At 46.0% G+C, this 68,422-nt stretch overlaps 1 protein-coding gene across 1 annotated transcript; it reads right to left on the bottom strand.

Moving 5' to 3' along the window:
* Positions 1-9,926: 9,926 nt before the first annotated feature.
* Positions 9,927-43,733, bottom strand: LOC140198304 (zinc-binding protein A33-like). The gene is made up of 6 exons (XM_072259376.1): positions 43,310-43,733; positions 43,128-43,223; positions 42,077-42,310; positions 33,779-33,801; positions 33,564-33,682; positions 9,927-10,824 (listed from the first exon to the last, which is right to left on the bottom strand). The coding sequence occupies exons 1-6, from the start codon at positions 43,718-43,720 to the stop codon at positions 10,292-10,294; spliced, it is 1,416 nt and encodes a 471-aa protein (XP_072115477.1). The 5' UTR covers positions 43,721-43,733; the 3' UTR covers positions 9,927-10,291.
* Between the last annotated feature and the right edge of the window lie 24,689 nt (positions 43,734-68,422).

Below are 68,422 nucleotides of genomic sequence, written 5' to 3'. Positions count from 1 at the left end.
TATCACCTGGGAACCTTGTTCTTGTCTATAGACGTCTTTCTGTTCCCCTAACTAATGATTCCCTATTACCACAGTCTGCCTCTTCTCTCCCATTCCCTTCTGAGTCAGAGCCAGACTCTGTGCCAGAGACATGACCGCTTTGACGTTTCTCTGCGACGTTTCAGTCGAAGCAAGCAGCTGAGAAGAAGAGTGGAAGAAATCGGGTAGAAAAAGTCATTTTTTTAAAAACTACTCGGGGAGAAGGGTCTGCACTGAGCAGGCGCGTGACGTAGCGCGCCAAGGTTTAAAAGCAGACCTCCATATGCAGCGGCCATCGTCGGAGTGGACTGAGTCAGAGTGGGACGGCTTTGGCTCAACAGGCTACGGCGAGAACAGGCAGAGGCCAGGGTAGGTTCCAGTAAGTTTTTTGTTCAGATTGTTTAGAGTAGAGAGAATGCCAGGCAGGATGTTGGAATGCTCCTCTTGCAGGATGTGGGAAGTCAGGGAGCCCTCTGATGTCCCTGACAACGACACCTGCAGGAAGTGCATCCAGCTGCAGCTCCTGACAAACCGCGTTAGGGAACTGGAGCAGGAGCTGGATGACCTGCGGATCATTCGGGAGAATGAGGAGATTATAGATCGTAGCTACAGGGAGGTAGTTACGCCAAAGGAGCAGAGGACAGGAAATTGGGTCACTGTCAGGCGAGGGAAGAGGAAAGGGCGGGCAGAGCAGGGTTCTCTTGTGGCCATTCCCCTCAACAACAAGTATACCACATTGGATACTGTTGGGGGGGATGACTCACCTGGGACAAGCTGCAGTAGCCAGATCTCTGGCACTGAGTCTGGCTCTGCAGTGCAGAAGGGAGGGGGGGAAAAGAGGAGAGCGGTAGTGATAGAGGACTCGATAGTTAGAGGTGCGGATAGGAGGTTCTGTGATCGTGACAGAATCCAGGATGGTTTGTTGCCTCCCGGGTGCCAGGGTCAAGGATGTCTCTGATCGCTTGCATGACATTCTGAAGTGGGAGGGTGACCAGCCAGATGTCGTGGTGCACATCAGTACCAATGACATAGCAAGGAAGAGTGAGGAGGTCCTGGAGAGTGAGTATAGAGAGCTTGGTAGGAAGTTGAAAAGCAGGACCCTGAGGGTGATAATCTCAGGATTGCTACCTGTGCTAGGTGCCAGTGAGGGTAGGAATAGGATGCTCTGGAGGATGAACAAGTGGCTGAGGAACTGGTGTAGGGGGCAGGGTTTCAGATTTCAGGATTATTGGGACCTCTTCTGGGGCAGGTGGGACCTGTACAAAAGAGACGGGTTACACTTGAACTACAGGGGGACCAATATCCTTTCAGGAAGGTTTGTTAGTGCTATTGGGGAGGATTTAAACTAGATTTGCAGTGGGATGGGAACCAGAGTGCCAGAGCTGACAGTGTGGCTGGGGTGAAAATAAATGATGTTGAAAGTTCAAGCAAATCCGCTGATAGAAAGGTTGTGAGTGGTGGTAAAAATCTTCTGAGGTGTATATATTTCAATGCTAGGAGTATTGCCGGGAAGGCGGATGAGTTGAGAGCGTGGATTGACACATGGAATTATGACGTTATAGCAATTAGTGAAACTTGGCTACAGGAGGGGCAGGACTGGCAGCTTAATATTCCAGGGTTCTGATGTTTCAGATGTGATCGAGGCAGAGGAATGAAAGGTGGGGGAGTAGCATTGCTTGTTAGGGAAAATATTACAGCAGTGCTCAGGCTGGACAGATTAGAGGGCTTGTCTACTGAGTCCTTGGAGGAACTGAGCGAAATACATGTTAGTAGGGAAGTGGTGTTAGGTAAATTGAAGGGATTGAAGGCAGATAAATCCCCAGGGCCAGATGGTCTGCATCCTAGAGTGCTTAAGGAAGTAGCCCAAGAAATAGTGGATGCATTTGTGATAATTTTTCAAAACTCGTTAGATTCTGGACTAGTTCCTGAGGATTGGAGGGTGGGTAATGTAACTCCACTTTTTAAAAAAGGAGGGAGAGAGAAACTGTGGAATTATAGACCGGTTAGCCTAACGTCGGTGGTGGGAAAACTGCTGGAGTCTGTTATCAAGGATGTGATAACAGCACATTTGGAAAGCGGTGAAATGATCAGACAAAGTCAGCATGGATTTGTGAAAGGAAAATCATGTCTGACGAATCTCATAGAATTTTTTGAGGGTGTAACTAGTAGAGTGGATAGGGGAGAACCAGTGGATGTGGTATATTTGGATTTTCAAAAGGCTTTTGACAAGGTCCCACACAGGAGATTAGTGTACAAACTTAAAGCACATGGTATTGGGGGTAAGGTATTGGTGTGGGTGGAGAATTGGTTAGCAGACAGGAAGCAAAGAGTGGGAATAAACGGGACCTTTTCAGAATGGCAGGCGGTGACTAGTGGGGTACCGCAAGGCTCGGTGCTGGGACCCCAGTTGTTTACAATATATATTAATGACTTGGATGAGGGAATTAAATGCAGCATCTCCAAGTTTGCGGATGACACGAAGCTGGGTGGCAGTGTTAGCTGTGAGGAGGATGCTAAGAGGATGCAGGGTGACTTGGATAGGTTGGGTGAGTGGGCAAATTCATGGCAGATGCAATTTAATGTGGATAAATGTGAAGTTATCCACTTTGGTGGCAAAAGTAGGAAAACAGATTATTATATGAATGGTGGCCAATTAGGAAAATGGGAGGTGCAACGAGACCTGGGTGTCATTATACACCAGTCATTGAAAGTGGGCATGCAGGTACAGCAGGCGGTGAAAAAGGTGAATGGTATGCTGGCACTTATAGCGAGAGGATTCGAGTACAGGAGCAGGGAGGTACTACTGCAGTTGTACAAGGCCTTGGTGAGACCACACCTGGAGTATTGTGTGCAGTTTTGGTCCCCTAATCTGAGGAAAGACATCCTTGCCATAGAGGGAGTACAAAGAAGGTTCACCAGATTGACTCCTGGGATGGCAGGACTTTCATATGAAGAAAGACTGGATGAACTGGGCTTGTACTCGTTGGAATTTATAAGATTGAGGGGGGATCTGATTGAAACGTATAAGATCCTAAAGGGATTGGACAGGCTAGATGCAGAAAGATTGTTCCCGATGTTGGGGAAGTCCAGAACGAGGGGCCACAGTTTGAGGATAGAGGGGAAGCCTTTTAGGACTGAGATTAGGAAAAACTTCTTCACACAGAGAGTGGTGAATCTGTGGAATTCTCTGCCACAGGAAACAGTTGAGGCCAGTTCATTGGCTATATTTAAGAGGGAGTTAGATATGGCCCTTGTGGCTACGGGGGTCAGGGGGTATGGAGGGAAGGCTGGGGCGGGGTTCTGAGTTGCATGATCAGCCATGATCATAATAAATGGTGGTGCAGGCTCAAAGGGCCGAATGGCCTACTCCTGCACCTATTTTCTTTGTTTCTATGTTATGGGTGGAGCTGAGAAACAGGAAAGGTATGGCCACATTAGTGGGATTGTATTGCAGACCACCCAATAGTCAACGAGACTTGGAAGAGCAAATCTGCAGAGAGATAGCAGGCAACTGCAGGAAACATAAAGTTGTGGTGGTAGGGGATTTTAATTTTCCATACATTGATTGAGACTCCCATACTGTTAGGGGTCTAGATGGTTTAGAGTTTGTAAAATGTGTTCAGGAAAGTTTTCTAAATCAGTATATAGAGGGACTAACTAGAGGGGATGCAATATTGGATCTCCTGTTAGGAAACGAGTTAGGACAAGTGACGGAAGTCTGTGTAGGGGAGCACTTTGGTTCCAGTGATCATAACACCATTAGTTTCAATTTGATCATGGACAAGGATAGATCTGGCCCTAGGGTTGAGGTTCTGAACTGGAAAAAGGCCAAATTTGAAGAAATGAGAAAGGACCTAAAAACCATGGATTGGGACAGATTGTTCTCTCGCAAAGATGTGATTGGTAGATGGGAAGCCTTCAAAGGGGAAATTTTGAGAGTGCAGAGTTTGTATGTTCCTGTCAGGATTAAAGGCAAATTGAATAGGAATAAGGAACCTTGGTTCTCAAGGGATATTGCAACTCTGATAAAGAAGAAGAGGAAGTTGTATGAAAGGTTTAGGAAACAGGGAGTAAATCAGGTGCTTGAGGAGTATAAGAAGTGCAAGAAAATACTTAAGAAAGTAATCAGGAGGGCTAAAAGAAGACATGAGGTTGCCTTGGCAGTCAAAGTGAAGGATAATCCAAAGAGCTTTTACAGGTATATTAAGAGCAAAAGGATTGTAAGGGATAAAATTGGTCCTCTTGAAGATCAGAGTGGTCGGCTATGTGCGGAACCAAAGGAAATGGGGGAGATCTTAAATAGGTTTTTTGCGTCTGTATTTACTAAGGAAACTGGTATGAAGTCTGTGGAATTGAGGGAATCAAGTAGTGAGATCACGGAAACTGTACAGATTGAAAAGGAGGAGGTGCTTGCTGTCTTGAGGAAAATTAAAGTGGGTAAATCCCCGGGACCTGACAATGTTCCCTCGGACTTTGAAGGAGACTAGTGTTGAATTTGCGGGGCCCTGGCAGAAATATTTAAAATGTCGCTGTCTACGGGTGAGGTGCCGGAGGATTGGAGAGTGGCTCATGTTGTTCCGAAGTTTAAAAAAGGATCGAAAAGTAATCCGGGAAATGATAGGCCGGTGAGTTTAACGTTAGTAGAAGGTAAGTTATTGGAGGGAGTACTAAGAGACAGAATCTACAAGCATTTGGATGGACAGGGACTTATTAGGGAGAGTCAACATGGCTTTGTGCGTGGTAGGTCATGTTTGACCAATCTATTGGAGTTTTTCGAGGAGGTTACCATGAAAGTGGATGACAGAAGGCAGTGGATATTGTCTACATGGACTTCAGTAAGGCCTTTGACAAGGTCCCGCATGGGAGGTTTGTTAGGAAAATTCAGTCGCTCGGTCTACATGGAGAGGTGGTAAATTGGATTAGACATTGGCTCAATGGAAGAAGCCAAAGAGTGGTGGTAGAGAATTGCTTCTCTGAGTGGAGGCCTGTGACTAGTGGTGTGCCACAGGGATCAGTGCTGGGTCCATTGTTATTTGTCATCTATATCAATGATCTGGATGATAATGTGGTAAATTGGATCAGCAAATTTGCCGATGATACAAAGATTGGAGGTGTAGTAGACAGTGAGGAAGGTTTTCAGAACCTGCAGAGGGACTTGGACCAGCTGGAAAAATGGGCTGAAAAATGGCAGATGGAGATTAATACAGACAAGTGTGAGGTATTGCATGTTGGAAGGACAAATGAAGGTAGAACATACAGGGTTAATGGTAAGGCACTGAGGAGTGCAGTAGAACAGAGGGATCTGAGAATACAGATACAAAATTCCCTAAAAGTGGCGTCACAAGTAGATAGGGTCACAAAGAGAGCTTTTGGTATATTGGCCTTTATTAATCAAAGTATTGAGTATAAGAGCTGGAATGTTATGATGAGGTTGTATAAGACATTGGTGAGGCTGAATCTGGAGTATTGTGTTCAGTTTTGGTCACCAAATTACAGGAAGGATATAAATAAGGTTGAAAGAGTGCAGAGAAGGTTTGCAGGGATGTTGCCTGGACTTGAGAAACTGAGTTACAGAGAAAGGTTGAATAGGTTAGGATTTATTCCCTGGAGTGTAGAAGAATGAGTGGAGGTTTGATAGAGGTATATAAAATTATGATGGGTATAGATAGAGTGAATGCAAGCAGGCGTTTTCCACTGAGGCAAGGGGAGAGAAAAAACAGATGACATGGGTTAAGAGTGAGGGGGGAAAAGTTTAAAGGGAACATTGGGGGGGCTTCTTCACACAGAGTGGTGGGAGTGTGGAATGAGCTGCCAGATGAGGTGGTTAATGCGGGTTCTTTTTTAATATTTAAGAATAAATTGGACAGATACATGGATGGGAGGTGTACGGAGGGATATGGTCCGTGTGCAGGTCAGTGGGACTAGGCAGAAAATGGTTCGGCACAGCCAAGAAGGGCCAAAAGTCCTGTTTCTGTGCTGTAGTTTCTATGGTAATCCCCCCACCTCCGAACGATATCCAAAGTTGATATTTTGGATGTCCACAGTGGTACTCTTGAGGGGGATTGCCACGGTGATACTCTTGAGGGAAGTCACCTAGTTTCCTGTATTCTGCAGCCTGGGTGTAACTACCTGTCTATATGTCCTAGCTGTCACCCCCTCAGCCTCCTGAATGATCCGGTGTTCATTCAGTTCCAGGTTCAACTCCTTACCGTGGATTGCTAGAAGCTGCAGCTGGATGCACTTCTCGCAGGTGAAGTTGTCAGGGACACTAAAGATCTCCCTGCCTTCCCACAAACTACCAAGAAGAGCATTGTACTATCCTGCCCAGCAATCCTAACTGAACAAATATAAAGGAAAAACAATCAATAAACTGTGAAGGGAATAAAATCTACCTACAGCTTTTTTCTTTCTCTGACTGAAGCCTCACGTCACTGAACGATTTTTCATGCTTCGGATCGCCGATTGGCCGTTGCTCAATCGTTCTTTATGTTTTGCGCTTTTTCTTAGCTGAATCGGATCCGGAGTGACAATTATTTCGCTCTCGTTTACACTTGTGTACTGGAAATGACATTACTGTACATAGTTTTCATTAATGATGGATGTTTGGAGTTCAGTTCATTGCAGTGCCACATTTAACCACAGGGTGGCGGTGACGGGCGGCCCAGAGACCTGCGCAGTTTCACGGAGCAGGATCCCCACCTGCTGGCGGGAACTGGTACAGCAGGAGGAGCGGAAAGAAAATGAGGCAACTCTCAGTGGCGGTGGGGGACAGGGGCAAGAATTTATTGTTTACGGAATGTGGGCTCCAACAGCAGGACCAACATTTACTGCCACTGAATGTCCTTGAAAAATGAGCGACTTAAGCTACTACATTCCGTGTGGTGTCATCCATATAAATTTGTTCTTAACAATATTGTTAAACATTGTTTATTAAGGTTAGTATTCTATTAACATAGTGGTCGCCAACCTTTTTAAGCCCAAGATCCCCTACCTCGGCCTTAGTGAAAAGCAAGATCGACCTCGACTCACGGAAGCGCACCGGGCAGAAAAGACTGTAAGTAAAATCCCACAACCCTTTCTTCCTTTTCTTCTCCGTCTTGTTTTACGGCGGTTGACACCCAGCTTAATGGTGCATTACCGCCACCTCCTGCTCCGGAATAAGCGAGAGACTTACATTCCAAATCCCTTCACCCAATCACACACACATATATACCCTCAACACACATCAAAGTTGCTGGTGAACGCAGCAGGCCAGGCAGCATCTCCAGGAAGAGGTACAGTCGCCGTTTCAGGCCGAGACCCTTCGTCACGACTAACTGAAGGAAGAGTTAGTAAGAGATTTGAAAGCAGGAGGGGGAGGGGGAGATCCAAAATGATAGGAGAAGACAGGAGGGGGAGGGATGGAGCCAAGAGCTGGACAGGTGATTGGCAAAGGGATATGAGAGGATCATAGGACAGGAGGTCCGGGGAGAAAGACAAGGGCGGGGGGAAACCCAGAGGATGGGCAAGGGGTATAGTCAGAGGGACAGAGGGATAAAAAGGAGAGAGAGAGAAAGAATGTGTGTATAAATAAATAACGGATGGGGTACGAGGGGGAGGTGGGGCATTAGCGGAAGTTAGAGAAGTCAATGTTCAACTTCCGCTAAGGATGGCATGAACATTGACTTCTCTAACTTCCGCTAATGCCCCACCTCCCCCTCGTACCCCATCCGTTATTTATTTATATACACACATTCTTTCTCTCTCTCTCATTTTTCTCCCTCTGTCCCTTGGACTAATCCCCTTACCCATCCTCTGGGTTTTTTACCCCCCCCTCCCCCTTGGAATAAAAATAAAGCAATAAAAATTGACTTGCACTCAGTGTGATTTCTGGGGCTGAATACTTTCTGCTAGTTCCCTGAAATTTGGCTCATAACTACAGACATCCAGTCTGTGAGGTGTCTGTCAGTAAGACAGCTCCGTACTTACAAATAGAAGATTTAATAATTGTCATCTGTTGCAGCACAGCGCCCTCGCAAACCTCCTGACAGACTGAATATTTCAATGGACAGTTTCCTTTGTTAGACTGAATTTTGAATCTGCCACATTTTTCAGGTGTTTTGTATTGGTAAACTGTTACTGAGATACTAGTATAAGTTTCAGGGGTACGCAAGCTAATGACACCACTGCTTTTTGTTTCCCAGTTCTTTTACATTTGGGGAATGTTGGAATTTAAAGGGGGAGAAATGTGGTAATGTGAGCATTATAAAGGTAAATTAACACCAATGAGGATATTGGTAATATAGCAATACTCCCGCTGTTTGTAAAGAGAGGTTGTTTCTGGGGTTGTGGGGTTTTATTTCTGGTCTTTTCTGCCCAGTGCACATTTTTCATTTTTTTTCTTCGGGATCTACTGGGAAAGTCTCAAAGATCGACTGGTCGATTGTGATCGACTGGTTGGCGACCATAGAATAATTAATATCTCTCTCTCTCTCAATTCAAATGGGTGGCCACTGGGAGATGACGTACTGGAATGGGAATGGGAAGTGGAATTAACATGGGTGACACTTCTGTTGGGGTCATTTACTGTGTTCTGTGCTCCCAGTGTAGCCTCCTGTATATCTGTGAGACCCGACGTAGATTGGGAGACCACTTCAGCGAGCACCTACACTCCGTCCACCAGAACAAGCGGTATCTCCCAGTGGCCACTCATTTTAATTCCACTTCCCATTCCGACATGTGCACCAATGACCTCCTCCACTGTCCTGATGAGGCAACACTTAAGTTAAACATTTTGTATTACGTTTGCATAGCCTCCAACCTGATGGCATGAATATCGATTTCTCCAACTTCCAGTAATGCCCTCCACCCTTCCTCCTTCACCATTTTCTCTCCCTCAGCTGATCTCCTCGCCCACCCATCACCTCCCTCTGGTGCTCTTCCCCCTTTTTCTTTCTTCCGTGGCCTTCTGTTTCTTTCACCAATCTCTTCCCAGCTCTTTACTTCATCCCTCTCCCTGCAGATTTCACCTGTCACCTGGTGTTTCTCTCTTCCCTCCCCCCAAACTTCTATATCTACTCCTCAGCTTTGTTTTTTCTCCAGTCCTGCTGAAGGGTCTCGGTCCAAAACCTCGACTGTGCTTTTTCCCATCCATGCTGCCTGGACTGCTGAGTTCCTCCAGCATTTTGTGTGGGGAAGTCAGCAGGCCATGCGGCATCTATGGAAGGGAATACAGTCAGTGTTTCAGGCTGAAACCCTTCAGCAGGATTGGAAGGGGAGGGGAGAAGTCAGAGTGAGAAGGTGGGGGAATGTGAGGAAGATGTACAAGGTGGCAGGTGATAGGTGGAGATTCCAGGAGAGGGAATTGGCATGGAATACGAACTCCAGGGATTCAGACTGATGTGATGCACGTTTCCTGCATTTCCTCAAACAAAAATAGGTTTGAACCAACTAACTGATCCCTTCTGGGATCCTGGTTCTATTTGTCTCATTCATCTGGGCAGCCTGCAACCTAGCGGCATGAACATCAAATTGTCAAACTTCCCGTATTTACTCCCTCACCCTCTCTGTCACTTTTCCTTTTTAATTCTCTCTGCCCTCCTGATCCACCAACCCCCATCACCCTGTCTCTTCCCCCTCCTCCCCACACTCCCTGTCTGCCCATCCCCCAAACACTCCCCCCACCTCCTTCCCTTTATTCTGGGCTCTACTTTCCTCTCCTAACAGATTCCATCATCTTTGTCACTGCCACCTCTCACCTCCCAGCTTCTGACACATGTCCACCCTCTACCCCTCCCTCCTCTGTCTATCAGCTCCCCACATGGATCCACCCATCACCCGCCAGCTCTTAACCCACCCTTCTCTTCATCATTCCACACCGGTCACCTCTCCTTTTCTTTTCAGCCCAACTGAAGGGCGCAGAACCAACGTATCAATTATCCATTTCCCTCTATAGATGCTGCCCGACACGCTGAGATTCTCCAGCCTGTTACCATCACATGTCCCGGCTCCGCAAGAGTCGCCCTGACCTCCCTCTCCCAGTCAGCACCACCGCCACTTGTCCCACTTCACCTGTCCCGGTGCGGGTGGACTTTAGCACCCGGGGGAGCCGGGGAGCTCAGGACCCGCCGCCCGCGGCTGCTGCTGAATCCGCGGTGTTTCTGTCCCGTTGACGGATGCGGTGAACGAGTTAAAATTAATGGATCGATAATTCTCACATCGTGTTTATTTCACTCTCCGCACATTTATATTTACACTGACTTCCTCCTGACGCCGGTCCCGGGACCCAACTCGTTTACAGACCCGGAGCGGAACCAGAGCAGATTCTCAGACACTCGTTTCTATATCCGATCCAGAAGAAAGGATAAAGTTTCCCCGTGAATTTATTCCCAGTGAAGGTGTGGAGATGGGACTTGGTCTCCGGGTTGTAAAATGAAACTGTCCCGGACTGGTAACTGAGATAAACTCCCACCCTCCCGGGGATGGGACCGGCAGGGAGACGGGACTGAGGGGAGGTGAGAACCCTCATCTCGTCATCAGACCGCCCGATGATCCAGAATCCGGTCTCCGGACTCAGTCTGACCCATCTCTCCCTCTCCACAGACTCTGCGGCGACTCCCAGATCCCAGCGCCGATTCCCCGTCACCTCCACCTCCCAGTAATGTCTCCCCGATGTGAATCCCTCCGATCCCAGCACACAAGCCCAGTATGTGAACCTCTTCCCGGTGTCAGGGAGATCCCTCCAGGTCCCGGTGTATCTCACACTCTTCCGATCCTCAGACACCTGGAGCCGCGGATTCGCCGTTTCCACATCCAGGGTGACAGAGACTGGGGGGAGAAGCAGAGAATTAGAGAGTCCCCGGGGATCGGGGGGAGACTCGGGCAGCGCGGCCCCGGGACAGGACCGGGGGAGAGGCCGCTCGGCCTCAGGCTCAGTCGGGGGGCCGACAGGACCCTTTCCCGGGGTTTTACCCAAACACAGCGGATGGACAACCAGCATCTTCCCGAGGTTTTACCTCTACATGGAGAGCGGATTTTTCCTGATCAACACACACAAAATTCTGGAGGATCTCAGCGGGTCAAGCAGCATGTCTTAAGGGAGATGTGCAGTCGATGTTTCAGCCGAGACCTTACCTCAAGATTGGAAAGAAAGACGGGAGAGAGCAGTGGAAACGGGTATGAGGAAGGGGTGGAGCAACAACTGGATCCAGATGAGGATGGGGTGAGTGAACACTGGAGGCATTTAAAGAGGAGGTCAGGCAGAATTCATTCGTGCCGACCAACTCACTTTAATAAACTAGATCCATTTGCCTGTTTTTATCCATCATTCCTTTAACCCTTTCCCACCCCCCATACCTGTCCAGACATCTTTTAAATCATTGTAACTGTATCCACCTCTACAGTTTCCTTTGGCAGCCTCCTGAGCTCCAGGAGAAAAGACCCAGAATGTCCAGCCTCTCGTTATAACCCAAACCCTCCAGTCCCAGTAACATCCTTATAAATCCGTTTTATATCCTCTCAGGTTAATGAGATCCTTCCTGTAGAAAGATAACTAGACCTGTACAGAGTGATCCAAATCATAAAGACAAGAAAGTCTGACAATGCTGGCAATCCAAAGCAACACACACGAAACCTTGGCCCAAATCACTGAGTGTTTATTCATTGCCACAGATGCTGCCTGCCCTGCTGAGTTCCTCCAGCAGTTTGTGTGTGTTACTCTGCTCCAAATGTGGCCTTCCCAATGTCTTGTACACTCATAACGTGACGTCGCAGCTCCTGTACTCAGTATTCTGACTGATGAAGGCAATCACCTCCTGGTCTCTCTGTTCAACAACACTCTCCAGGGCCCCAATGATTCCTGTGTAATCCTGTCCTGGTTTACCCTCCAAAATGCAACACCCACATCTCTCTGAATGAAAATCAATTTCCATCCAATGGCCCAGAAACCCAATTAATCAAGATCTCATCGTTGGATAAACCATGAGCAACAGGGTTATGTATTGGATAACACAATACTGTTGCAGCTCGCGGCCTTCTGGAGTTCAGAGATCAATTCTGACACCATCTGTTAGGAGTTTGTACGGTCTCCCTGTGACCTCATGCATTTCCTCTGGGTCCTCTTGATTCATCCCTCAGATTGGGGAGGAGTGGACAGTGAGGAAGACCATCATTACTTGCAGTGGGATCTGGAGCAGCTGGAAAAATGGGCTGAAAAGTGGCAGCTGGAATTTAATGCAGACAAGTGTGAGCTGTTGCACTTCTGTAAGACCCCAGCGTAGGTCTTACACAGTGAATGGTCGGGCACTGAGGACTCTGTTCTACGGCAGATCTGAGAACACAGGTCCATAATACATCGAAAGTGGTGTTACAGGTAAAATTTACAGGGATGTAGCTGGGACTGGAGGACCTGAGTCATAAGGAAAGATTGAATAGTTTAGGACTTTATTCCTGTAACATAGAAGACTGAGGGGAGATTTGATAGAGGTATACAAAATTATGAGGGGTATAGATAGGATAAATGCAAGCAGGCTTTTTCCACGGAGGTTGGGTGGGAATACAACCAGAGGTCATTGGTTATGGGTGAAAGATGAAAAGTTTAAGGGGAACATGAGGGGAAAATTCTTCATTTCGAGGGTTGTGAGAAGGTGGAACGAGCTGCCAGTGTAAGTGGTACATGCAAGCTCGATTTAAACATTTAAGAGAAGTTTGGACAGGTACATGGATGGCAGGAGTTGGAGGACGATGGTCCCGGTGCAGGTTGATGGGAGCAGGAAGTTTAAATGTTTCAGTACAGACCAGGTGGGCTGAAGGGCCTGTGCTGTTAGTTTCTATCACTCTGTGACGCTCGTACAGAGACATAGTGGTTTGTAGGTTAAATGGTCATTGTACATTGCCCCGTGATTAGGCTAGTTTTAAATAGTTGGGGTGCTGGGTGGAGCAGGTCATTGGTCTGTGACGGCCTGTTTCACACTGTATCTAAATAAATAAATAACCTCTTCACTGTCCGTGAAACCACCAATTTTAGAGTCCTTCACAAACCTACTAAACACCTCAGCTACATTCTCTCCAAATCATTCATATGAATGATGAAAAACAGTGGGCCCAGCACTGATCCCTGCAGCACAACCGCTGGTCACAGGACTCCACCCAGACTGTTCTGTATCCTATTCCAGATCGTACTGTATCCCATGTGATCTAACTCTCTGCTACCTTGTCAAATCCCTCGTTAAACTCCATGGAGACGATGTCTACTGCACTTTCATCAGCTGTAATTTATTTATTGAGATACAGCACAGAATAGGCCCTTCCGGCCCTTTGACCCCCACCACCCGCAACCCCTGATTTAATCCGAGCCTGACCATGGGACAAGTTACAATGACCCCCACCACCCAGCAACCCCTGATTTAATCTGAGCCTGACCATGGGACAAGTTACAATGACCCTCACCACCCGCAACCCCTGATTTAATCTGAGCCTGACCATGGGACAAGTTACAATGACCCACATCACCCAGCAACCCCTGATTTAATCCGAGCCTCACCATGGGACAACTTACAATGACCAATTAACCTGCCAACCGGGATGGGTTTGGACTGTGAAACTGGAGAACCTGGAGGAAATCCACACAGACACGGGGAGAATGTACAAACTCCTGACAGACAGTGATGAGACGTGAACGTGGGTCACTGGTACTGTAAATCATTGTACTTCCCAGGCTTTTCCCAACACCTACCTTCAATAAAGTTTCTACATTAGTCACCCTCCAGTCTTTCAGCCCCCCACCCACAGCTATCAATGACACACATATCTCCAAAAGGGCTCCACACTTTTGTCCTGAGCTTCCCACAATGTCCTGGGATACACTTGATCAGGACCTGGGGATTTATCGACCTTTCTGCATTTTAGGACCTGCAGCACATTCGCTTCTGTAATGTGGTAGAAAATGAGATCGATCAGCTTCTGTAACACGGGGGAATTGAGGGTCCTGTGGAACTGACACAGAAGAGGAGTTGAGGCCTGGGACAGAGAAATGATGACAGGGAAGGTTTAGAAGGGTACGAGCTAAATGCAGGTAGATGGGCTGAGGGGTGATCTGACAGAAATATATAATGTAATGAAGGGTGTAGATTGAGCAGATGGCAGATCACATGCTCTGAGGTGAGAGGAAGGAGTTTAAAGGTGAATTTATTTGAACAGTGAGTGTTTGATGTTGGAACTTGCTGCCAGAGGAGGTGATGGAATCAGATACAATCACTGTGTTTACGAGACACTCAGACAGATGCTTCAATAGACAAGGCACAGAAGGAGACTGATCTAAATAGGTCAGAACAGAGTTGATGGGCCGAAGGGCTGATTTCAATATTGTACAGTGATGACCCTGTGACTTTAAATGAACTGAATGACTGAGACCCCACAACCTCCGGTGCAGAGAATTCCAGACACACCATCCTCTGAGGGTCCACCCCATCCTGAGACAGTGACCCCTGACCCTTGACTCCTCAGATAGGGGAAACATCCTCCCTGCATCCTGCCTGCTGCATTTGGAAAGACAAGGGCTGATCAGGGACAGTCAGCACGGCGTTGTGCATGGAAAATCACGCCTCACGAATTCCAGTTTGTTGAAGAGGTGACAGAGAGGATTGGCCAGGACAGGGTGGTAGTATTGTCCACATGAACTTCACCAAGGCCTTTGATGTTGATCATAGACCACACTTGGAGTATTGTGTGCATTTCTGGTTGCCCGACTGTGGGAAGATGTCATTACGCTGGTCAGGAAGCTTCAGGAGGCTGGAACAATGGCTGGAGGACTGGGGTTAAAAGGAGAGACTGGATAAGCTGGGGACATTTCCCTGGAGCGATGGATGTTGAGGGGTGACCACTTACCGAGGAATATAAAATCAGGGTCATGGTCTTTTTCCCATGAAGGGGGAGTCCAAAACCAGAGGGCAGAGAGGGAAGGTGAGAGGGGAAGGTTTTTTTAGGGGGCTGCAGGACAACCAGTGACCGATCGGCATCTGGGATTGATTAGGAAGAGCAAATTAAAGCAAGACGGGCAAACACAGCAGCCATCGTGGACATCGTCAGAGTGGTGATCTGGAGGCTTCAGCTCTTCGAGGTTTCAGTGAAAAGAGGCTTCGCACAGAGAAAGTAAAGGAAAGAAAAGCTCAAATTTTTTACTTCTCTTCTTTTTATCTGCTCAGCCGGGACGGTAGAGATGCCAGGCAGGATAGACAAATGCTCCTCTTGCTGGATATGGGAAGGCAGGGAGACCTTCAGTGTCCCGGAGGACTACAACTGTGAGATGTACATCCAGCTGCAGCTTCTAACAAACCACGTTAAGGAGTTGTAGCTGGAACTGGATAAACTCTGGATAATTCAGGAGGCTGAAGGGATGAGAGAGAGAGGACATACAGAGAGGTAATTACACCCAGGGTGCAGGACACGGAAACTGGGTGACAGGAAGGGGAAAGGGTTTAGGGAGCCAGTGCAGAGTACCCCTGTGGCCATCCCCCTCAACAACAGGTATATCAATTTGGATACTGTCTGGGGTGGGGGATGACCTAACAGAGGAAGGTCACAGTGGTCGGGTCCCTGGTACTGAGTCGGCCTCTGTGACTCAGAAGGGAAGTGGGGAGAAGAGGCATGCTGTGGTGACAGGGGATTTGTTAGTTGGGGAAAAGGACTGGAGGCTCTGTGGGTGAGAACAAGATTCCCGGATGGGATGTTGCCTCCCGGGTGCCAGGGTCTGGGATATCTCGGATTGAGTTCTCAGCATTCTTAAGTGTGAGGGTGAACAGCCAGAAGTTGTGCTCCATATTGGTACCACTGACATGGGTAGGATGAGTGACGAGTTTCTGCAAAGGGAGTTTAAGGCGTTAGGTGCTGAGTTAAAGGGCAGGACCTCCAGGGTTGTGATCTCAGGATTGCTCTCTGTGCCACGTGCTGGTGAGGCCAGAACAAGCGAGATTATACAAGCAGAGATGACGCAATTGGAAATCGACACTGATCTGGGCCGACAATTACGTGTCGGGTGGCACCTAATTAATTAGCTTGTTTATTTCGGCTTTTTTCTTAAAGATGTGAACATAGAATAATACAGCACAATACAGGCCCTTTGGCCCACAATGTTGTGCCGACCCTCAAACCCTGCCTCCCATATAAGCCCCCACCTTAAATTCCTCCATATACCTGTCTAGTAGTCTCTTAAACTTCACTAGTGTATCTGCCTCCACCACTGGCTCAGGCAGTGCATTCCACACACCAACCACTCTCTGAGTAAAAAACCTTCCTCTAATATCCCCTTGAACTTCTGACCCTTTACATTAAAGCCATGTCCTCTTGTATTGAGCAGTGGTGCCCTGGGAAGAGGTGCTGGCTATCCACTCTATCTATTCCTCTTATCATCTTGTACACCTCTATCATGTCTTCTCTCATCCTCCTTCTGTCCAAAGAGTAAAGCCCTAGCTCCCTTAATCTCTGATCATAATGCATACTTTCTAAACCAGGCAGCATCCTGGTAAATCTCCTCTGTACCTTTTCCAATGCTTCCACATCCTTCCTATAGTGAGGTGACCAGAACGGGACACAGTACTCCAAGTGTGGCCGAACCAGAGTTTTATAGAGCTGCATCATTACATCGCGACTCTTAAACTCTATCCCTCGACTTATGAAAGCTAACACCCCATAAGCTTTCTTAACTACCCTATCCACCTCTGAGGCAACTTTCAGGGGTCTGTGGACATGTACCCCCAGATCCCTTTGCTCCTCCACACTACCAAGTATCCTGCCATTTACTTTGTACTCTGCCTTGGAGTTTGTCCTTCCAAAGTGTACCACCTCACACTTCTCCGGGTTGAACTCCATCTGCCACTTCTCAGCCCACTTCTGCATCCTATCAATGTCTCTCTGCAATCTTTGACAATCCTCCACAGTACCTACAACATCACCAACCTTTGTGTCGTCTGCAAACTTACCAACCCACCCTTCTACCCCCACATCCAGGTCGTTAATAAAAATCACGAAAAGTAGAGGTCCCAGAACAGATCCTTGTGGGACACCACTAGTCACAATCCTCCAATCTGAATGTACTCCCTCCACCACCACCCTCTGCCATCTACAGGCAAGCCAATTCTGAATCCATCTGGCCAAACTTCCCTGGATCCCATGCCTTCTAACTTTCTGAATAAGCCTACCATGTGGAACCTTGTCAAATGCCTTACTAAAATCCATATAGATCATATCCACTGCACTACCCTCATCTATATGCCTGGTCACCTCCTCAAAGAACTCTATCAGGCTTGTTAGAAACGATCTGCCCTTCACAAAGCCACGCTGACTGTCCCTGATCAGACCATGATTCTCTAAATGCCTATAGATCCTATCTATAAGAATCTTTTCCAACAGCTTTCCCACCACAGACGTAAGGCTCACTGGTCTATAATTACCCGGTCTATCCCTACTACCTTTTTTGAACAAGGGAACAACATTCGCCTCCCTCCAATCCTCCGGTACCATTCCCGTGGACAACGAGGACATAAAGATCCTAGCCAGAGGCTCAGCAGTCTCTTCTCTCGCCTCGTGGAGCAGCCTGGGGAATATTCCGTCAGGCCCCAGGGACTTATCTGTCCTAATGTATTTTAACAACTCCAACACCTCCTCTCCCTTAATATCAACATGCTCCAGAACATCAACCTCACTCATAGTGTCCTCACCATCATCAAGTTCCCTCTCATTGGTGAATACCGAAGAGAAGTATTCATTGAGGACCTCACTCACTTCCACAGCCTCCAGGCACATCTTCCCACCTTTATCTCTAATCGGTCCTACCTTCACTCCTGTCATCCTTTTTTTCTTCACATAATTGAAGAATGCCTTGGGGTTTTCCTTTACCCTACTCGCCAAGGCCTTCTCATGCCCCCTTCTTGCTCTTCTCAGCCCCTTCTTAAGCTCCTTTCTTGCTTCCCTATATTCCTCAATAGACCCATCTGATCCTTGCTTCCTAAACCTCATGTATGCTGCCTTCTTCCACCTGACTAGATTTTCCACCTCACTTGTCACCCATGGTTCCTTCACCCTACCATTCTTTATCTTCCTCACCGGGACAAATTTATTCCTATCATCCTGCAAGAGATCTCTAAATATTGACCACATGTCCACAGTACATTTCCCTGCAAAAACATCATCCCAATTCACACCCGCAAGTTCTAGCCTTATAGCCTCATAATTTGCCTTTCCCCAATTAAAAATTTTTCTGTCCACTCTGATTCTATCCTTTTCCATGATAATGCTAAAGGCCAGGGAACGGTGGTCACTGTCCCCCAGGTGCTCACCCACTGTGAGTTCTGTGACCTGACCCGGTTCATTACCTAGTACTAGATCTAGTATGGCATTCCCCCGGTCGGCCTGTCCACATACTGTGACAGGAATCCGTCCTGGACACACTTAACAAACTCTGCCCCATGTGAACCCTTGGAACTAATCAGGTGCCAATCAGTATTAGGGAAGTTAAAGACACCCATGATAACAACCCTGTTATTTTTGCACCTTTCCAAAATCTGCCTCCCAATCTGCTCCTCTGTATCTCTGCTGCTACCAGGGGGCCTATAGAATACCCCCATTAGATTAACTGCTCCCTTCGTGTTCCTGACTTCCACCCATATTGACATATGTGCTGTGTACCTCTCGGCTACCGCTGGACCCCTGCGTGCCTCTCGGCAATGTATCGCTCGGCGGCCTGGAGGGTGGGGACCACTGCACCACCCAACCTGCGACAACTCAGTCTAACACACCATCATCCGTGTGCTCGGCAAGTTATCTCCTGATACTAAACTGTACATACATTATTTCTACTTTATATAGGCTGAGTATTTTTACATGTTATTTGGTATGATTTGGCAGCTTCATAGCTTAAAGGTTACTGGAGAGAGTGTTTTTGCCAACAGCGCTTGCATGAGATTTTCTGTCGACGGCGCTTGCGTGAGATTTTCACTACGGAGAACAGTTCAGTAATGATTGTGGAAAAGTATTTCTACTTTATATAGGCTGTGTATTTATCATATCATTCCCACTTTTACTATATGTTACTGTTATTTTAGGTTTTATGTGTTATTTGGCATGATTTGGTAGGTTATTTTTGGATCTGCGAACACTCACAAAAGTTTTCTCATATAAATAAATGGTAATTGCTTCTTCGCTTTACGACATTTCGGCTTACGAACCATTTCTTGGGAACGCTTTACCTTCGGATGGCGGGGGAAACCTGTATTAATGGTAAGTCTATTGGCAGTGTGGAGGATCAGAGAGATCTTGGAGTTCGAGTCCATAGGATGCTCAAAGCTGATGTGCAGGTTGACTCTGTGGTTAAGAAGGCATACGGTGCATTAGCCTTCATCAACAAAGGGATTGAGTTTAGGAGCTAGAGAAGTAATATTGTAGCTATATAGGACCCTGGTCAGATCCCACTTGGAGTACTGTGTTCAGTTCTGGTTGCCTCACTACAGGAAGGATATGGAAACCATTGTAATGTTACAGAGGAGATTTACAAAGATGTTGCCTGGATTGGGGAGCATGCCTTATGAGAACAGATTGAGTGAAGTCAGCCTTTTCTCCTTGGAGTGACGGACGATGAGAGGTGACCTGATAGAGGTGTATAAGATGATGAGAGGCATTGATCGTGTGGATAGTCAGAGGCTTTTTCCCAGGGCTGAAATGGCTAACACGAGAGGGCAGAGTTCTAAAGTGCTTGGAAGTAGGTACAGAGGAGATGTCAGGGCTAAGTTTTTTTTAAGCAGAGAGTGGTGAGTACATGGAATGGGCTGCCAGTGACGGTGGTGGAGGTGGATAAGATAGGGTTGTTTAAGGGAATCCTGGACAGGTACATGGAAAAATAGAGGGCTATGGGCAACCCTCGGTAAATTCTCAGATAAGGACATGTTTGGCACAGCTTTGTGGGCTGAAGGGCCTGTATTGTACTGTAGGCTTTCTATGTTTCTACATCCCAAAGAAGAAGTATTCTAAAGGAAAGATGATATAACTGTGGCTAACAAGAGAAGTCAAAGCCAACATAAAAGCCAAAGAAAGGGCACATAAAAGAGCAAAAAAATTTTGTGGGAAGTTGGAGGATTGGGAAACTTTTAAAACCAACAGAAGGCAACTAAAAAGTAATAAGGAAGGTAAAGATGGAATACAAAATTAAGTTAGCCAATAATATTAAAAAGATTAACAAATGTTTCTTCAGATACATAAAGAGTGAAAGACCATAAGACACAGGAGCAGAATTAGGCCATCTGCCCGTCAATCCTGCTGCGACATTCACTCATGGCTGATCATTTTTTTTTTATCTACTCCTCAACCCCAGTTCCCAGCCTTCTCCCTGTAACCTTTGAAACCATGTCCATTCAAGAACCTAGCAATCTCTGCCTTAAATACACCCAACGACCTGGCCTCCACAGCTGCATGTGGCAACAAAGTCTACAAACTCACCACCCTTTGGCTAAAGAAATTTCTCCGCATCTCTGTTCTGAAAGGGTGCCCCTCTATCATGAGGCTGTGCCTTCTTGTCCTGGACTCTCCCAGAGTGGGAAACATCCTTTCCACACCTACTCTGTCAGGCCTTTCAACATTCGAAAGGTTTCAATGAGATCCCGCCCTCATCCTTCTGAAATTCAGACCCAGAGCCATCAAGCGTTCCTTGTATGATAACCCTTTCATTCCTGGAATCATCCTTGTGAACCTCCTCTGGACCCTCTCCAATGCCATACATCTTGAGGAGTCCAAAACTGTTCACAATACTCAATCTGAGGCCTCACCAGTGCCTTATAAAGCCTCAGCGTCACATCTTTGCTCTTGTATTCTAGACCTCTTGAAATTAATGCTAACATGGCATTTGCCTTCCTCACCACTGACTCAACCTGCAAGTTAACTTTTAGGGTGCTCTGCACAAGAACTCCCAAGTCCTTGTGCATCTCAGATTTTTGGATTTTCTCTCCGTTTAGAAAATAGTCTGCACATTTATTTCTACTACCAATGTGCATGACCATGCATTTTCCAACACTGTATTTCATTTGCCACTTTCTTGCCTATTCTCCTAATCTGCCCTTCTGCATCCTACCTGTTTCCTCAACACTATCTGCCCATCCACCAATTTTCGTATCATCTGCAAACTTGGCAACAAAGCCATCTATTCCATCATCTAAATCATCGATACACAGTATAAAAAGAAGTGGGCTGAACACCGACCCCTGCAGAACACCCCTAGTCACTGGCAGCCAACCAGAAAAGGATCCTTTTAGTCCCACTCACTGCCTACTACCAATCAGCCAATGCTCTAACCATGTTAGTAACTTTCCTGCAATACCACAGGCTCTTAACGTGGGAAACAGCCTCACGTGTGGCACCTTGACAAGGGCCTTCTGAAAGTCCAAATATACAACATCCACTGCATCCCCTTTATCTATCCTTCTTGTAATCTCCTCAAAGAATTCCAACAGGTACGTCAGGCAGGATTTTCCCAAAAGGAAACTGTGCTGACTTTATACTATCTTGTCCTGTGTCATCACGTACCCCATCACCTTATTCTTAACAATTGACTTGAACATCTTCCCAACCACTGAGGTCAGGCTAACTGGTCTATAATTTCCTTTCTGCTGCCTTCCTCCTTTCTTAAAGAGTGGAGTGACATTGGCAATTTTCCAGTTCTCTGGCACCATGCCAGAGTCCAATCATTTTTGAAAGGTCATTTCTAATGCCACTGCAATCTCTAACACTACCTCACTCAGAACCCTAGGGTGCAGTTCATCTGGGCTGGGTGACTTATGTACCTTTAGGTCTTTCAGCTTTTTGAGCACCTTCTCTCTTGTAATAGTAACTGCACCCATTTCTCTTCCTTCACACACAACAACATCAGGCATACTGCTAGTGTCTTCCACAGAGAAGAGTGTTGCAAAATAGTCGTTCAGTTCACCAGCCATCTCCTTGTCCCCTGTTGTAATTTCTCCTGCCTCATTTTCTAGCGGTCCTATATCTACTCTAGGACCTATTTCACTTTTATTTTTAACATACTTGAAAAAAATCTTTACCATCCACTTTGATATTATTTACGAGCCTGCTTTTATATTTCATCTTTTCCCTTCCAATGATTTTTTTAGTTGCTCTCTGTAGGTTTTTAAAAACTTCCCAATCCACTATCATCCCACTAATTTTTGCTTTGTTGTATGCCCTCTCTTTTGCTTTTTCAATAGCTTTGACTTCCCTTGTCAGCCATGGTTGGACTATTTTACCATTTGAGTATTTCTTCACTGTTGAAAGAAATGAAGAAATACTCATGTCCTGCACATTCCTCATTTTTCCCAGAAACACACACCATTGCTGCTCTGCTGACATCCCTGCCAGCAGCTCTTTCCAATTTACTTTGGCCAACTCCTCTCTCATACCACTGTGATTTCCCTTACTCCACTGAATACTGCTACATCAGACTTTACCTTCTCCCTGTCCAGTTTCAAGTTGAACTCAATCATACTGTGATCACTGGTTCCTGATGGTTATTTTACCTCAAGCTCCCTGATCGCCTCTGGTTCATTACATAACAGCCAATCCAGTACAGCTGATCCCCTTGTAGGCTCAATGACATACTGCTCTGAAAAGCCATCTCTTAGGCTTTCAACAAACTCACTATCTTGAGATCCATTACCAACCTGATTTTCCCAATTGACCTGCATGTTAAAGTCTCCCATGACTACCACAACATTGCCCTTTTGACACGCCTTTTCTATTTCCTGTTGTAATCTGTGGTCCACCTCCCAGCTCTGTTGGGAAGCCTGTTTGTAACTTCCATCAATGTCCTTTTACCCTTGCAGTTTCTTAACTCAACCCACAAGTATACAACATCTTCCGATCCTGTGTCACATCCTTCTACTGATTTGATGCCATTCTTTACCAGTAGAGCCACACCACCCCCTCTGCCTACCTTCCTATCACTCCGATATAACGTGTAACCTTGGACAATCAGCTCCCAACTACAACCATCCTTCAGCCACAATTCAGTGATGGTTCAGCCACAATTCAGTGATGGCTACAACATCATACCGGCAATCGTGCAACAAGATCATCCACTTTATTTCTTATACTATGTGCATTTAGATACAACACCTTGAGGACGTATTTGCTGTCCTTTCTGATTCTGCATCCCTAATGTTTTGATACTCAGCCTGTTGGCTGCAACTGAGTCTCATCACCTGCCTGCTCTTCCTGACAGTCTGACTGCACGCTGTCTTTACATTTTTACCATCCGTCCTATCCTGAGTCCCTTCACTCCAGTTCCCACCCCTCTGCCAAATTAGTTTAAACCCTCCCCAACAGCTCTGGTCCCCCTCGGGTTCAGGTGCAACCCGTCACTTTTGAACAGGTCAGACCTCCCCCAGAAGAGATCCCAATGATCCAAGAACCTGAAGCCCTGTGCCTGCACCAGCTTCTCAGCCACACATCTATCCGTCAAATCATCCTGTTTCTACCCTCACTGGCAGCAATCCACAGACGGCAATCCAGAAATTAGTACCCGGGAGGTCCTAATTTCTGGATTAGAGAGAGGCAAGAGTGGATATCAGACTGCTGGGAAACAAGGCTGGAGAGGTAGTAATGGGGGACAATGAAAGGGTGGCCAAACTAAAGAAATATTTTGCATCAGTCTTCACTGTGGAAGAGACGAGCAGTATGGTGGAAGTTCCAGATGTTAGGGGGCATGATGTGTGTGAAGTTGCCATTACTAGACAGAAAGTTATTGAGAACCTTAAAGAGCTTAAGGTAGCTGTCACCTGGACCAGATGGTGTACATGCCAGAGTTCTGAAAGAGGTGGCTGAAGAGATCGTGGAGGCATTCGTAATGACCCTTCAAGAATCACTAGATTCTGGAATGGTTCTGGAAGACTGGAAAATTGCAAATGTCTCTCCACTGTTCAAGAAGAGAGAGGCAGAATAAAGGAAGCTCTGGGCCAGTTAGTCTGACAGTGGCTGGGGAGATGTTGAAGTTGATTATTAAAGCGGACTTGTCAGGGTACTTGGAGGCACATGATAAAATAGGCCGTATACAACATGGTTTCCTCAAGGGAAAATCTTGCCTGACAAATCTGTTGGAATTCTTTGAAGAAATAACAAGCCAGATAAACAAAGGAAAATCAGTTGATGTTGTGTACTTGGATTTTCAGAAGGCCTTCGACAAGATGCCACACATGAGGCTACTTAACAAGCTACAAGCTCACGGTATTACAGGAAAGATCCTAGCATGGACAAAGCAGTGGCTGATTGGCAGAAGGCAAAGCGTGCAAATAAAGGGAGCCCTTTCTGGCTGGCTGCCAGTGGCTAGTGGTGTTCCACAGGGGTCTGTGTTGGGACGGATTCGTTTTACATTGTATGTCAATTATTTGGATGATAGAATTTATGGCTTCGTTGAAAAGTTTGCAGACGATCTGAAGATTGGTGGAAAGGCAGGCATTTTTGAGGAAGTAGCAAAGCTACAGAAGGAATTTGACAGTTTTGAAGAATGGGAAAAGAAATGGCAGATTTAATACAGTGTTGGAAAGTGAATGGTCATGCACTTTGGTAGAAGAAATGTAAGGCTTGACTATTTTCTAAATGGAGAGAAAATATAAAGAAAACTGAGGTGCAAAGGGACTTGGGAGTCCTTGAGCAGGATTCCCTAAATGTTAATTTGCAGATTGAGTCTGTGATGAGGAAGGTAAATGTGATGTTAGGATTCATTTCAAGAAGATTAGAACATAAAAGCAAGGATGTATTGTTGAAACTTTATAAAACACTGGTCAGGCCTTATTTGGAGTATTGTGAGCAGGTTTGCGCCCTTTATCTCAGGAAGGGTGAGCTGAAACTGGAGAGAGTTCAAATGAGGTTCATGAAAATGATTCCAGGTTGAATGGCTTGTCATATGAAGAGTGTTTGATGGCTCTGGGCCTGTATTCACTGGAATTTGGAGGAATGAGGGGTGATCTCATTGAAACCTATCATTGAAAGGCTTTGATAGAGAGGATATGGAGAGGATGTTTCCTATGGTGGGAGAGTCTAAGACCAGAGGACACAGTCTCACAATGGGGAAGCATCCTTTCAGGACAGAGATGTGGAGGAATTTCTTTAGCCAGGGAGTGGTGAATCTGTGGAATTCTTTGCCACAAGCTGATGTGGAGGCCCCTTATCTACAAACGTTTATATATTTAAGTCAGAGGTTGATAGATTCTTGACTGGTCAGGGCATGAAGGGATATGGGGAGATGGCAGGAGATTCGAGCTGAGAGGAAAATTGGATCAGCTATGATGAGATGGAGCAGACTCGATCGGCCAAATGGCCTAATTCTGCTCCTATATCTTAGTCTTATGGTCTATAGTATAATTAAAATATTTTCAAATAAATTTAGACAGGAACACTGATAGGAAATGGTTAGAGGGATATGGGACAAACACACGGAAATGGGACTTACACAGGAAGACATCTTAGCCCGGATGGATGAGTTGGGCCATGGGTTCAACATCTACCAAACCCCTTCCCAGATCATCCTCCTGAGGAATCTCACCCTGGAGTCTGTCTGTGAACTGTTGGTGTGACATCAGTCCAGAGGGCAGTTCAGTGCCACAAAAACAGGCAGATTGGATAAAGGTGGCAGATTTCATTCTTAAATGTAAGTTTGTGTCTGTGTCTCTGACGGTGTCCCAGTCTGCTGGTGTGTTTGGGTATTTATCACGTTGTTGGTGTGTGTGTGTGTGTGTGTGTGTGTGAGAGAGAGAGAGAGTGTGTGTGTGTGTGAGAGAGAGAGTGTGTGTATGTGAGTGTGTGTGTGTGTGTGTGAGAGAGAGAGAGAGAGTGTGTGTGTGTGTGTGTAATGCTGTGCAATGCTGAGGCTCTGACTACAATCTATCAATCGTGCTTGTGCATGTGTGTGAGGGAGATTTGCCAGGCTGGTTACATGATCTTTTCCCATCATTCAGCGAGGTCAATGCTGATCGGTGTGTCCGGGCTCAGTCTGACGATGCTTCAATGTGGTGGTTTGATAACAACAGTGAGACTCGCGAGTCCAGCAGGGGGCAGAGCTGAGTCAGTCAGACCGCGGTCACGGACAGGTCAGACACGGTGAGTGGCTCGAAGGACTTGTGAATTTTTCTGACAATCCCTGTCACCACAGTGATACCAGATTTTATCCCCTTTAATGTCATCCATTGAATGTTAATTCCAGAGCGACTGTGTTGGGATTCAAACTCATGCATTGGCGTATTTGTCCAGTGTGAATGGGATCAGGATGCAGTGGTTCACATAACAGTGCCGTGTGTTGGTTATATGTTACCCCTGTGTCAGTCTGTTCAGGGATTTGACATTTCCAGCTGACCATGTGACAGTGATGCTTCCCGACAGGTGGGGTTGGTGCCGGAATGAACTTCAATTCCAATGACCCGATTAGAGGCAGGAACAGGCCACAGTGACGAGGTTCCAGCAGGTTGGCGACACTTGTTTACAGGTACAGAAGGGACAAGTGGAGCGGCCATTGTTGGGGTGACCAGTGTTGGAAATAGGTCAGTGGTGAGAGTAGGAATGTCTGGCTTTGGCTCAAAGGAAACTTCAGCTCCAAAGAGGCGTTGGCTCTGGGTAAGCTTCTGTTAAAGTTCCCTTTTCTTTCCTCTTAGTGTACCTCGCGTAGTAACTGGCTGTTGTGTGTTCTTCATGCTGGATGTTGGAGTCCTGGGAGACCCAGAGTCTCCCAGTGAACACCATCTGTGTGAAGTACATCTGGCTCCAGCTCCCTGAAGACCATATTAGAGCACAAGACCATAAGACAGAGGAGCACAATTAGGCCATCTGGCCCATCGAGTCTGCTCCACCATTCAATGATGACTGATCAGTTTTTTTTCTCCTCCTCAACCCCAGGTTCCGGCCTTCTCTCCGTAATCTTTGATGCCACGTCCAATCAAGAACCTATCAATCTCCGCCTTAAATACACCCAACGACCTGGTGTCCACAGCTGCATGTGGCAACAAATTCCACAAATTCACCACCCTTTGGTGAAAGAAATTTCTCCTCATTTGTGTTTTGAAAGGGTGCCCCTCTATCCTGAGGCTGTGCCCTCAAGTCTCAGATTCTCCCACTATGAGAAACATCCGTTCCGCATCTTCTCTGTCTAGGCCTTTCAACATTCAAAAGGTTTCAATGAGATCCACCCGCATCGTTCTGAATTCCAGCGAGTACAGACCCAGAGCCATCAAGTGTTACTCGTGTGATAACCTTTTCATTCCCTGAATCATTCATGTGAACCTCCTCTGGACCATCTCCAATGCCAGCACAACTTTTCTATGAGGGGCCCAAAACTGTTCACAATACTCAAAGTGAGGCCTCACCAGTGCCTTATAAATCCTCAGCATCACATCGTTTGCTCTTGTATTGAATGAAATGAATGCTAACATTGAATTTGGCTTCCTCATCACCGACTCAACCTGCAAGTTAACCTTGAGGTGTTCTGCACAAGGACTCTCAAGTCCTTGGGGATGTTAGGGATCTGTAGCAGCAGCTGGATGACCTTTGGGTTGTAGAGGAGAGTGAAGAGATAATTGATCAGAGTTACAAGGAAGTAGTCACCCCGAAGCTGCAGGAGGCGAGTAGCTGGGAGACTGTCAGGAGAAATGGAAATGTGAATAGGCAGTTAGCGCAGAGCAAAGAGGTCCTGAAGAGAGAATGTAGAGATCTAGGTAGAAAGCTGAGAAGCAGGACCTCCCAGGAAGCAATTTCTCGATTGCTGCCTCTGTCACGCACCAGTGAGGGTAGAAACAGGATGATTCAGCACGTTCTGGAGGAATTCAGCAGGCCAGGCAGCATCTATGCAAAAAAATACAGTCAACATTTCGGGCCGAACCCCTTCAGCAGGACTGGAGAAAAAATGCTGAGGAGTAGATTTGGAAGGTGCGGGAAGGAGAGAAAGAAATGCCAGGCGATAGGTGAAACTCGGCAGGGGAGGGATGAAGCAAAGAGTTAGGGAGTTGATTGGTGAAAGAGACAGAGGCCATGGAAGAAAGAAGGCTGGGGGTTGAGGGGGAGAGCCCAAGAGGGAGGCAGTGGGCAGGCAAGGAGATACCATGAGAGAGGGAAATGGGAAATGGTGAAGAGTGGGGGGTGCAGGTATTACTGGAAGTTTGAGAAATCGATGTTCATGCCATCATGTTGGAGTCTACCCAAATGGAATATGAGGTGTTGTTGCTCTGACATAAGTGTGGCCTTATCCTGACCGTGGAGGAGGCCAAGGACAGACATATCAGAATGGGAAGTGGAATTGGAGACATAGAAACATAGAAAACCTACAGCACAATACAGACAGACATATCGGAACGGGAAATGAAATTAAAGTGGGTGGCACTGGGAGTTCACACTTGTTCTGGCGGATGGAGCGTAGATGCTCGGCGAAGTGGTCTCCAGTCACCTGGAGTGTCACCTCACCTGGAAGGACTGTTTGTGGCCCTGAATGGTGGTGAGGGAGGAGGTGTAAGGGCAGGTGTAGCACTTGTTCTGCTTGCAAGGATAAGAGCCAGGAGGGAAACCAGTGGGGAGGGGCGAATGGACAAGGGAATCATGTAGGGAGCAATCCCTGTGGAAAGCAGAAAGTGAGAGGCGGGGGATGGAAAGATGTGTTTGGTGGCGGGATCCAGTTGGACATGGTGGAAGTTGTGGAAAATTATATGCTGGACGCAGAGGTTGGTGGGGTGGTAGGTGAGGACAAGAAGAACCCTATCACTGGTAGTGTGGTGGAGGATGAGGTAAGAGCAGACGTGTGTGAAATGGAAGAGATGTGGTTGAGGGTAGCGTTGATGGTGGAGGAAGGGAAGCCCCTTTCTTTGGAAAAGGAGGATATCTCCTTCAATCTGGAATGAAAAGCTTCATCCTGAGAGCAGATGCAGTGAAGACAGAGGAATTGAGAGAAGGAGAAGGCGTTTTTACAAGTAGCAGGGTGGAACGAGGTATAGTCCAGGTAGTTGTGAGAGTCTGTTGATTTATAATAGACATCGGTGGATATGAGTTCAGTGGGGCAGGAACAAGCTGAAACAATGGGTCTACCTGGACAAGCAGGTTTGTGGATTTTGGGTAGGGGGTTGAAACGGGAAGTGCGTGATGTGGGCTGTGAGAGTCTGTTGGTTTATAATAGACATCGGTTCCCTTCCTCCATCATCAACGCTACCCTCAACCACGTCTCTTCCATTTCACTCACGTCTACTCTTACCCCATCCTCCCGCCACGCTACCAGGGATAGTGTTCCTCTTGTCCTCACCTACCACCCCATCAGCATCTGTGTCCAGCACATAATTCTCTGCAACTTCTGCCACCTCCAACGGGATCCCACCTCCAAACACATCTTCCCCCTCCAACCCCCACCATTTCTGCTTTCTGCAAGGATCACTCCCTACACGAGTCCTTGTCCATCTGCCTCTCCCCACTGATTTCCCTCCTGACACTTATCCCTGTCCATCCGTCCCTCCCCACTGATCTCCCTCCTGTCACTTATCCTTGTCCATCCGTCCCTCCCCACTGATCTCCCTCCTGACACTGATCCCTGTCCATCCGTCCCTCCCCACTGATCTCCCTCCTGTCACTTATCCCTGTCCATCCGTCCCTCCCCACTGATTTCCCTCCTGACACTTATCCTTGTCCATCCGTCCCTGCCCACTGATCTCCCTCCTGACACTTATCCTTGTCCACCCGTCCATCCCCACTGATCTCCCTCCTGTCACTTATCCCTGTCCATCCGTCCCTCCCCACTGATCTCCCTCCTGACACTTATCCCTGTCCATCCGTCCCTCCCCACTGATCTCCCTGCTGTCACTTATCCTTGTCCATCCGTCCCTCCCCACTGATCTCCCTCCTGACACTTATCCTCATCCATCCGTCCCTCCCCACTGATCTCCCTCCTGTCACATCCTTGCAAGCAGAAAGGTGTTTCACCCGCCCTTATACCTCCTCCCTCACTTACATACAGAGCCCCAAACAGTCCTTCCAGGTGAGGTGACAATACACCTGTGAGTCTGTTAGGGTCATATGCTGTGTTCGGTGCTCCCGGTGTGGCCTCTTGTATGTCGGTGAGACCTGACGTAGATTGGGAGACTGCTTCACCAGGCATCTATGCTCCGTCTGCCGGAAAAAGCAGGATCTCCCAGTGGCCACCCATTTTACTTCCACTTCCCATTCCCAAATGTCCCCCCATGGCCTCCTCCACTGTCATGATGAGGCCACACTTAGGTTGGAGGAACAACACCTTATATTCTGTTTGGGTAGCCTCCAACCTGATGGCATGAACGTCAATTTCTCAAGCTTCCAGTCATGCCTCTACCTCCCCCACTTCACCATTTCCCATCCCCTTTCCCTCTCTTATGTTATCTCCTTGCCCGCCCATCGCCTCCCTCTGGTGCTCCTCCCCATCCCCTTCATCTTCTTTCTTCCATGGCCTTCTGTCTCTTTCACCAATCAACTTCCCAGCACTTTGCTGCATCCCTCCATCATGTATCTCCTGGCGTTTCTCTCTCTCCTCAGCCCACCTTTCAAATCTACTCCTCAGCTTTTCTCCTCCAGTCCTGCCGAAGGATTTCAGACCGGAACGTCGACTGTACTTTTTTCGATAGATTTTGCTTGGCCTGCTGAGTTCCTCCAGTATTTTGTTTCTGTTGTTCGGATTTCCAGCGTCTGCAGATTTTCTCTTGTTTGTGATTTGGCAAATTAATGTGTGGCTGAGAAGCTGGTGCAGGGACAGGGCTTCAGGTTCTTGGATCATTGAGATCTCTTCTGGGGGAGGTATGACCTGTTCAAACGGGGCAGGTTGCACCTGGAACCGAGGGGGACCAATATTCTCACGGGCAGCTTTGTTAGAGCTGTTGGGGAGGGTTTAAACTAATTTGGCAGGAATTGGGAACCAGAGTGAAGGGACAGGATAGGAAGTATGGTAAAAACCCAAAGAGAGCCTACAGTCAGACTGTCAGGAAGGGCAGGCAAGTGATGGGACATAGTCTCAGCCAACAGGGTGAGTATCAGTACTTTAGGAATGCAGAATCAAAAAGGGTAGCAAATACAGTACCCAAAGTGTTATATCTCAATGCACAGTGGATAAGAAATAAGGTGGATGATCTTATTGCACTATTACAAATTGTTGGGTATGATGTCGTGGCCATCACTGAATCGTGGCTGAAGGATGGTTGCAGTTGGGAGATGAACGTGCAAGGTTACACGTTGTATCGGAGGGATAGGAAGGCAGGCAGAGGGGGTGGCGTGGCTCTGGTGGTAAAGAATGATATAATTTCTAAGGTAAGGACATGTTCGGCACAGCTTTGTGGGCAGAAGGGCCTGTATTGTGCTATAGGTTTTCTATGTTTCTAAATCAGAAGAAAGATGTAACATAGGATTGGAAGATGTTGAAGACTTCTGGGTTGAGTCAAGAAACTGCAAGGGTATTTCCAGGCCTCCCAATACTAGCTGGGATGTGGACCATAGATTACAACAGGATATAGAAAAGGAGTGTCAAAAGGTCAATGTTACGATAGTGGTGGGAGATTTCAACATGCAGGTCAATTGGGAAAATCAGGTTGGAAATGGATCTCAAGTGAGTGAGTTTGCTGAATGCCTGTGAGATGGCTTTTTAGAGCAGTTTGTCGTTGAGCCTACTGGGAGATCAGCAATACTGGATTGGTGTTATGGAATGAACTGGGAGCAATTGGGGTGTTTAAGGTAAAAGAACCGTTAGGAGGCAGTGATCACAAAATGATTGACTTCAACTTGAAAGTTGACAGGGAGAAAGTAAGTCTGACATCGCAGTAATACAGTGGAATAAGGGTATTTACAGTGATAGGTGAAAAGAGTTGGACAAAATAATTTGGAAGGAGATGCTGGCAGGGATGACAGCAGAGCAGCAATGGAGAGAGTTTCTGGGAACAAATGAGAAGGTGCAGGATGGATGTATTCCAGAAACAAAGAAATACTCAAATGGAAAAATAATATAAGGGAAGTCAAAGCTAATGTAAAAGCAAAGGAAAGGGCATAAAACAAAGCAAAAATTAGTGGGAAGAAAGGACTGAGAAGCTTTTAAAAACTACAGAGCGCAACTAAAAGAATCATTAGGAGGAAGAAGATGAAATATGAAAGCAAGCTAGCAAGCAATATCAAAGTGGATAGTGAAAGCTTTTTCAAGTACTGTATGTAAAAATAAAAGAGAGATTAGTGTGGATGTAGGATCGCTAGAAAATGAGGCCAGAGAGATAATAACGGAGGTGAAGGAGGTGGCAGATGAACTCAGTGAGTGCAGTTAATTTTACAAGGGAGAAGGTGCTCAAAAAGCTGAAAGACCCAAGGGTACATCAGTCACCCAGAGCAGATGAACTGCACACTCGGGGCTTGAAAAAGATAGCGGTACAGGTTGTGGAGGCATTAGAAATTATCTTTCAGACGACTGGAAAATTGCAAATGTCACTCCATTCTTTAAAAGAGAAAGGCAGCAGAAAGGAAATTATGACCAGTTAGCCTGACCTCAGTGGTTGGGAAGATGTTGGAGTCAATTGTTAAGGTTGAGGTTATGGAGTACTTGGTGACACAGGACAAGATAGGACAAAGTCATAATGGTTTCCTTCAGCGAAAATCTTGCATGACGAACCTGTAGGAATTCTTTGACGAGATTACACATAGGATAGATGAAGGGGATATTGTATAAATGGACTTTCAGAAGGCCTTTGACAAGGTGCCACACGAGGCTGTGACCAAGTTAAGAGCCCATGGTATTACAGGAAAGTTACTGACATGTTTAGAGAGTTGGCTGATTGGTAGGAGGCAGCGACTGGGAATAAAAGTATCCTTTTCTGATTGTTGCCAGTGACTAGTGGTGTTCTGCGGGGGTCGGTATTGGGACAACTTCTTTTTATGCTGTATATCAATGATTAAGGTGATGGAATAGATGGATTTGTTGCCAAGTTTGCCGATGTTATGAAGATTGGTGGAGAGGCAGGTGGTGTTGAGGAAGCAGGTAGGCTGTAGAAGGACTGAGACAGATTAGGAGAATGGACAAGAAAGGAGCAAATAAAATACAATGTTGGAAAATGCATGTTCATGCACTTTGTTTGTAGAAATAAATCTGCAGACTGTATTCTAAGTGGGGAGAAAATCCAAAAATCAGAGATGCAAATGAGACTTGGGAGTCCTTGTGCAGAACAACCTGAAGGTTAACTTGCTGGTTGAGTCAGTGGTGAGGAAGGCAAATGCAATGTTAGCATTCGATTCAAGAGATCTAGAATACAAGAGCAGGGATGTGTTGCTGAGGCTTTATAAGGTACTGGTGAGGCTTCACCTTGAGTATTGTGAACAGTTCAGGGCTCCTGATCTGAGAAAAGATGTGATGGCATTGGAGAGGGTTCAAAGGAGGTTCAAAGATGGGCCAAGTAGACTAATTCTGCTCCTATGTCTCATTGTCTCTCGTTCCCCTTCAGCCCTATTATTACAACCATATTTTGCGTCGAATTATAACTTAATTGTGTCTCATAAACAAGGACAAATGAATCAATATGTTTTACCTCGCTTAAATTTGTCAAGCACTTCTTCCGACGCTAAGTCGAGCAAATAGGGATGATCAAATTTTTCAACCAGTAGGGCACCATCTGTCACTGACAATCTCTTGGCGTCATCACTGATCCTGTAAATATTATACAACTGGTCATAAACTGAGCATCAGTGATATTTGAACTATTTTACAAGTCCATCCAGAGTTTCAGTCAAGACCATGTCCTACCTCCTCTTCCGACGAGCTTCCTCCTGAAATAAATAAAACACAGATCTCAATTGACTGAGACTGACCATCGGCATCCGAACAGCAGGAATCTGAAGCAAGTTATTAAAAACTGCTGAAAATTCCTGCTTACTCCCACTGACACACCTGGAGAAAGAAACATAGAAACATAGAAAACCTACAGCACAATACAGGCCCTTGGGCCCACAAGGTTGTACCGCACATGTTCCAACCTTAGAAATTACTAGGTTTACCCATAGCCGTCTATTTTTCTAAGCTCCATGTATCTATCCAAAAGTCTCTTAAAAGACCCTATCGTATCCGCCTCCACCAGCATTGCCAGCAGCCCATTCCACGCATTCACCACCCTCTGAGTGAAAAAACCTACCCCTGACATCTCCTCTGTACCTATTCCCGAGCACCTTAAGCCTGTGTCCTCTTGTGGCAGCCATTTCATCCCTGGGAAAAAGCCTCTGACTATCCACACGATTAATGCCTCTCAGCATCTTATACACATCTATCAGGTCACCTCTCATCCTCCGTTACTCCAAGGAGAAAAGAGTCTGAAAAGAGTGTCTGAAAAGAGGATGCTGTCCAAGTTGCATGCCATCTTGGTCAATGTCTCCCATCCACTACATAATGTACTGGTTGGGCACAGGAGTACATTCAGCCAGAGACTCATTCCACCGAGATGCAACACAGAGCATCATAGGAAGTCATTCCTGCCTGTGGCCATCAAACTTTACAACTCCCCCCTTGGAGGGTCAGACACCCTGAGCCAATAAGCTGGTCCTGGACTTATTTCCTGGCATAATTTACATATTATTATTTAATTTTTTATGGTTTTTATATTGCTATATTTATACTCCATTCTTGGTTGGTGCAACTGTAACAAAACCCAATTTTCCTCGGGATCAATAAAGTATGACTATGACTATGACTATGACTAAAAGGCCGAGTGCACTCAACCTGTTTTCATAAGGCATGAAAGAGGGACACGGAAGCACAGGAGAAAGTACAAGGAATGTTTATGAAAATTACACCATAACTGAGAGGATGGAACTTACAGGAGAGACTGGACAGGTTGTGCATTTTTATCTGGATACAATGTCAGGGAGGATCAGATGGAGGAATTGAAGATTGCGAATGGATTTGATGGGGTGGGAGCGGAGAAAATATTTCTGCTTGGGCCGAGACCAAAAGTCAAAGGTAAAACATCAATTGGTCTTTAATAAATGCCACAAGAATAGATTTGGTCTATATGACACAATTATTAAAACTATGCAGGCACTATACGACAATCCTACTGCTAGGATTAAAATCAATGGATATTTATCTAATCGTTTTACCCTAGAAAGTGGCATGAGATAGGGTTGTGCATGGTCTATTCCTGTCAGGAACAGGAAGGGAGCAGTTACTCTATTGGGGGTCTTCTATCGGCCCCCTGGTAGCAGCAGAGATATAGAGGAACAGATTGGGAGGCAGATTTTGGAAAGGTGCAAAAATAACAGGGTTGTTATCATGGGTGACTTTAACTTCCCTAATATTGATTGGCACCTGATTAGTTCCAAGGGTTTAGGTGGGGCAGTGTTTGTTAAGTGTGTCCAGGATGGATTCCTGTCACAGTATGTAGACAGGCCGACCAGGGGGAATGCCATACTAGATCTAGTACTAGGTAATGAACCGGATTAAGTCACAGATCTCTCAGTGTGTGAGCATCTGGGGGACAGTGATCACCGCTCCCTGGCCTTTAGCATTATCATGGAAAAGGATAGAATCAGAGAAGACAGGAAATTTTTTAATTGGGGAACGGCAAATTATGAGGCTATAAGGCTAGAACTTGCGGGTGTGAATTGGGATGATGTTTTTGCAGGGAAATGTACTATGGACATGTGGTCGATGTTTAGAGATCTCTTGCAGGATGTTAGGGATAAATTTGTCCTGGTGAGGAAGATAAAGAATGGTAGGGTGAAGGAACCATGGGTGACAAGTGAGGTGGAAAATCTAGTCAGGTGGAAGAAGGCAGCATAAGGTGACACAGAAGGTGTTGGAGTTGTTAAAATACATTGGTTCCCTCGGACCTTGAAGGAGACTAGTGTTGAAATTGCGGGGGCCCTGGCAGAAATATTTAAAATGTTGCTGTCTACGGGTGAAGTGCCGGAGGATTGGAGAGTGGCTCATGTTGTTCCGTTGTTTAAAAAAGGATCGAAAAGTAATCCAGGAAATTATAGGCCGGTGAGATTAATGTCAGTAGTAGGTAAGTTATTGGAGGGAGTACTAAGAGACAGAATCTACAAGCATTTGGATAGACAGGGGCTTATTAGGGAGAGTCAACATGGCTTTGTGCGTGGTAGGTCATGTTTGACCAATCTATTGGAGTTTTTCGAGGAGGTTACCAGGAAAGTGGATGAAGGGAAGGCAGTGGATATTGTCTACATGGACTTCAGTAAGGCCTTTGACAAGGTCCCGCATGGGAGGTTAGTTAGGAAAATTCAGTCGCTAGGTATGCATGGAGAGGTGGTAATTTGGATTAGACATTGGCTCGATGGAAGAAGCCAGAGAGTGGTGGTGGAGAATTGCTTCTCTGAGTGGAGGCCTGTGACTAGTGGTGTGCCACAGGGATCAGTGCTGGGTCCATTGTTATTTGTCATCTATATCAATGATCTGGATGATAATATGGTAAATTGGATCAGCAAGTTTGCTGATGATACAAAGATTGGAGGTGTAGTAGAGAGTGAGGAAGGTTTTTCAGAGCCTGCAGAGGGACTTGGACCAGCTGGAAAAATGGGCTGAAAAATGGCAGATGGAGTTTAATACTGACAAGTGTGAGGTATTGCACGTTGGAAGGACAAACCAACGTAGAACATACAGGGTTAATGGTAAGGCACTGAGGCGTGCAGTGGAACAGAGGGATCTGGGAATACAGATACAAAATTCCCTAAAAGTGTCGTCACAGGTAGATAGGGTCGTAAAGAGAGCTTTTGGTACATTGGCCTTTATTAATCAAAGTATTGAGTATAAGAGCTGGAATGTTATGATGAGGTTGTATTAGGCATTGGTGAGGCCGAATCTGGAGTATTGTGTTCAGTTTTGGTCACCAAATTACAGGAAGGATATAAATAAGGTTGAAAGAGTGCAGAGAAGGTTTACAAGGATGTTGCTGGGACTTGAGAAACTTAGTTACAGAGAAAGGCTGAATAGGTCAGGACTTTATTCCCTGGAGCGTAGAAGAATGAGGGGAGATTTGATAGAGGTATATAAAATTATGATGGGTATAGATAGAGTGAATGCAAGCAGGCTTTTTCCGCTGAGGCAAGGGGAGAAAAAAACCAGAGGACACGGGTTAAGGGTGAGGGGGGAAAAGTTTAAAGGGAACATTAGCGGGGGCTTCTTCACACAGAGAGTGGTGGGAGTATGGAATGAGCTGCCAGACGAGGTGGTAAATGTGGGTTCTTTTGTAACATTTAAGAATAAATTGGACAGATACATGGATGGGAGGTGTATGGAGGGATATGGTCCGTGTGCAGGTCAGTGGGACTAGGCAGAAAATGGTTCGGCACAGCCAAGAAGGGCCAAAAGGCCTGTTTCTGTGCTGTAGTTTCTATTAGGTTGGATAAGTCCCAAGGGCCTGACGGAATATTCCCCAGGCTGCTCCATGAGGCGAGGGAAGAGATTGCTGAGCCTCCGGCTAGGATCTTTATGCCCTCGTTGTCCACGGGAATGGTACCAGAGGATTGGAGGGAGGCGAAAGTTGTCCCTTTGTTCAAAAAAGGTAGTAGGGATAGTCCGGGTAATTATAGACCAGTGAGCCTTACGTCTGTGGTGGGAAAGCTGTTGGAAAAGATTCTTAGAGATAGGATCTCTGGGCATTTAGAGAATCATGGTCTGATCAGGGACAGTCAGCATGGCTTTGTGAAGGGCAGATTGTGTCTAACAAGCCTGATAGAGTTCTTTGAGGAGGTGACCAGGCATATAGATGAGGGTAGTGTAGTGGATGTGATTTATATGGATTTTAGTAAGGCATTTGACAAGGTTCCACACGGTAGGCTTATTCAGAAAGTCAGAAGGCATGGGATCCAGGGAAGTTTGGCCAGGTGGATTCAGAATTGGCTTGCCTGCAGAAGGCAGAGGGTCATGGTGGAGGGAGTACATTCGGATTGGAGGATTGTGACTAGTGGTGTCCCACAAGGATCTGTTCTGGGACCTCTACTTTTCGTAATTTTTATTAACGACCTGATTGTGGGGGTAGAAGGGTGGTTGGCAAGTTTGCAGACGACACAAAGGTTGGTGATGTTGTAGATAGTGTAGGGGATTGTCAAAGATTGCAGGGAGACATTGATAGAATGCAGAAGTGGGCTGAGAAGTGGCAGATGGAGTTCAACCCGGAGAAGTGTGAGGTGGTACACTTTGAAAGGACAAACTCCAAGGCAGAGTACAAAGTAAATGGCAGGATACTTGGTAGTGTGGAGGAGCAGAGTGATCTGGGGGTACATGTCCACAGATCCCTGAAAGTTTCCTCACAGGTGGATAGGGTAGTTAAGAAAGCTTATGGGGTGTTAGTTTTTATAAGTCGGGGGATAGAGTTTCAGAGTCGCAATGTAATGATGCAGCTCTATAAAACTCTGGTTTGGCCACACTTGGAGTACTGTGTCCAGTTCTGGTCGCCTCACTATAGGAAGGATGTGGAAGCATTGGAAAGGGTACAGAGGAGATTTACCAGGATGCTGCCTGGTTTAGAGAGTATGCATTATGATCAGAGATTAAGGGAGCTAGGGCTTTACTCTTTGGAGAGAAGGAGGATGAGAGGAGACATGATAGAGGTGTACAAGATAATAGGAGGAATAGATAGAGTGGATAGCCAACGCCTCTTCCCCAGGGCACCACTGCTCAATTCAAGAGGACATGGCTTTAAGGTAAGGGGTGGGAAGTTCACGGGGGATATTAGAAGAAGGTGTTTTACTCAGAGAGTGGTTGGTGTGTGGAATGCTCTGCCAGAGTCAGTGGTGGAGGCAGATACACTAGTGAAGTTTAAGAGACTACTAGACAGGTATATGGAGGAATTTAAGGTAGGGGGTTATATGGGAGGCAGGGTTTGAGGGTCGGCACAACATTGTGGGCCGAAGGCCTTTACTGTGCTGTACTATTCTATGTTCTATATTCTATGGTCACCGCTACTCTTCGGAATATATCTGGAACCATTACCTCAATACATCAGACAAAATGAATATATCAGGGGAATTACAATTAAAGGGACAGAGCATTAGTTGGCCTGGTATGCGGATGACATCTTGATCTATGTCCAGGGCAACCAACATACTCTTTACCTAATTTGATGCAATCATTTGAACAATATGGCCAATTATCAGGATACAAGATCAACATAGATAAAACCCAAGCAACACACATCAAAGTTGCTGGTGAACGCAGCAGGTGTTGAATTTCCAGCATCTGCAGAATTCCTCGTGTTTACATAGATAAAACCCAACTTCTTTCATATAACTATCGCCCACCAAGAGAAATTGAAAGATGATATCCTTGGGCATGGCCAACAGTCTGTCAAAAGATTTGGCAAAATTATCAGAATGTAATTATCAGCCTATATATAAAAAATTAAGGAAGATATAACAAGATGGAGCCTAATTCCTTTTCTTGGTCTCAGTTCAAGGATTGAATCTATTAAAATGAATATACTGCCCAGACTACTATATCAGTTTCAGACCCTACCAATAGAGATTAAACAAACTCAATTCAATGAACGGAACAAGGTGCTATGAAGATATATATGGCAAGGTCAAAGGCCTAGGGTTCGGCTCAAAACATTGCAATTGGCCAAGAAAAAGTGGGGGCGGGGGGGAATGGGGCCTACCTTCTCTTAGAGATTATTATTTTGCAGCCCAGTTGAGAGCTGTGATATGCTGGTGCAACCCATCATATGACGCTCAATGGAAAAACATTGAGAAGAGGATACTTTCCATCCCCATACAGGCAATTTTGCCTGATAACAACCTACAAAGTTACATAAATGCTACTGATAACCCGTGGGTGAAATGGGCTCTTAAAATATGGAAAACTATTATAAAAGAACATAAACTAGAGAGAGTCATTGTAATTCTTAAATGGTGTGCATGTGACTCGGATTTTACGCCGGCTAAACTGGGTGCTAGAATTAAAGACTGGACAGGAAAAGGAAAAACAGTTATTTGCAATATAATGAAAGAAGGAACACTGTTCAGTTTTGAAATGCTCAAAGAGAAACACTTATTAGAAAAACAAGACTTTTACCGGTATTTATAGATGTGACACTATGTTAATAGGACGGTTAAAAATGTAACCAAGGCAAGTACATGTCTGATAGAGCTATTTAGAAAAGCATATAATTCAGACAATGGTAATAGAATCATTTCAAGCGTGTTTAAGGGTTTGTCAATTCTTAAAACACATTCGACTTCATACATTAAAACAAATGGGAGAAGGAAGGAGGGATAATAATGAGTGAGGGAGACTGGACAATAATATGGAGGTATCAATGGAAGTGTACCAGTTCACAGAAATGGAGGGAGTTTGGGTGGAAAAACTTGATAAGATACTTTATTACACCCTCTCAGAAATCCCATTATGGTAGGTACTGCACCAACCCCACCCCCCCCCCCATTTGCTGGAAAAATTGTGGAAATCAAAATGCAAGCTATTATTATATGTTCTGGGAATGCCCCATTATCAAAGACTGTTGGAGTGGGTTTCGTAATGCCCTACAAGACATCTTTAAATGTGAAATACCCTTAGAAAGTAAGACCATATATTTTGGGTATGTACCTCAAGAATGCTTGAAAAAAGATAAATATCTAATGAATATACTGCTGGTGGTTGGTAAAAAGACCCTTACCAGGAAATGGTTAGCACAGGAGAGCCCAACTTTAAATGTATGGATGGAAATTACAATGGACGTTTACAAAACGGAGAAAATAACAGCATCTGCTGATCATAAGTTGGAACAATTTTATTCATACTGGGAAAATGGTTTAACTATACAAAACCTCATAGGCCTGATTTTATTCTCACAAGTCAATGAATATGTTGTAAAAAATGATCACTCTCTACTCTGTACATAGTTTTCTTCTTTCGATTGTTCTTTCTTTCCTCTCCTTTCTATAAGTGTATACCTCAGAGTCACAGTTTGAGGATAGAGGGGAAGCCTTTTAGGACTGAGTTGAGGGAAAACTTCTTCACACAGAGAGTGGTGAATCTGTGGAATTCTCTGCCACAGGAAACAATTGAGGCCAGTTCATTGGCTATATTTAAGAGGGAGTTAGATATGGCCCTTGTGGCTACGAGGGTCAGGGGGTATGGAGGGAAGGCTGGGGCGGTGTTCTGAGTTGGATGATCAGCCATGATCATAATAAATGGCGGTGCAGGCTCGAAGGGCCGAATGGCCTACTCCTGCACCTATTTTCTATGTTTCTATGTTTCTATAAATATTATGTGGAGATTTGTGACAAACATGATTATATCATATTTATGTACAGTATCTGAAATACATCTTATGGAAATATTTGTTTGATGATGAACTTCAATAAAAAATAAATGACAGAAAAAAAAACAAATGCCACAAGAAATGTGGTGAAGAGAACGTGGACTCACTGTCACAGGAGTGGCTGAAGTGGAACAGCAGAGATTGAATGTAATGGGGAAGCTGCATAAACACATGAGGGACCATGGAGTTCGGGGCACTGTTGCTCTGTGTGGGAGGTTGCTTGTGAAGCAGGGAAGTTGATAAGGGAAGAAGGGCTGAAAGACCTGTCTTTGATGGAAAATGGGATATAATCCAAAAAAGAATATATCTGAAAAACAAAACAGATGGTACAAATTCTCTAAAACAATGAACCTGATACAAACCAGATATTGCTGGTAAATCTGATGTGTGGGTCACATCCTGCGATTCAACCTCAGTTCCCACTGATCGACAGAGAGACCCTCCAAACCCACCACACCAGACACACTCACAGCCTCTGACTGTAACTGGTTGTTACTCTGAGTATCAGGGGAATATGTGGGAGTCACAGAAACGATCACCAGCTCAGTGCTCTGATCAGAGTAACTCATTCCCGAGAAGGTTGCAGACTGTCCTGTGATGTACAAATGTTGTGGGAGGCCGGTTTGGGGAATGACAACAGTTCGGAACAGTGAAAACATCTGCCAGGTTTAAATCAGTTTACAATGACAGTATTTGTAAATACCACACTGATTTAAAATTCATCATATTGTGATTGTGCACTTTTACAGAACCAAACTGAAATCTCTCACCATGAGGAATATCACATCATCTTTCTGATCCATCTGTGTTTGTAACCAAGAGATTTCCTCCTGAATAGAATTTAAATTCTCTTGAATGTCTCGAAGATTTTTCTCCATTGGATTTAGAATCCTCTCCTCTTCTTCCCTGAGATCTCGGAGCGCGCGCTGCTCTTTCTCGGTGATAATCCGGCGCAGTTCAGCAAACTGGGATGTGATGTGGGACTGAACACTTTGTGACTGTTCCTGTCAAATGAAAGGAGAGGCTAGTTTATTATTTGGCCCTGATGTATTTCCTTATGATATGGACGGTCTATCCAGCCCATCATCATCCAAGAGGACCACATCCTTGCCGTTGGGTTTGGAGGCTTGTGAGCCTCAGTGACCCAAAGAACTCTGCTGGCTGGAATGTGGGCTTTATGCTTTGACTCTTGGTCAGGTCACCCATGCCAAACAGGTCAAAGGGTAGAGGCCAGAGTGCCAGAGTAAGAGTGGTCTACTGGTCCTCCAGGTTCATGGGTTCAGCTCAGGGCTAACAATACTGACTGGTAAAACAAAATTGTTATGGAAACAATGAAGAGTCTTTCTACATCTGAGTGCCATGTTATTCCTGAGTCTCCACTCAGGACCTGCATGACTGACAGGAGTGAAAACTGAAAAGTAGCTGCTGACGTGTTCAATGAAGACATGAACACTGCCAGAGATGGAGGGCCTTCATTGCAGTCCTAAACGCCAGTGGCATAACAGGCAGTAAGTAAGTGGCTCTCAGATCTTCGATGACATTTCCCTGGAACTCAGTCTTCCTCACTGACCCATTAACTCCCACCTGATTCACACACAACCCCCCTTCACAGGGTTAATTACAGTAGCCAATTTACCGTTCAACCATGGAATGTTGGCTAAAAGAAGGTACTGGTTACCGGGAGAACGTGCAAACTCCACGCAGACAGCACCAGAGGTCAGGATCGAACCCCGGGCACTGGAGCTGCGATATTCTGCTATTCTGCATTAAAGGGAACAAAACTACACAACGATATTGGAAATTCTGCTCAGGGAGCCTCACCCGAACTCCAGAAATCTTCTCTTTCTGCTGCTGCTCCATTTCCCGAAAGTCCGATTTCTTTTTTGTGAGAGAGTCTAAGGAAGATTTAACCCGATCCTGGGAATCAAACAGCGAATGGGTTAGACAAAAAGATGACACTTTTGGATTAGACAAAAAGACGGTCGAGAGCGGGTTATTTTTACCTTGTAAGTTTTAACGGCTTCTTTAATCGGCATGAAGTTGTGAGACTTGTGTTCCAGTGCATCTCTACAGATCAGACAGATCAGTTTCCTGTCCGTCTCACAAAACAGCTTCAGTTCTTCCTCATGTTCCTCGCAGTGAAGTTTACTTTCCTTCTCTTTCGGATTCAGGTTTAGTTTTCGAGCTTTCTCAGACAGATTTGCCAAGGCCCGACTGGCCCTGAGGGTGCGGTCCGTAAACTCCTCTCTACATTGCGGGCAGGAGTTTCTCTCCTCCCTTTCCCAACACCGTGTGATACAGGAGCGGCAAAAGTTGTGTCCGCACGCCAGTGACACCGGATCGGTGAAGAAATCCAGGCAGATGGGACAAATTGCCTCCTCGGTTAAACTCTCGACCTGTCGTTTCGAAGCCATGTTAACTCCCGGCACTTCCTGGTTCAGGATCCTTTCACTTTCGGAAGCTGCTGAACCCCTGCAGTACCGCGATTGTTCACTAGGCGCGCTGCAGGCTCACGGAATGAACATAACGTTGTTTCAAGTGTTTTCCGGGAAGTAATCACGGCAATTTCCCCGGCAGGATGGGATCAGAAACACATTAAAGAGGTCTGAATATAAATGAACCCGGAGCGCGGAGTCTGGTTCAGTGTAAGGCAAAACTGACAGGGACAATTCCTGAAAAGCGAGACAGACTGTTGGCCTATTGTCCAAACCTGCTCCTGGATGTTCCTACAGTGGCGGCGCCAAAGGTTTTTTCTTGCTGGTGCTACAGTGGGGCAGAAGTATTCAGTGTTGGTGCTGAGGGATTTACCCTATGGTAATATGTATTCGCAAGGCCAGACGCGTGGCGTTCAAAAGTCAGTTTCAAGCATTATGTGCCTACTATAAATGCCTCTGTTGATTCACAAGCAGCGGCAATTGATAGATCTAATATAGAAGTGAACTGTGACAGTGTCAACATCATCGGAGACAACCCGGGCTACACAGAGCACAAACGAACAAACCAACGGAGCATCCGACCCACAGCACACAACGTGAATCATGCACCAATCCCGCAATCAGCGTCAAATGTGTACTTTTCAACTGAAAAACACAACACTAACCCACAATATCCACTGCTATTCGCATTACATAGACAGACAATGCCAAAAGATACACCGTTATTAAAGTCAAATAAGGCAAACAACTGATGCAAGGCTTTATCTGGAGTTGGACAAATCGTAGTCTGACCATGCAATACCTCAATTAATTCGGCTACTGAATTTAAAACAAAAATCAACAGAATCACTGCTTGGAAGTCTAAGCAAAACCAGTAGGCTTAATAGCAGTAAATGTAATAGTTTAGGATTTGCAGGAAACATAAGGACTATGGGATATCCAGTACAAAATAATAATAATAATAATAAGCATTAGCCTTGGCCCAAATTTTAACAAAATCAACTGCACTCACCACTGATGTTTTCAGAGAAGCAGAATCTGTCTGTTGTTGTGATTGGTGGCGAAAGCATCAATGATTTTCTGGATGTCAAGTGCTTTGGTCCTCCGGCTGTTTATGGCAACAGGGCCAAGTTGCTGTTCCGAGCATCGCCACTGCTATTTCTTAGGTAGGTTTTGAGGCGTCTGAAGCAAGAGAAACTCCGTTTGCATGAAGCAGATGTCACAGGTAGAGTCAGTGATATGCAGATTAGTTTGTATAAATCTATAAATGCATCGCGGTAGGGTCTCATTGGAGCTAGAAATTCCACCGTGTCATTCACTCTCTGTCCTTGCTAGAGACTCAACCACAGCTCTCATATACTCACGATTTTCTTGGACAATCTTTGCATGTCCTTTGTCAAGCATATTTCCCAATCTTGAACCGTTTTGTTTTCTCAATCTGAATTCGGGCCATGCCTCCAAAGCAAACTTCTGAGCTGCACTTACATGGTGGGTTTTGAAAGCTGTTGTAGCTTTCCGCCAGTTGCGGTAACCGGTGACAGTGAAGGTAGACGCAGAATGGAACCCATGTCCTCCACACAGGAAATGCCTGCATGCAAAGCAGAACATAATATCTTTCGTGATCGAGTATTCCAGCCAGTCAAACCAGCCTCCTTTGCTAATTGCCAAACTTGTTGCGAGCAGCGAAGGGTACTTTTTCAATGCTGGCCGACGGGGTCCTTCCTCAGGCTGCTGGCTAACATCGCTAACAGTATTCCCACTAGCACTAAGAGCAGCTTCATGAACGTTCTCTTCCGAATCCTGCTCCATTCCTTGTTCCTCTACTTCGCCCTCACACTCCTTCGATGAACTGCTGTCGTCCTCATCCCCACTTACTCCTTTCTGCATGTCGCTTTCAATTAAGATAGGCTCAGGCTGAGACACCACTGATTACATAGAAACATAGAAACATAGAAAATAGGTGCAGGAGTAGGCCATTCGGCCCGTCGAACCTGCACCGCCATTTATTATGATCATGGCTGATCATCCAACTCAGAACACCGCCCCAGCCTTCCCTCCATACCCCCTGACCCCCGTAGCCACAAGGGCCATATCTAACTCCCTCTTAAATATAGCCAATGAACTGGCCTCAACTGTTTCCTGTGGCAGAGAATTCCACAGATTCACCACTCTCTGTGTGAAGAAGTTTTTCCTAATCTCAGTCCTAAAAGGCTTCCCCTCTATCCTCAAACTGTGACCCCTCGTTCTGGACTTCCCCAACATCGGGAACAATCTTCCTGCATCTAGCCTGTCCAATCCCTTTAGGATCTTATACGTTTCAATCAGATCCCCCCTCAATCTTCTAAATTCCAACGAGTACAAGCCCAGTTCATCCATTCTTTCTTCATATGAAAGTCCTGCCATCCCAGGAATCAATCTGGTGAACCTTCTCTGTACTCCCTCTATGGCAAGGATGTCTTTCCTCAGATTAGGGGACCAAAACTGCACACAATACTCCAGGTGCGGTCTCACCAAGGCCTTGTACAACTGCAGTAGTACCTCCCTGCTCCTGTACTCAAATCCTCTCGCTATAAATGCCAGCATACCATTCGCCTTTTTCACCGCCTGCTGTACCTGCATGCCCACTTTCAATGACTGGTGTATAATGACACCCAGGTCACGTTGCACCTCCCCTTTTCCTAATCGGCCACCATTCAGATAATAATCTGTTTTCCTATTTTTGCCACCAAAGTGGATAACTTCACATTTATCCACATTAAATTGCATCTGCCATGAATTTGCCCACTCACCCAACCTATCCAAGTCACCCTGCATCCTCTTAGCATCCTCCTCACAGCTAACACTGCCACCCAGCTTCGTGTCATCCGCAAACTTGGAGATGCTGCATTTAATTCCCTCATCCAAGTCATTAATATATATTGTAAACAACTGGGGTCCCAGCACTGAGCCTTGCGGTACCCCACTAGTCACCGCCTGCCATTCTGAAAAGGTCCCGTTTATTCCCACTCTTTGCTTCCTGTCTGCTAACCAACTCTCCACCCACATCAATACCTTACCCCCAATACCGTGTGCTTTAAGTTTGGACACTAATCTCCTGTGTGGGACCTTGTCAAAAGCCTTCTGAAAATCCAAATGTACCACATCCACTGGTTCTCCCCTATCCACTCTACTAGCTACATCCTCAAAAAATTCAATGAGATTCGTCAGACATGATTTTCCTTTCACAAATCCATGCTGACTTTGTCCGATCATTTCACCACTTTCCAAATGTGCTGTTATCACATCCTTGATAACTGACTCCAGCAGTTTCCCCACCACCGACGTTAGGCTAACCGGTCTATAATTCCCCGGTTTCTCTCTCCCTCCTTTTTTAAATTCCTCTGGATGAGGTCGTTTTCTCACTAAAAATCGATCCATTTTTCACGCCGCCCAAATAATGCACGTGCCAGGCCGATGCCAGCGTGTAAAAGCACAACGTGTGTGTGTGTGTGGGGGCGGGGGGGGGGCATCGGTTAGCCTCGCGAGACCATGGATCTGCACCTGGATGTACACTATCAATCTCTTGCGTGAGTGAGAGTGAGTGAGATCACCAATTTAAGTGATCTGAGATCAGCTTAACTGATGTGAGGACAGCAACGGCGAGACATTAACAACGAACGAATAAGCAGAAGTGTAGAGTGGATCTGACAGAGTTTATAACTTTATTGCTGCGTGGGTGCTATGGTAATTGGCGGCGCTGTTTCACTAGATCAACTGGAGAAACAAGCTGTATTCAAAACTATACAGAGAAAGCAAAGCAGCTGCAAATTGTATGTGAAATTTCAGTTAATTTCTTGGTAGTGCTACGCTGGTGCTATTGCAATTTCTGCTGGGGCTATAGCCCCACCTAGCACTACCTTAGCGCCTCTCCTGGCCATGTTCTGAATGATGGGCAGAACAGGGGCAAGAGGCCGAATGGCCACTCCTGCTCCTGTTTCTTCCGTTCTTGAAACAAAAATCGATTTTTTTGTGTTGCTTTGTGTCTATTAATTTTTTTGTCTTCAGTCTGTTGGATTACACGGGGGAGCGGTAACCAATGCACTCTGTGTAGAGCATCCTCTGTACCCCGTGTTGACTGTATTCACTCCACTGTCTCCAACGCATGTAACAGTATGCAGAGTTTGTTGTATTCATTGTTTTTGTATCCAGTGAGAAACACGTCTGTGTAAGCGCCCGGGACACTTTACTGCATTTACACAGCAACTGTACCTAAATACCAGTTGTTGTTGACTGCTGCGTCCACAACTGCTGAACATAGAACATTGAACAATACAGCACAGGAACAGGCCATTCGGCCCACAAGTCTGTGCTGAACATTTTGCCAGTTCAATCTCATCCCATCTGCCTGAACATGGCCCATAACCCTCCATTCCCTGTCTGTTCATGTGTCTGTCTAAATGCCACTGAAATGTTGTTGTTGTATCTGTTTCCACCACCTCCCCTGACAGCACGTTCCAGGCACCGACCATTCTCTGTGTAAAACAAACTTACCTCAATCTCCTCTAAATCTTCTCCTCTCCTTATATTTACTCCCTGTAGAATTTGACATTCCCACGCTGAGGGTAAAGAGACTCCGACTGTCTATCATATCTCTGTCAATTGGTGACTGTTTCCTCGACAGCTGCTGAAGCACCGTGTTCCCAGACTTCTGTACCTTGTGATCCCTCAGTCTGTGAGCCCCCTCCCTGGTAAGGAGACGCGGGTGTGGACTAGAGTAATTCCCCACAACTCCTGCTGGACAGTGGGGAGCAGCGAGTGTGCACTTGACATCTGTTGGCAGAATCCGTCCCGACTGGGTGAAAGCAGAGTGTGAGAGCGAATAACTGGAGCAATTTCCCCACCTGCTGGCCGCACTGGGAAATGCACCTTCCCGTCCAGAAGTCTCCCAGAGCGGTTGTAAAGCTGAGTCACAGAGAGTTTTAGAATTATTGCGAGAACAGAAGTATATCTAGGGAAATAAAATTGTTCCCTTCACGATCAATATGTGTGTGTGGAGCCATGGGCGATTGGTAAGGTCTGATGACTTGGTTATGTTTAAAGTGAGGGTAGGTGTGGAAGCTGGGGAATTTGTTGAATTTTCCAACATCTACTTTACCGTCTCTTCTGATGTCCTGCTGCTTTGTAAAACAGTAGCATATCGTTTAAATGTTCTGAATTCAGGACTCTGCAAATCCAGCTAATAGATATTCGAAAGTTCAGTTCATGGTAGTGAATCTGAGGATGAGGATGACGAGCCGCAGATTTGTGGTTTCGCGGCGCAGTATCACCACCTGCTGTTGTAAACCGGTACTGCAGGAAAGGGAAGCACAAAATGCTGCAACTTTCAGCTTGATCAAAGTTCAAAGTAAATTTATTGTTAGCGTTTACAGCAAAATAAAGAAGTTCAATAGAATACAGAGCACTACAGCACGCAAACAGGCCCTTCGGCCCATCTAGCCCGTGCCAACCTGTCATTCTGCCTAGTCCTGTCAACCTTTCCCTATCATTCAGGATTTCAAGTCCCGCCAATATCCTTGTGAATTTTCACTGTACTCTTTCTATTTTACTGATATCTTTCCTGTAGGGAGGTGACCAGAACTGCACACAATAATCCAAATCAGGCATCCCCAATGGTTTATACATCATCAACATAACATCCAACTCCTGTACTGAGTACATACTTTGATTTCTAAAAGGGTAATATGCCAAAAATTCTCTTTACAACCTTTCTATGTATGATACCACCTTCAGGGAATTCCGGATCAGTGTTCCCGGATCCCTCTGTTCTACAGCACTCCTCAGGGCACTAACATTCACCGTGAAAACCCTACCTTGGTTTGTCCTCCAAAATGGGCACCACCGCAGTTGTTTGCATTAAATTCCATCTGTCAGGTCCCGCTGGAAGCCTCTGATATTCCTCCCCACTACGCCCCAATCTTGGTGCAGTCTGCAAATTTGATTACTCGGTCTACCATACTATCATCCAGATCATTGATGTTGAAGTTGAACAACAATGGCCCCAGCACCGATCCCTGCGGCACATCACTAGTCACAGGCGTCCAATCCGAGAGGCAAGCAGAAGGGAAATAAATAAATTGTAGAGTCTTTGAAAGCTGGTCTGTCGCTTGTGGAATCAATTCGGAGTTGAAGTGAGTGAAGTTATCCACACCGGTTGAGGAGGCATAATCGTTGGGTAAACTTATTGTCAAAGTAGAAAGAAAGGGGCAAGAATTTATTGTTTACGGAATGTGGAAATCGACAGAAGGACCAACATTTACAGCCCAGTGACCGTCCTTGAATAGGTCGAAATGAGCGATTTCAGCCGCTGCAGTCCGTGTGGTGTCACCCATTTAAATCAATTCCCGAATAATCATCTTACATAGAGTTCATTGGGATTTATATTCTCTGAACTGCCGAAGTGATTGGATAATGAACACTACTATTAGTGCAATTTACTATCTCAACTTCTCTCCACCCAATCAGAGTGAAAATTCCCGCCGACCCATCAGTTTGCTCTCTGTCCTGCCCCTTACCACAGAATCCTGGACCGTGCATCAAAAACTTTTCAATCCTCCAACCTCCTACAAATATTTACTACATTGCACCACTCTCCTTTGATTTCATGCTGTCTTTGACTTTACCTGTCGAGCACGGTTACCTTACCCTCCCATGAGAATATCTTGTGCTTTCTGAATTGCCCCCAGAAATTCCAGCCTTTGATGAACTGCCTTCATCCCTGCTGGTGTCCCCTTCTACTTCGGTCAGTTCCTCTCTAATGCTTACATAATCCCTTTTTCTCTACTGTAGAATTATACATCTGACTTCATCTTCTGCTTCTCGAATTGCGGGTGAATTGTATGATCTCTGGTTCCTAAGGGTTCCTTTACCTTCAGCTCCCGAATCCAATCTAGCTCAATGCACAACACCCAGTCTGGAATTGCCTTTCCCCTAGTGGACGCAAGCACAAGCTGCTCTAAAAACCCACCTCGTCAGCATTCTACAAACTCCCTCTCTTGGTATGCAGCACCAACCTGATTTTCCCAATCTACCTGCATTTTGAAAGCCCCATTCTTATGGTTACACTGTCCTTTTTACAAGCTTGTTCTATCTCCTATTGTAATTTGGATCCTATATCCCGAGTGTTATTTGGAGGGCTGTGCATATCGACCATCAGGATATTTTTAACCCTGCAGTTTCGTAACTCTCCCCACATTGATTCTGTATCTTCCAGTCCGATGTCACTTCTAAGGATTTGCTTTAATTATTTTATCAACAGGATATCCTCAGCCCCACTGTCTGCCTGCCTGTCCTTTCACTACAAGGTGTATCCTTGTATGTTCACTTCAAACCATGATCTCCTTTCAGTCACAACTCAGTGCTGTCCACAACATTGTAACTGTCAAGCTATAACTGTGCTACAACATCATCTCCCTTATTTGATATACCGGTGAATTCAGATATAACACTTTAGTTCTGTATTTGTCATACAATTCCACATTGTCCAAATGACCTTCAGCAAGACCGTTGCCAGTCCCATCTATTGGTTGTATTTGCCCCTGTGCAGGTGTGTTCTGGGGTCTGCAAGCTCCCGCTGACCACGTGACAGTGATGCCTACCTGTAGATGAGGCTCATACGGAAGAAATTTAAGTTGTCAGATGTCAACTTAACAGTCTGTCATAAATAAGGACAAATGATTCTTTGTAAACTTTACCTCAATTTATAGCATCAAATGTGTCTCTCAGTGCTGTGTTCAACAACTACAGGTGATCAAATCTTTCAACGGGTAGTATTTCATCTGTTACTGACAATTTATGAACATTATCATTCTGTTGTCACAACCATGGATTCGGCAGCGCAGTAGATACGGCAATTGAGCTTGTGAATATGCACTTCTCAGCTAATTATTGTTTAATTGTGATAGTATTTAACTCCTTACTTGACATCGTAGTGCTTGTCGAGACTTGAACAGAGCACAGCAACGCATCGCTGCCTGTTTGCTTTCGGCCTTGCCTGAGAAATTGGACTGTCCAGTCAACTGACGCTGAAGACGAGTGGTACTCATTTTATATTTAGTTGTTCTTTTCAGCCACAGTGTAGGCTTTGTTACCCATTTGAGAATTTTAGTTAACAGCCCTGTTTGGCCGAGCATTTATTGTTTTCTTTTTCCTTTAACACCGTTCACATTAAAGTCTGTGAACTATTGACCCGTGTCCGTGTCGCTCACTCTGCACTTGGGCCATATCTGAACCTGGTAAGACCTGTAAATATTAAACTGCTGGTTATAAACTGTAACTTCGAACTATTTTACAAATCCACGCAGGGTTTCAGTAAACAGCATGTCCTGCCTCTTCTTTCAACCTGTTTCCTCCTGAAATTAAAAAAAAATACAGATCTGAATAGATTTAAACTTGCTGTCCACATCCTGAACTTCTCCAAATCATTGCAAGGTGTTGAGAATTCGCACTCCCGCAGTCTCTTGCAGACTCGAACAATGCAGAACTATGGGGTATATTACAAAGAATATTTCTGAAAATTAGCAAACAACTGAGAGGATGAAACTTGCAGGAAAGACTGGGCAGGTTGTGCATTTTTATCTGGATATGTGTCAGGATAATAAGATGGAGTAATTTAAGATTAGTGATGGATTTGATTGGGTGCGGATGGAGAGACCTTAAGTCAAAGATAAAATGCCAGGTAGATTTTTAATAAATTCTATAACACATGCAGTGGAGGGAATGTGGAACTCACTGTCACGGGAGAGGTGGAAGGAGAGCAGCAGAGATTGAATGTAATGGGGAAGCTGGATAAACACATGAGGGACCCTGGAGTTCGGGACACTGTTGCTGGGTGTGGTGACGAGGTGGGAGGAGGCTTGTGAAGCAGGGAATTTGGTAGGAGAGAATGGACTAAAGAAGCCGTCTATGATGTAAAATGTGATATAATCTGATATCGAATATATTAGAAAACAATCAGTGCAAAATTCTCTAAAACAATGAATCTTATACAAATCAGATATTGATGGCAAACGTGATGTGTGCGTCACATTCTGCAATTCAATCTCAGTTCCCACTGATCGACAGAGAGACACTCACACACACCACACCAGACAAACTCACAGCCTGTGACTGTAACTGGATGTTACTCTGAGTATCTGGGGATATCATACGTGGGAATCACAGAAACGATCACCAGCTCAGTGCTCTGATCAGAGTAGCTCATTCCTGAGAAGGTTGCAGACTGTTCTGTGATGTACAGATGTTGTGGGAGGCCAGTTTGTGGAACGACAACAGTCCTGAACAGTGAAAACATCTGTTCGTTTTAAATTTGTTTACAATGACAGTGTAAATACCACATTGTTTTAAATAAAATCATTTTGTGACTGTGTACTTCTACAGAACCAAACTGAAATATCTCACCATGTGAAATATCACATTTTCTTGTTTATCCATCCGTTTCTGTAACTTTGAGATATCCTCTTGGATAGAATTTAAATTATCTTCAATCTCTTGAAGATGTTTCTCCATTGGATTTAGAATTCTCGCCTCCTCTTCCCTGAGATCTCTGAGTAAGTGCTGCTCTTTCTCTGGTGCAGTCCAGCAAACTGGGATGTGATGTGGGGCTGAATGCTGCGTGACTGTTCCCGTCAAAGGAAAGGAGAGGCTAGTTTATTATATGGTCCTGTAAAGAGAACGTAGTTTATTGTATCACCTGGTCACTGGAGCCATGCACTCTGTTTATTCTGCATTAATGGGGACACAACTACACAACAAAGGGAGGTCTGAATGAGGTTTACAAGATTATGGAAGACATATATGGAGTTAACAGAGAGTATCTTTCCTGGGGTCGAAACTTCTAATACTAGTGAGAATGCATTGAAGGTGAGAGAGAGCAAATTCAAAGGGGAAACATAGAAACATAGAAAACCTACAGCACAATACAGGCCCTTCGGCCCACAAAGCTGTGCCGAACATCTCCTTATCTTAGAACTGCCTAGGCTTACCCAAAGCCCTGTACTTCTGAGCTTCTCCGTGGATTGTCACCATGTCGTGGTGGAGAAGCTTGTGTGATCACCATGGCGGTAGATCAAGGGTGAGGTCCCTGACAAAGAACAATTCAACTAAGACCTCAACAGTGGAACAGGCGTATGAAGTTACTTCGAACTCAACGGCTGTGAAGGCGGATGAAGACTACAACAAATCCATCAGCTCCAATCGTCGTGGTTTCCATGCCACTGGAATCAGTTGGTTGATTTGTGAAGTATCGTGTGCTCCTTGGAGTGCAACATCAAGTACACGTTTAACAAATACACGCACAGGCGTCTTCGCTCTGTGGGTCACTTCTTCAGAACGAAGAACATCATCCTCGACGACGATTTCTAAGCTCCATGTATCTATCAGGAGACTCTTAAAAGACTCTATCGTTTCTGCCTCCACTACCGCCGCCGGCAGCCCATTCCACGCGCTCACCACTCTGCGTAAAAAACTTACCCATGTACCTATGTATGTGAGAGGTAAGTCTTTTACTCAGAGTGGTGGATGCCTGGAATGCGCTGCCTGGTACGGTGGTGGAGGAAAATATATCAGTGGTTTTTATGAGACGTTTGGATAGGCACATGAATATACGGAAGATGGAGAGATATGGACATTGTGTAGGTAGGAGAGATTAATTTTTCCGTGTTTTCGACTTTCTTTTTAGTTGGTTCGGCACAACATTGTGCGTCGAATGGCTTGTTCCTATGCTGTGTTGTAATATTGCAAATTCTGCTCAGGAATGCCTCTCCCAGACTCCGGAAATGTTTTCTTACTGTTGCAGCTCTATTTCCTCGAAGTCTGATTTCCTTTTTCTGAGAGAGTCTAAGAAAGATTTAACCCGGTCCGAGGCACAACATAAACAGACGATCTGAAACGGGTTACTTTTAGCTTGTCGAGGTTGGAGGCCTGATGTCTGCGATTCTGAGAGTCCAGGGCTGAAGACTGGTGGCCGAGAGGCATTCTGTCCTGGGGCTGGAGGAGTGTGAATGTGAGTGTGAGTTTGTGTGTGTGCGTGCACGTGGGGACGGGAAGAGGCCTGCTTTACATGGTCTTGTTTTGTTTTGTTTTGCTGATGTCATCGCTTGTGTTCTTCTACTGAACATTGTGGGCATGTTGTGTCGGTGCCGGAGCGTGTGGTGACACTGACGGGGCTGATCCCAGCACATCCTTAGGTTCTGCTGGTCGTTAACGCGAACAGAGCATCTCCCTGTCTGTTTCGATGTGCGCGGGATAAATAAATCTCAATCCCAATCCAAACCATTACTGTTTGAGTCAGTGATACTTGATCAGAGAGATAAATCAGGCGGGGACGACAATCGATTTCGGGCAGTTCCGCAGTGGGTAAAAACTGCTTCCAGAGAATGTTTTGTTTGTTAAATTTTCTTATGGTCCGAATCAGGTTTAATATCACTGGCATATGTTGTGAAATTTGTTGTTACGCAGCAGCAGGACATTGTAATACATAATAATAATAACTGTAAATTACAATAAGAAATATAAAGTATGTTAAAATTAAATTATAAAGTAGTGTAAAAAGAGAGCAAAAAACAAAATAGACGTACATTGGTTCATTCACCACTGAGAGATCTGATGGTGGAGGGGAAGAAGCTGTTCTCAAGTGTGTATCTTCAGGCTCCCAATGTCTCTTCCCTGATGGTAGCAATAAGAAAAGGGCGTGTCCTGGGTGATGGGGTTCCTTAATAATGGATGCCCCTATTTGAGGGAATAGCCTTCTGAAGATGTCCTCGATGCTGGGGTGGCTGGTGGCCGTGATGGATCTGGCTGAGGTTGCACCTTCTGCAGATTTTTTTCCAATCCTGTGCGGAGACTCCCCCCACCCCCATACCAGGCAGTGATGCACCCAGTTAGAATGCTCCCCACAGTACATCTGTAGTAATTTGTGACAATTTTTGGTGTCATACCAAGTCTCGTCAAGCTCCTCATGAAATATAGCCGCCGCTATGCCTTGTATACAAGTGAATCAATACAATTGGCGCACACTAGACTGGAAAGTGAAGCTAAGAGTTAAACAGCCGCCTGGTCAGAGGGCCCGTCTAGACGTCTGTGTTGAAGAGGACGTGTACATCACTGGAATCAACCAGCGTTGGTAACCGGACCAGACAGATCCACCCCTGCGGCAGAAATCCAGGGAAGCTAACAATGGGAGTGTGTGTTCGGCCGTTCTCCCTGGGGTGAGTCACTGTCCTTTGGGCGTGGGGAGACAGGAGGAGGCTGCTGGCCAGCCAAATAGGCAGTGGTCGTGGGGAGTGTCTATTAATGTTGCCCTGTGCACGAAGTCGACCAGTCAAACCCCCAGTGCGACAGGCCTCTCAAGCCCGCCAACTGCCCACAGGGAAAGCTGAACAGTCTTCGGCTGGGTGAGGCCCGCCCTGCCGCCCCATAAAGGTTTCCCTCCGTGTGCAGGCTCAGGACAAGACCGGCAATCGACTCAGCACAGCCTGCGTCTGGAAATGGTTCATCACTGTTTGGTTTGGAAGGACCACCGCACAGGATCAGAAGAAGCTGCAGAAACTTGTAAACTCAGCCAGCTCCATGGTGGGCAGCAGCCTCAAAGACATCTTCAGAAAGGGATGCCTCATAAAGGCAGCGTCCGTCACTAAGGGCCCCCATCATCCAGGGCGTGCTCTGTTCTCATTGCTACCATCCGGGAGGAGGTACAGGAGCCTAAAGACACACACTCAACTTTTTAGGAACAGATTCCTCCCCTCTGCCATCAGATTTCTGAACGGACATTACCTCACTGTTTTTTCTTTTATTGCTCTCTGTTTGTAGTATTTAGTCAGTTTAATTTTTATATAGATATATCTATTTCTTATTGTAATTTTGCTTTTGTTTTATTATTGTTTTATTGATGGAGACAGGTGTGAAAGGACAGATGAACACCTGGAGAAATTTCCGAAATGCCCGTTCGCTGCTGTGGTTACTGCGCGATCGAGAATCTTCCGGAGGGAAGGCCTCAAAATCCCCAGCTTTGCCTGCTGTTGGCAACCGAGATAGAGGTTGAATCGTTCGTATAGAGATGGTGCCTGTACTCGGTGTCGGAGAGCTGATCGGAGGCTTGAAGGTTTCGGAGACTCTGAGTTGAACTGTGGTCGGGCATGGCAGGGAGAGTTTTTCTTCGTCCTCCCGTCTGCGTGAGATGTGGGACATTCGAGAGACTTTGAACTTTTTACTGTGCTCATGGACTTCTTCATCAAGTTATGGTATTGTTGCACTGCTGTAACTATATGTTATAATTCTGTGGTTTTGTCAGTTTTTTCAGTCTTGGTCTGTCCTGTGTTTTGTGATATCACACCGGATGAAATATGCATTACTAAATGACAATAAAAGAGGACTGCGTGCCTTCATAATCTATTATGTATTGCAATGTACTGCTGCCGCAGAACAACATTTCCCGACATATGCCGATGATATTCAACTTGATTCTGATTCTGAGCGCGGGGATATAGAAAGTGCATCAGTGTTCGACTGCAGCCGAAATCTCTGCACATTCTCTGTTCTATTTTGTGTTAGTATCACGTTCCTGCATCACTTGCCAGAAAACAAATTGCTCGACAACTGAAGTCCATTGCCCGAGCTATCAATAAGATTGAAAGAGTTCAGAGAAATTGATAACAATGAATTTGGATTACTTTATGCAGTTCTGGCTACCCGTCTACAGGAAAGACATCAATAATATCGAAAAAGCACACAGCACAGGACAACGGAAGAACGGGCGCAAAATGTCAGGTAGGATTTAATGCAGACCCCTGTACTCTAGTGTTACACTTCGGGGGTACAAACCAGGGTAGGACTTACACGGTGAACAATAGGGCACTGGCGATTGTGCGAGAAAAGAGATTCAAAATACAACAAATTAAACATAACTTCCCTTCCCTCACCCCCACTTTCTGCTTTCTGCAGGAACTGGTCCCGACGCAACTCCCTTGTCCATTTGCCCCTCCCCACTGATCTCTCTCCTGGCACTTATCCTTGTAAGCGAGACTAGTGTTACATCTGCCTCTACACCTCCTCCCTCACTACCATTCAGGCCCCAAACAGTCCTTCCAGGTGAGGCAAAAGTTCACCTGTGAGTCTGGTAGGGTTATATACTGTGTCTCGTGTTGCCGGTGTGGCCTCCTGTATATTGGTGTGACCCGGTGTAGACTGGGAGACCGCTTCAACGAGCACCTACCAGGAACACCGGGATCCCCCAGTGGCCACCCATTTTAATCCCTCTTCCTATTCTGACATGTCCATCCATGGCCTCCTCTACATTGTGGTGAAGTCACACTCAGGTTGGAGGAGCAACACCTTATATTCCATCTGGGTAACCTCCAACCTAATGGCATGAACATCGATTTCTCAAAGTTCCAGTAATGACCCCAACCCCTCTTCACCATTCCCCATCCCCTTTTCCCTCTCTCACCTTATCTCCTTGCCTGCCCATTGCCTCCCTCTGGTGCTCCTTCACCCTTTTCTTTATCCCGTGGCCTTTTAGATTCCCCTTCTCTAGCCCTGTATCACTTTCACCAATCAACTTCCCAGCTCTTTACTTCACCGTTCTCCCTCTCCCGATTTCACCTATCACCATGTGTTTCTCCTTCTCCTCCCCCCGTGTTCTTACTCTGACTCTTCACCTTTTTCCTTCCAGTCCTGCTGAAGGGTCTCAGCCCGAAACATCAACCTTACTCTTTTCCGTAGATGCTGCCTGGCCTGCTGAGTACCTCCAGCATTTTGTGTTTGTTGCTTGTATTTCCAGCATCTGCAGATTTTCTCTTGTTTGAAACTGTGCAAATTCAAAACGAAAGAAAGAATAATAATAATAATAATAATAAGCAAAAAATATCGAGATGAAGAGAGGCCTAATTTGGAGTACTGTGTGCCGTTCTGGTTTCCTACCGACAGGAAAGGTATCAATAAAATTGAAAGAATGAAGGGACTATTACAAAGATGTTGCAGGGACTTGAGGACCTGAGTTGTAGGGAAAGTTTCAATAGGTTAGGACTTTATTCCCTGGAGTGTAGGAGAATGAGGCTTGTTCAAAAGGAGAGCTTTGCGGGCGATCGGTGTCATTCCGATGGCCTAGTCAGCAGTGGGAGTAACACAGAGATGAGTGAATAAATGTACAGAAGGGACAAGGAGAGCGGCCATTGTTGGGAGTGGGCCAGTGGTGAGAGTGGGAGTGTCAGGCTTTGGCTCAATGAGGCTTCAGCTCATCAGAGGCGCTGACTCTGGTTAAGTTGTCCAGGTACGTTTCTGTTAAGTTTCCCTTTTTGCTTCCTGTGTCAGGGATACTGAGTGCAGTTTAAATGGCCATTGTGTGTTCTTCATGCCAGATGCTGGAGTCCTGGGAGACCCAGAGTCTCCAGGGAACCACATCTGCGTGAAGGGCATCCAGCTGCAGCTCCTTGAAGACCATGTTAGAGATCTGGAGCAGCAGCTGGATGACCTTTAGGAGAGTGAGGAGATCATCGATCGGAGTTACACGGAAGTAGTCACCCCTGAGTTGCAGGAGACGGGCAGCTGGGTGACTGTCAGGAAAAGGAATGGGAAGGTGAATACTTTATACTTTATTGTCGTCGAACAATTGGTACTAGAACGTACAATCATCACAGCGATATTTGATTCTGCGCTTCACACTCCCTGGATTACAAATATTAAATATTAATCTATATTAAAAATAGTTAAAATTAGTAAATATTAAAAATTTAAATTATAAATCATAAATTGAAAATAGAAAAATGGGAAGTAAGGTAATGCAAAAAAACCGAGAGGCAGGTCCGGATATTTGGAGGGTACGGCCCAGATCCAGGTCAGGATCCGTTCAGCAGTCTTATCACAGTTGGAAAGAAGCTGTTCCCAAATCTGGCCGGATGAGTCTTCAAGCTCCTGAACCTTCTCCCGGAGGGAAGAGGGACAAAAATTCTGTTGGCTGGGTGGGTCGTGTCCTTGATTATCCTGGCCGCACTACTCTGACAATGTGCAGTGTAAAGTGAGCCCACGGACGGAAGACCGGTTTGTGTGATGTGCTGCGCCGTGTTCACGATCTTCTGCAGCTTCTTTCGGTCTTGGACAGGACAACTTCCATACCAGGTTGTGATGCACCCTAGAAGAATGCTTTCTACGGTGCATCTATAAAAATTAGTGAGGGTTTTAGTGGTCAGGCCAAATTTCTTTAGTTTTCTCAGGAAGTAAAGGCGCTGGTGGGCCTTCTTGGCAGTGAACTCTGCTTAGTTGGACCAAGTCAGGTTATCTGTGATATTGACCCCGAGGAACTTAAAGCTTTTGACCTGTTCCACTTGCGTACCACCAATGTAAATTGGGTCGTGCGGTCCGCTGCTCCTTCTGAAGTCAACAACCAATTCCTTCGCCTTGCTGACATTGAAGGATAGATTATTGTCTTTGCACCATGCCACCAGGGTCTTAATTTCCTCTCTGTACTCAAACTCATCATTACCGGAGATACGACCTACAATTGTTGTGTCATCAGAAAACTTATATATTGAGATTGATGGAAACTTGGCTACACAATCATGGGTGTACAGTGAGTACAGCAGGGGGCTGAGTACACTGCATTGTTGGGCACTGGTGCTCAGGATGATTGTAGAGGAGAGCTTGTCCCCTAATTTTACTGCCTGGGTCCTGTCTGTGAGGAAGTTGAAGATCCAGCTGCAGATCTGAGTGCTAAGGCCCAGGTTCTGGAGCTTAGGAATCAGTTTATTTGGAATGATGGTGTTAAAGGCAGACCTATAGTCAATTGAAAGGAGCCTATGTATGCGTCTTTATTCTCCAGGTGTTCTAAGGAGGAATGTAGGGCCACAGAGATGGCATCTGCTGTTGACCTGTTGCTCCGGTAGGTGAATTGCAAAGCGTCGAGGTTGACCGCTGGCTGTGCTTGATATGCGCCATAACCAATCTCTCGAAGCACTTCATAGCAATCGATGTCAGAGCCACAGGTCGATAGTCATTCCGGCATGCCACCTTGCTCTTCTTCGGCACTGGGATTCTCGTTGCCTTCTTAAAACACGAGGGGATCTTAGACTGAAGCAAGGAGCAGTTGAAGATGTCAGCAAACACTCCAGCTGGTTCGCTTGCACAGGCCCGAAGAACCCGTCCCGGGATGCCATCTGGGCCCAGCGCCTTCCTTGGATTTATCTTCAGGAAGGCCCTTCTAACGTCCTCCTCAGTGACGATGAATCTCCATGCCATCAGGTCCAGTTCATCCGGAGGGAGCGAGACACTCCTCTTTTGTTTGAATCTTGCGTAGAATACGTTAAGTTCGTCAGGAAGAGAAGCGCCACAGTTATTGATATTCCCAGCCTTTTCTTTGTGCCCAGTGATCTCATTTAGACCCTGCCATAGTCTACTGGCATCCCTCTGGTTAGCCTGGGCTTCCAACTTGGCTCGACATTGCCTCTTGGCGCCCTTAATGGCTTTCCGGAGTTCACGCCTGGATTCCTTGTAGCGACTGGTACCCCCGGACCTAAAAGCCGCAGCTCTTGCCTTTAAAAGGTACTTGACCTCATAATTCATCCAAGGTTTCTGGTTACAGAATACACGGATCGTCTTGCGAGACACACAGTCCTCCGTGCATTTCCAAATAAAGTCCATGACAGTTGAGGCATACTCATCGAGGTTAGCTGCCGAGTCCTTCAATGCTAACCAGCCCACCGATTCAAAGCAGTCACGGATGACCTCATCCATTTCCTCTGTCCAACGCGACACTACTTTTGACACCGTGACCTCCTGCTTCAGTTTCTGTTTGTAAGCTGGGAGGAGGAGTACAGCCTGATGGTCCGATTTTCCGAAGTGAGGTCGTGGGACGGAACAGTCGGCGTCCTTGACTGCTGTGTGGCAGTGGTCAAGTATATTCGGGCCTCTAGTGGGGCAGGAGACATGTTGGTATAAATTTGGTAGCACCTTTCTGAGGTTTGCCTGGTTAAAGTCCCTGGCTGTAATGAGCAAAGCCTCCAGATACCTGGTCTCAAGTTCACTGATGTTGGCATACAGTATGTTCAGAGCACACTCCACATCCACCTGGGGGGGGATTGTAGACCGCTGTCAGTATGACCGAGGTGAATTCCCGTGGCAGATAGTAGGGATGACACTTCACCTACAGGTGCTCCAGGTCCGGGCTGCAGGAGCTTGTCAGTGCCACGGTGTCAGAGCACCACGCAGTGTTGATCAGTAGGCAGACACCACCTCTCCTCGTCTTGCCCGAAGACGCCGTGCGGTCCATCTGATGGATTGAAAATCCCTCCGGTCGGATGGCACAGTCGGGGGTGGCAGGGGAGAGCCAGGTCTCGGTGAAACAGAATACACAGCAGTTCTGCATCTCCCCGCAGTAGATGAGTCTCCCTTAAAGATCATCCACCTTGTTCTCCATGGCTTGCACATTAGCCCAGTAGGATGGTGGGCACAGGGACCCTGAAGCCCCTCAGCTTCACTCTGACCAGCAGCCCAGCTCGGTAAGTAGTGCATCTTTCCAGGTCTCCATCGATGCGGCGTGTTGTTGTCAGCTCTTTGAGGAAGGTGGACGCGTCCCGCGGGGACCGATCGGCGGGTCGCGTCGTCGTGCGCTCCGGGTCGGGCCGAGTAACGGGGGAGGCTCCGCTGCCACTTCCAGCTGCCGGGGGCCCGGGCAGTCGATTGTGTCGGGACCCGAAGCCGACACTTAATCCCGGATGGCCGGGCTCCTGGCTGAAACAAGTCCGTAAGCCGAGTCACGGTTGTGGAAGCCTCCACTCCAGTCGAGCCTCGGGCTCGATTTCCGAGGTCCGCGGCGGAGGTCTCACTTCCGGCGGCTGTGGATGGCCACCAACGGGGCTTTACGGTGGTCGCTCCGGGGAAGCGTCTGGAGCACCTTGAGGTCTTCGCCGCCACTTCTGTGTGGTCGCCTGCTCCGGAGAGGTGCTGGTCGGAATGGGCCGTGTCTCCAAGCGCTCCGGCACGGTAGCAGGCCGCGGGTCTCCGGGAACGTGGTGCGCCTCGCTGGCCGGGTCCGGAGTTTCAGAAGCAGTTGTGGCGCGGTGGTCTCCAGCTGGGTCAGTAGCTTCGCCAGGGTGTTGTTGATCTTTATCTTGCTCGAAGGGTGTCTCGGGTGTAGGATAGTGGAGAGGTCAGTTTGCTCGGGAGAGCCCGCGCTAAGTCGCCAGTTACCGGCGCCATCTTTTAACAGTTAGCACAGAGCATCTCTGTGACCATTTCTCTCAATAATAAGCGTCGCTTTGGATACTGTTGTGGGGAATGAACTCCCAGGGGAATGCCAAGGAGACCGGGCTACTGACACTGAGCATGGGTCCGTGGTGCAGAAGGGAAAGAGGGAGAAGAGGGGTGCGGTAATGACAGGGGACTCAATAGTCAGAGGAAAGGAATGGAGAACGTGGACATGAACGGGGCACCCTGATGGTATGCTGTCTCAGTTGCCGGGGTCAGGGACATCCTGATTCACGTCCACAGCATTTTAGAAGGGGAGAGGGAGCAGCCAGATGTCTTGGTACATATTGGTACCAATGAGATAGGAAGGAAAAGCAAAGAGGTCCTGAAAAGAGAATTTAGAGAGCTAGGCAGAAAGTTGAGAAGTTACTAGGGTAGTAACTTTTGGATTGCTGTCTGTGCCATGCACCAGTGTGGGTAGAAACGGGATGATTTGTCAGATAAATGCTTGGCTGAGAAGCTGGTGCAAGGAGCAGGGCTTCAGGTTCTAGGATCATCGGGACCTCTTCTGGGGGAGATATGAGCTGTACGAAAGGGACAGGTTGAACTTGAACCTGAGGGGGAACAATATTTTTGTGGGCAGGTTTGTTAGAGCTGTTCAGGAGGATTTAAACTAATTTGGCAGAAGGATGGGAACCAGAGTGAAGGGACTCAGGATAGGACGGATGGTGAAAAAACAAAGATAATGTGCAGTCAGCCTGTCAGGAAGGACAGGCAGTTGATAGGACACAAATGCAGCCAGCAGGGTGAATATCAGTGCATTACGGATACAGAATCAAAAAGGGTATCTTCAAGAAACATTGGACTCTGACATGGTTCCAGAGGACTGAAAAATTGCAGATATCACTCCACTTCACTCTTTAAGAAAGGAGGAAGGCAGCAGAAAGGAAATTATAGACCAGTTAGCCTGACCTCAGTGGTTGAATCAATTGTTAAAGCTGAGGTGATGGAGTACTTGGTGACACAGGACAAGATAGAATAAAGTCAGTATGGTTTCTTTAAGGGAAATTCTTGCCTGATGAACCTGTCAGAGTTCTTTGAGGAGATTACACGTAGGATAGATAAAGGGGATGCAGTGGATGATGTATATTTGATTTTCAGAAGGCCTTTAACAAGGTGCCACACATGAGGCTGCTTATCAAGTTAGGAGCCCATGGTATTACAGGAAAGTTATTAGCATGGCTAGAGCATTAGCTGATTGGTGGGAGGCAACAAGGGGAATTAAAAGATTCTTGTGTGGTTGCCTACTAGTGACTAGTGTTGTTCCACAGGGGTCAGTGTTGGGATGGCTTCTTTTTATGCTGTATATCATAACTTGGATGATGGAATAGGTGGCTTTGTTGCCAAGTTTGCAGATGATACAAAACTTGCAGAAGGACAGGTAGTGTTTTGGAAACAGGAAGGGTGCAGAAGGACTTGAATTAGGAGAATGGGCAAGAAAGTGATAAATGGAATACAATGTTGGAAAATGAATGGCCATGCACTTTGGTTGAAAAAAATGTGCAGACTATTTTCTAGATGGGGAGGAAATCAAAAAAACTGAGATGCGAAAGGACTTGAGAGTCCTTGTGTAGACCACCTTGAAGGTTAACTTGCAGGTTGAGTCGGTGGTGAGGAAGGAAAATGCTGTGTTAGCATTCATTTCAAGAGATCTAGAATACAAGAGCAAGGGTGTGATGCTGAGGCTTTATATGACACTGGTGAGGCCTCACCTTGAGTATTGTGAACACTTTTGGTTTTCTCTTCTGAGAAAAGATGTGCTGGCATTGGAGAGGATCCAGAGAAGGTTCACAAGGATGATTCCGGGAATGAATCGTATGAGGAACTTTGGATGGCTCTGGGACTGTACTCGCTGGAATTTAGAAGGATGCAGGAGGAATTTCATTGAAACCTTTTGAATGTTGAAAGGTCCAGACAGAGTAGCTGTGGACAGGATCTTTCCCATGGTGAGGGAATTTAGGAGAAAAGGGTGCAGCATCAGGATAGAGGGGCGACCATTTAAAACAGAAAAGCAGAGAAATCTCTTTCGCCAGAGGGTGGTGGATTTGTGGGATTTATTACCACATGCAGCTGTGGACCTCAGGTCATTGGGTGTATTTAAGGCAGGGATTGATACGTTCTTGATTGGCCAATGCATCAAAGGTTACAGGGAGAAGGCCGGGGAGTGGGGATGAGGTGGGGGAAAGCCATGATTGAATGGTGGAGCAGACTCGATGGCCCAAATGGCCTAGTTCTGCTCCTGTGTCTTATGGTCTTGATAGATGTATACAAAATTATTTGTTCGTTCATTCTGTGCCATATCATATCAATAGAATAGTCTTTCCATGACCAGGATTGTCCTCGGCAAATTTTTCTACAGAAGTGGTTTGCCATCGCTTTCCTCTGGGCAGTGTGATTACGAGACAGGTGACCCCAGCCATTACTAATGCTGTTCAGAGATTGTCTGGCTGGCATCAGTGGTCACATAACTAGGGCTTGTGATATGCACCGGCTGCTCATACGACCATCCACCACCTGCTCCCATGGTTTCACATGACCCTGATTGCTGGGGGTGTGGGGTGGCTAAACAGGTACTACACCTTGCCTAAGGGTGACCTGCAGGCTAGTGAAAGGTAGGAGAGCCTTACACCTCCTTTGGTAGAGACTTATCTTCCTCCCCCCGCCACCAGTGTAGGGTATAGATGGGTTAAATGCAAGCAGGCATTTTCCACTGAGGTTGGGTGAGTCTTGAACCAGAGGTCATAGGTTCAAGGTGAAAAGTGGACTATTTAAGGGAACTTCTTCACTCAGAGGGTGGTTCGAGTGTTGCAACAAGCTGCCAGAGGAAATTCTGGATGCAGGGTCCATTGAATCATTTAAGAGAAGTTTGAATAAGTGCATGAATGGGAGTGGTATGGAGTGCTATGGTCTAGGCACGGGTGGACGGAACTAGGGAGAATAACAATTCAGCATGGACCAGATGGGCCAAAGAGTCTGCATGTTGTGCAGCTGTATGACTCGATGTCCCCCATTGTCGGGATTTTGCGCTGTCACAGGAAAGCAGCATCCATCAGCAAGGAGCCCCGGCATTCAGGCCATGATCTTCTTCTTGCTGCTGCCTTCATGCAGGAGGTTCAGGAGGAAGGGAACACTTCACTCTCCCCTACACCGAACTGCTCCCACAACACGCAGAGTCACGTTCCAGGCTCACGTTCTCAATATTCATTATTTATCTGTCTTTCTATTTATTTATCTATGTATCAATTTTCTGTTAATATATATTTATTTATGTTTGTGTACTTGCACATTGGTCGTTTGCCTGTCTTGTAGTGTACAGTCTTTCATTGCTTCTCTGGTGTTTATTTGTATTTACTGTGAATGCCCAGAAGGAAATAAATCTCAAGGTTGTATATGGTGACATATATGTACTTTGATAATAAATTAACTTTGAACTTTGGGATTGGTCGGTTGTGGCCAGTTAAAAATTGGCAGGTTTTTAATTTTGGGCTTACTATCTAGTTCACAGATCAGATTATGAGGACACTCAGTCCTCGTTTATTGTCATTTAGAAATGCATGCATTAAGAAATGATACAATGTTCCTCCAGAGAGATATCACAGAAATACAGGACAAACCAAGACTGAAAATGACAAAACCACCTAACTATAACATATAGTTACAGCAGTGCAAAGCAATACCATAATTTGATAAAGAACAGACCATGGGAATGGTAAAAAAAAGTCTCAAAGTTCCGATAGTCCCCGATAGCAGGCGGCAGAAGGGAGAAAATCTCTCTGCCATAAACCTCCAGGCACCGACCACTGTCGATGCATTGGAACCACCCGACCACAGCTGACTCTGAGTCCGTCTTAAAACTTTGAGCCTCTGACCAGCCCTTTGACACTGAGCACCATCTCTGCCAAGCGCTTCGACCCCACCCCGGCTGCTGAGCAACAAGCAAAGCCGAGGATTCGGGGCCTTCCCCTCCGGAGATTCCGGATCACACAGTAACAGCGGCAGCGAATAAGGCATTTCAGAAGCTTCTCCAGATGTTCCTCTGTTCTCTCATGTCTGTCTCCATCAAATCAGGATTGTGCACGGCACCCTACTTGACAGATTACAGATATCGTTCACCGGAATGGCCGCGCAAGTTGCGTCACACCTCTCTGTGAAGAAAGCGGTGTGTTGTGACAATGTCAGGATTTTCTTTTTTTTTAAGAGAAACAAAACCTTTCACAGAGCCAAGCATTGATGGGTGCCATCAGTACAGATGCCAACACAGTTTCTCCAAGACAGTCCTTTTGTTTCCAGATATGAAGACAAAACATTAAATATATTTTGCTCTTTGCATGTTTCAGACAACTCTTTGCAACAGATAAAATATTCTTGTATTTCACCATCATTTACAAATCTGACAAATGCTACAACATGACATTAGTTGGTGAAATCTGTTGACTCATCAACGTGGATAGAGAAGCTGCTGTTTTTCAGTTTATCACACAAAACCTCCAGCATCATGTGACTTGTCATCAATACGTCGACATCGTACTGTTTCAGAGTGGAACTTTTCAACTTCTCATGCTGCATCTTGCCCTTGCATTTTACTCACTCTAATTTTACATACTGGCATTATTAGGTTCTCACCAGCTGTGTGCATTTTCTGTTTCTGAGTAATAAGTTCTGCAACTAAATAAATCATTTCCTGGATACTTTTACTGGCTGTGACCTTACAGCAAAAGCTTTACTCTGTTTTGAGCTTCCAATAGCTGTTAAAAATAATCAGCACCTTTAGGTGTCATACAGCTGTGATTTGCAGTTAAGTGTTTTTTCATTTTTGCTGGAGCCATTGCTACATTTGTAAGTTGTTTGCCACAGACTAAGTACAATGGAATAGGACAACGTGGATCACCAGTCCATGTAAAACCCATTGATAAGTAGCTTTCATTGTAAAGACGGACTTTTTTGTGTCCGTTGTTGCACTAGAGCCCACCATCCTCCCCTCTGTGTAATACAGTGTTCACCACCAATTATCACCCCACCATCCTCCCCTCTGTGTAATACAGTGTTCACCAATTATCACCCCACCATCCTCCCCTCTGTGTAATACAGTGTTCACCACCAATTATCACCCCACCAACCTCCCCGCTGTGTAATACAGTGTTCACCAACTATCACCCCACCATCCTCCCCTCTGTGTAATACAGTGTTCACCAATTATCACCCCACCATCCTCCCCTCTGTGTAATACAGTGTTCACCAATTATCACCCCACCATCCTCCCCTCTGTGTAATACAGTGTTCACCAATTATCACCCCACCATCCTCCCCTCTGTGTAATACAGTGTTCACCAACTATCACCCCACCGTCCTCCCCTCTGTGTAATACAGTGTTCACCACCAATTATCACCCCACCATCCTCCCCTCTGTGTAAT

Source organism: Mobula birostris, chromosome 5 (assembly GCF_030028105.1).
Source record: "Mobula birostris isolate sMobBir1 chromosome 5, sMobBir1.hap1, whole genome shotgun sequence".
Lineage (NCBI taxonomy): Eukaryota > Metazoa > Chordata > Chondrichthyes > Myliobatiformes > Myliobatidae > Mobula > Mobula birostris.
This window is presented reverse-complemented; position numbering and strand designations above follow the sequence as displayed.

What these genes read in the sequence shown, in the direction of transcription:
- LOC140198304 (XM_072259376.1), bottom strand. Translation starts at nt 43,720, where the DNA reads ATGGCTTCGAAACGACAGGTCGAGAGTTTAACCGAGGAGGCAATTTGT. An exon ending in AGAAGATTTCTGGAGTTCGG is followed by an intron (nt 42,311 to 43,127) that starts GTGAGGCTCCCT and finishes TTCATTTGACAG; the next exon opens with GAACAGTCACAAAGTGTTCA. An exon ending in GCTTGACAAATTTAAGCGAG is followed by an intron (nt 10,825 to 33,563) that starts GTAAAACATATT and finishes TTCTCCCCCCAG; the next exon opens with TCTCTGTCACCCTGGATGTG.